The sequence below is a fragment of the Lepidochelys olivacea genome (genome assembly GCF_965140295.1).
Source record: "Lepidochelys olivacea isolate rLepOli2 genome assembly, chromosome: 13".
NCBI classification, from domain to species: Eukaryota; Metazoa; Chordata; order Testudines; family Cheloniidae; genus Lepidochelys; species Lepidochelys olivacea.
In genome coordinates, this window is record NC_140423.1 from 3,445,942 (window position 1) to 3,506,889 (window position 60,948).

General features: G+C 45.0%; 1 protein-coding gene across 1 annotated transcript; it reads left to right on the forward strand.

The window, feature by feature from the left end:
* Positions 1-16,865: 16,865 nt before the first annotated feature.
* RAD21L1 (RAD21 cohesin complex component like 1) lies at positions 16,866-50,671 on the forward strand (the record flags this gene model as incomplete). Its single annotated transcript, XM_084645391.1, has 12 exons — positions 16,866-17,009; positions 19,921-20,050; positions 22,970-23,069; positions 25,179-25,285; positions 26,283-26,468; positions 29,948-30,049; positions 30,878-30,991; positions 33,314-33,543; positions 36,421-36,523; positions 40,874-41,013; positions 42,755-42,832; positions 50,483-50,671. 12 exons carry the CDS (start codon positions 16,866-16,868, stop codon positions 50,669-50,671), a joined length of 1,623 nt encoding a protein of 540 aa, XP_084501517.1.
* Positions 50,672-60,948: the final 10,277 nt, after the last annotated feature.

Here is a 60,948-nt window from a genome sequence, read left to right on the forward strand (position 1 = left end):
CTTTTAGGGCTGAGCTGGTCACTGCCACCCAGAGATTCTCTCCATGAACTGAACCAAGAGTCTGAAACGCTCGCCATGGATCAGTGTTACTGCCACGTCAGTATTGGTGTCTTCAGCCTACCTGATCACGATGGTCCCGGCCAACAGGCCTCCTTCAGTGAACACCAGGGAATGTTTTCTACCCAAACGCCCCTTCCGGGAAACATCTCGACATGCACAATAAAAGACTGCCCCAGGCGTGCGTGTTTCATGAACCTTCCTTTTCACTTCCCAACACACTGCCCCTGGCTTGGGGCAAATCCTCATGAGAACTTCCAAATTCAAGGAAGCCTGTGAAGTGATTTGGTCTGGTACCTGAGGCCCAGATTCTGACATCCTTATTGCCATTCGGAATCACCGTACTCCCATTAGTCAACAGGACTCCTCATGGAATAAGGTTCCACTAAACCAGAGTTAAAGGTATGTCTACACAGGCTGGTGAGGGTGATCTCCGGGGTGGGTAGACAGACACACACTAGCTCTGTTTGAGCTATCATGCTAAAAATAGCAATGTGGCTGTGGCAACAGAGGCAGCTGCTTGGGCTATCCACGAATGTACCCAGGGGTCACACAAGCTTGTAGTCGGGCTGGCTAGCCCAAGCTGCTGCCCATGCCTCCATGGCTACACTGCTCTATTTAGCACACTAGCTCAAGCAGAGCTAGCCTGTATCTGTCCACCCGCACTGGGAAGCACCCTCTCAGCTGCTGTATGGACATAGCTAAGAGCACATCAGCTAGTGTGCTGGGATCTCTGCCTATGGTACTGACCAATACTGTCTCATTGTTTCCCTGCACTTTCCTGTTGGTCTGTATCCATCTGTTGTCTCTTATCTTATACTTAGATTGTGAGCTCCTGGGGCAGGGACCTTCTCTTTGCTCTGTGTCTGTACAGCACCTAGCGCAACTGGGTCCTGCTCCATGACGGGTCTCATAGGTGTCACACTAATGCAGATAATTAATAGTAGTATCAGAATCTGGCCCTTTGACATCTATGGATTAGTGCTTCCATGACAGCTATTATTTCTGTTATCGTGGTAGTTAGGGAAAGGAAGGCTCCCAGAGACTGAAAGGTGTGGCAGCATGATGCTACAATGGTTGTGATTTGTGCTTTTTATTCATGAAAATGTACCCACAGCTCAGAGAGGACACAGTCTTATTAATAGAAATAACTATCTGCTAAATCCGAATATGTGTGTGTGTCTGTGTGTGCAGGCGTATAATGTGTTTGCAGAAGAGCTTTCCAAGATACCTGCCTTCACTCCAGTATCTCCATAGCTGCGACTGGTGCTGGGAGTGCATCAGTAGGAGTTGGCATTTTACTGATCCTTGACAGCAAGGAGTTCCATCTGATATAGGAGGGGGACACAGGAAACGCAGATCCCAGCTGAATCCATGAGCAAGGCAGGAAATGTTCAAAGTTATTGCACCATACGTTCAATTAACTCATTTCTTTTAAGACTTAATCAGCACTATCCTTTTAAAAAAGAAAAGAACAGAATAGAACTTATTTAGAACTACTCTGGAAGTCTCTTGATTTCCCATGCACTCCTGTGCCCGCAGGAACTCTCCAGAGAGTGACTTCTGGTCTGATACATATATTCAGAGCTGAAGGCCCCAAAAGTCCATTAGGTCATTAGTCTGACCTCCTGTAGATCCCAGGCTATTAAATGTCATCCAGTTACCTCCATATTGAGACAGATAACATGTGTCTGGCAAAAGCATCTTCCAAAAAGGCCACCATGATTGGGTTTGTTTGTTTTTTCCCTATTGTATTCAAGGCACTTTAAGAATAATTTGTAGTGAGGCACCCTTCCCTGTGTGAGATGTGGTGATTGGGACACTTTGGGTGGTTTTCTTTAAAGGAGGGGATGAATTCTCCAGAGCCAACAAAGTCTGGTCAGGTGAAGTGAGCTTTGTTAAACAGGGTTAGCCTGTGCTACACAATGCCATCCACCTGGGGAATAGCCCAGTACCAGGAGAGTGCAATTGCAACCAGCCTTCTATTGCCAACAAGAGAAAGGAGGTAGAAGAGCCAGCTACTAAAGGAGGAGGCTGTAGAGATACCTGCAGTGACTGTGTTAATGGGGCTGTGTCCTGATAATGATAATAAAAAACATTCCACCCTGCTCCATTTTCTTCCTCTTTCTTTGGATTCTCTGTAACTGTCACGAGAGGTTCCCACTCACTTCAATGACACCTACTGCAGGGCAATCACTCAGGGCTAATGTGGGTATGATGAGCAGCTTATCCCTCTCCCAGTGAAACCCATGCGGAAGGAAGGACAAGTACCCATGCCGGGAATCAGTCATCCCCCATAAAGAAATGCAGCGTTTGATCTGCCACGCTGCAGGTGCTGTAAGGTAAGTACTTCACCTAGAGGGGGCCTAGCACCAGCACATATGCGAACCAGAAGGCAAAGGATCGATTTCTGACTCCAAAAGCTGCTCGGGGGATGGGCCAGAACCCACTAGATGTGCCAGGGATTTGCATGGGAAACATGTGAAAATGTAACCAATGATAATTGATGTCTAATTATCTTCCGCTAGCACCAGGCCACTGGGGAGATGGGGAAAGCAACAGGGTGAAGAACTGTCCCTGGCACGGAGAGGCAGCAGCAGCTGATGTGTCTGGCTGAAGCTTTGAAGCCCAGGAGGCTGTCCTCTGTGCTTGGCTTTAATGTAAAGGAAAGTAGGCATGACCAAGCTGTGAGAACTCTCTTTGCTTTCCTCTTTGTGCTGGAATATTTATCAATGGGGTTGACCAGCTACCCCTTGAAACCATTTGTGGGAGGCAGGGGGGGCCATGTGCCATTCTGCATATTATCAGCTCACACCTGGCCAGTTACACACACACAGCTGCATATATCACCACCACTGCAGTTCAGAAACGAAGGATTCTCCACATACAACAGAGGCGGGGGTCTAACTTTTGCTATCTGTGATTTCTAGTATGGCCAGAGGTTTTCTGAAATTCCATGCCATGACTTTTATTTATGATTTCCCGTAGCACCCGGCCCGATCCACTGCTCAGTGTTCCTGCCAGTTAGATGTTTGCTGATTGACACAGCACCTCTGAGTCTCCTCACCAAGCTATATTGAATTCCCTACATTAGTTCTTCCAGCCCATGTTTCCCTTCTACAAATTGTCTTCTGTTTCTTGGTACATTCTACAGGAGGTTCCCAGAAGTGCACTAGGTTCTCTTCTCACACTGGTGTAAAGTTGATGTAAATGAGAAAACCAGGCTCACTGGGTTTAAATCAGACCATTCGAAGTACTTGGGCTGAAAAGAAAAAGGAAAAAAACCCTATCTTTTGAAATGTTTGCAAGAAACTAAATTACATCATCAACATAAGAGAGACACGGTGGGCAAGGTAATATCTTTTATGGGACCAACTTCTGTTGGTGAGAGAGAAGCTTTTGAACTTACAGAGCTCTTCTTCAGGGCTGGGATAGTACTCAGAGAATCACAGCTAAATACAAGGTGGAACAGATAAGGGGTTAACATATGTTGCAAGAGACCATTCAAAGTGTTATAAATATATATATTTATATATTTTTAACACCATTATAAATGCTGAAGGCAAAGCAGGGTTTGGGGTCGAGGCTGACAGCTTGTGACCCCCCAGGTAATAACCTCACCCTGAGGGTCCCGACCCCCACGTTTGAGAACCCCTGCCTTAGAATATAGTAGCAGGAAGGAGTTAAAAATTACTCAGCATAAGAAATGAAAAACGGGGTGACTTTCAAAAGAGCCCCTAGTTTGCAGGGCTTTCTGCCCTCAGCCATGATCCCATCTCACTCATGTTCCTGCTTCTGCTGCCTTCTTGAATGAAGAAAGAGGAAAGGGAAGAAAGTTTCTTACTGGGCAAAGCCACAGTAATTCAGATGCACTTTGAGCTAGCACCCGTGCAAATGTTTTGGGTAATTTCATATATGCGGGGAGAATCACAGCAACAGAATTGCAGAAAAGCAGTGAGAACCTTCTTCCCTGCAGGAGTATGAACTGGAACGTACCATTGTGTTAATTCTCTAGAACATGCAAAACCAGCATGTGTGACTTGTCTGTCAGTCTCATGATGAGCTGCTTAGTGTCGTTCACTGAAGAAGTGTCTGTTAGTGCAGCTGTCAGATCACCAGATAGGGGCAGGGCCTCCTGGTGTCCAGGTCATGTAAGTTACTCTTTAAAATGTAATTTTGGAAATGTGATTGTAAAATGACACTGTGGGGTTCTATATTTAGTCTCATTTAAAATGCGCTTGGTTCACAAATCAAAGTAGTTTTTTCTCACTGCCACGGTTGCATATTAAGCCAGGGATGTGAAAATCCAGCTGTGTCCAGATTTCCGCCTCATAGTCTAAGAAGGCGCAACTGGAACGTAGCCGGCATTTCTGCTGAGAATAGAGGAGGCAGAATGGAACCCAGCTCACTCTTGCACATGTGCATAGCTAACCGGAGTAAATGAAGCAACTCAGATACTTCAGCTGATGCAGACTGCTAATGTAACCTACACACCTCCTGGGTGTGGTGTTCTGTCCCATCTAGTGGGCACCAAGACCACTTAGAGAGAGATTAATGAGTCTGCTCTACAACCTTAGCTAAGGGCCATGTGGCTTTTAGCTCACGTAGTAGAGGCTCATGCATTTAGCTCCAGAAGTCCCAGGTTGGATCCCGCCCACAGACAACCAGGGTCTGTTGGTGTTACACTAGGAACTCATGAAGCAGGTGCTCAAGGGCAGAGGGGCATTGCTGGCACATGATGGGATTTATTACATAGGTATCTCCCAGCAATGCCCCTCTGCCATGCACATTGGCCAAACCGGACAGTCTCTATGCAAAAGAATAAATGGACACAAATCTGACATCAGGAATTATAACTTTCAGGAACCAGTAGGAGAACACTTCAATCTTCCTGGACACTCAATAACAGACGTAAAAGTGTCAATTCTTCAACAAAAAAACTTCAAAACCAGACTGCAACGAGAATTTGCAGAACTAGAATTAATTTGTAAACTGGATACCATCAAATTAGGCCTGAATAAAGACTTGGGAGTGGATGGGTCACTACAAAAACTAATTTCCCCTGCTGATACTCACACCTTCTTGTCAACTGTTTGAAATGGGCCACCCAGAGGTGAAAGTAAGCCGGTACACCCTGGTACAGCTTACTGTACCAGGACCGGCTTTCCGAGAGGGCAATTTAAAGCCCTGGGGTAGCGGCGTTGGGGCTCTGGCGGGGATTTAAAGGGCCCCGGAGCTCCAGCCACCACTGCCCCCCCGGGGCCCTTTAAATCCCGGCCTGAGCCCTGCTGCTCGAGCCCCGGGGTAGCGGCGTTGGGGCTCTGGCAGGGATTTAAAGGGCCCCGGAGCTCCAGCCACCACTACCCTCCCGGGGCCCTTTAAATCCCCGCCTGAGCCCTGCTGCCCGAGCCCCGGGGTAGCGGCGTTGGGGCTCCGGAGGGGATTTAAAGGGGTGGGGCGGTAGTGGCGGCTGGAGCCCCAAGCCCTTTAAATCCCTGCCGGAGCCCTGCTGCCCAAGCCCTGGGGTAGGGGTGGGGGGGCTCTGGCAGGGATGTAAAGAGCCCTGGAGCTCCAGCCACCGCTACTGCCCCAGCCCTTTAAATCCCCGCCGGAGCCCTGCTGCCCAAGCCCTGGGGTAGCGCGGTGGGGCTCCAGTGGGCATTTAAAGGGCCGGGGTGGTAGCGGCGGCTGGAACCCCAGGGCCCTTTAAATCCCCGATGGAGCCCGGCCACCGCTACCCCAGGGCTCGGGCATCAGGGCTCAGGTGGGGATTTAAAGGGCTCGGGGCTCTGGCAGCTGCTACCACAGCAGAGTCCCAGCCCTTTAAAGCTCTGCCAGAGCCCAGAGCCCCAGGGTAGCGATGGCGACCGGGAGCCCCCAGGGCTCCTCAGTGATTTAAAGGGCCCGGGGCTCTGCTGCGGTAGCAGCCGCTGAAGCTCTGGGCCCTTTAAATCGCCCCCAAGCCTCAGGGCTCCCAGCCGCCTCTGCAGCTGGTAGCTCGGGGGTGATTTAAAGGGTCCCGGGCTCCCAGCCGCCACTACTGCAGCTAGAGCCGGGGCCCTTTAAATCAAGGTTTAAAGGGCCCGGGGATTTAAGGCCCTGCCTCTTCTGGTTGAGGCCACGCCCCTTGCTCAGGACTCCAGCATACTGGTAAATCCTCTAACTTACTTTCACCCCTGGGGCCACCTTGATTACACTGGCCTCATTAGCACTACAAAAGTGATTTCCTCCCCTTTTTGTCAACTGTTGAGACCAGCCCACTTCCACCTTAATTGAATTGGCTCGTTAGCACTGACCCCCCCACTTGGTAAGGCAACTCCCATCTTTTCATATGCTATGTATTTATACCTCCCTACTGTATTTTCCACTCCATGTATCCGATGAAGTGGGTTTTAGCCCACAAAAGCTTACGCTCAAATAAATTTGTTAGTCTCTAAGGTGTCATCAGGGCTCCTCATTGTTTTTTCTAGGTGTGATGGTGATGGGTGCTGTGTAATTAATAAACCATTACACCTATTTTTATTAACTGATGTGAGTTTATTGTGTCCTATGAATGTTAGCTTAGGCACTCAGACATCCCACTGAACAAAGCATGTAGCAGAGTAGAGAGTAGCTTGATCAGTACACATTTCAGACTGGTGAATATACTCCTTTGTCTCTTGCCATTAAAGTAAACTGGAGATTTGCCATTAATTTCAATAGGAGCAGGTAATGAAGGATTTTAAAGGGCAACCACTGTAAATTGGATTAGCCAATCTAGCGAACACATTTCTTCACTGATAGGCAAGGTGAATTTCAATAAAATTCAGTCCATTTTCCTAGAGGTGAAGGCTGCTTTTAGTTCATTTTGAACCAAGCCTAGGGCCATGGGTAAAAGCGGGTGTTTGTGTTAAATGTTGGTTTCAGGGTAACAGCCGTGTTAGTCTGTATTCGCAAAAAGAACAGGAGGACTTGTGGCACCTTAGAGACTCACCAATTTATTTGAGCATGAGCTTTCGTGAGCTACTCACTTCAGAGCTGTAGCTCAGGAAAGCTTATGCTCAAATAAATTGGTGAGTCTCTAAGGTGCCACAAGTCCTCCTGTTCTTTTTGTGTTAAATGTTGTCAGTGATGTACTCTGTTTGTTTTTCTTTTAAAGATAGTTTCAAAACCCAAGGCAGCCTAACCAAACATATTGCCACAAAAAAAAAACCAGTTTCCTAACGTCCTGTGGCTAAAGTTAAGCATGTGTGCCAGCGATTGCAGGATCGGGGCCTGAGCCCGCAAAAAGCTCTTGATAATAAATAGAATACGAATTAACAATAGCACTTTGCACTAATATCGCCCCTTTCCTCGGGATCTCAAAGTGCTTTACAAGGGAGGTTAGGTACTGGCTGATTGTAGGGCTGGGGAAGCGAAGGCAGGAAGAGAAGTGGCTTACTCGTGTTTACCCATCGAGCCAGGGGAGGTACGTTTGTCCATGTCTCCAGCTGCGTGTGGGTATTATACATATGGCATAACACACACACACACACACAGTTCCCGGTGTTTACAGTTTTTGGTTCTTTATTTTCCTGGCAGACTCAAATACACAGCAACAAAGGCCGCTGGGCACCTAAACAATAACGTGCCGTAAGGCTCACACCACCAACAAAGGGGTATTTCCCCACACCGGCAGCCCCTCTGCCCAGGGGGCACGCCCGCGCCCACTGGCTCTTGCAGCCTGGCTTCGGCGCGCGAGCCCCTTCGCCGCCGCCGCCGCCGCACGCGCCCACCCGGGGTCTTCGCAGCGGCCCCCCCCCTCCGCGCGCCACTGGCGGTTGGCTCCTCGCGCCACCGTTGCGCTTGCGCAGGGCGCGGGAGTCGGACCGGCGGCGGCGGTTGAGCTGAGGGGCGAAGTGCGGCTGCGGCCGAGCCGGAAGGGGCTCGACTGACTCGACCCCCCGGGTTCGGGTGGGGCGGCGGCCGCGGCCCTGAGTGTACGGTGTCCCCCGCAGGCCTCTGACTGCCCGAGCGCCCCCATGTGCTCCCCGTGCCCTCCCCGCACCCCCCTCACCCCACATCCCTCCACCCCCATGTACTCCCCGTGCCCTCCACCCCCACCCCCCTCACCCCTGCACCCCCCACACTCCCCGTGCCCTCTGCACCCCCACCCCCCTCACCCCTGCACCCCCACACTCCCCGTGCCCTCTGCACCCCCACCCCCCTCACCCCTGCACCCCCCACACTCCCCGTGCCCTCTGCACCCCCACCCCCCTCACCCCTGCACCCCCACACTCCCCGTGCCCTCTGCACCCCCACCCCCCTCACCCCTGCACCCCCACACTCCCCGTGCCCTCTGCACCCCCACCCCCCTCACCCCTGCACCCCCCACACTCCCCGTGCCCTCTGCACCCCCACCCCCCTCACCCCCCACACTCCCCGTGCCCTCTGCACCCCCCCTCACCCCTGCACCCCCCACACTCCCCGTGCCCTCTGCACCCCCAACCCCCTCACCCCTGCACCCCCCACACTCCCCGTGCCCTCTGCACCCCCACCCCCCTCACCCCTGCACCCCCCACACTCCCCGTGCCCTCTGCACCCCCACCCCCCTCACCCCCCACACTCCCCGTGCCCTCTGCACCCCCCCTCACCCCTGCACCCCCCACACTCCCCGTGCCCTCTGCACCCCCAACCCCCTCACCCCTGCACCCCCCACACTCCCCGTGCCCTCTGCACCCCCACCCCCCTCACCCCTGCACCCCCCACACTCCCTGTGCCCTCTGCACCCCCAACCCCCTCACCCCTGCACCCCCACACTCCCCGTGCCCTCTGCACCCCCACCCCCCTCACCCCTGCACCCCCCACACTCCCCGTGCCCTCTGCACCCCCACCCCCCTCACCCCCCACACTCCCCGTGCCCTCTGCACCCCCCCTCACCCCTGCACCCCCCACACTCCCCGTGCCCTCTGCACCCCCAACCCCCTCACCCCTGCACCCCCCACACTCCCCGTGCCCTCTGCACCCCCAACCTCCCTCACCCCTGCACCCCCACACTCCCCGTGCCCTCTGCACCCCCAACCCCCTCACCCCTGCACCTCCTACACTCCCCGTGCCCTCTGCACCCCCACCCCTGCACCCCCCACACTCCCCGTGCCCTCCCCGCACTCCCCGTGCCCTCCACCCCCATGTACTCCCCGTGCCCTCTGCACCCCCACCCCCCTCACCCCTGCACCCCCCACACTCCCCGTGCCCTCTGCACCCCCACCCCCCTCACCCCTGCACCCCCACACTCCCCGTGCCCTCTGCACCCCCACCCCCCTCACCCCTGCACCCCCCACACTCCCCGTGCCCTCTGCACCCCCACCCCCCTCACCCCCCACACTCCCCGTGCCCTCTGCACCCCCCCTCACCCCTGCACCCCCCACACTCCCCGTGCCCTCTGCACCCCCAACCCCCTCACCCCTGCACCCCCCACACTCCCCGTGCCCTCTGCACCCCCAACCTCCCTCACCCCTGCACCCCCACACTCCCCGTGCCCTCTGCACCCCCAACCCCCTCACCCCTGCACCTCCTACACTCCCCGTGCCCTCTGCACCCCCACCCCCTCACCCCTGCACCCCCCACACTCCCCGTGCCCTCCCCGCACTCCCCGTGCCCTCCACCCCCATGTACTCCCCGTGCCCTCTGCACCCCCACCCCCCTCACCCCTGCACCCCCCACACTCCCCGTGCCCTCTGCACCCCCACCCCCCTCACCCCTGCACCCCCACACTCCCCGTGCCCTTTGCACCCCCACCCCCCTCACCCCTGCACCCCCTCACACACTCCCCGTGCCCTCTGCACCCCCCTCACCCCACATCCCTCCACCCCCATGTACTCCCCGTGCCCTCCACCCCCACCCCCCTCACCCCTGCACCCCCCACACTCCCCGTGCCCTCCCCGCACTCCCCGTGCCCTCTGCACCCCCCTCACCCCACATCCCTCCACCCCCATGTACTCCCCGTGCCCTCCACCCCCACCCCCTCACCCCTGCACCCCCCACACTCCCCGTGCCCTCTGCACCCCCACCCCCCTCACCCCTGCACCCCCCACACTCCCCGTGCCCTTTGCACCCCCACCCCCCTCACCCCTGCACCCCCTCACACACTCCCCGTGCCTTCTGCACCCCCCTCACCCCACATCCCTCCACCCCCATGTACTCCCCATGCCCTCTGCACCCCCCACACTCCCCGTGCCCTCTGCACCCCCACCCCCCTCACCCCTGCACCCCCCACACTCCCTGTGCCCTCTGCACCCCCCTCACCCCACATCCCTCCACCCCCATGTACTCCCCTCACCCCTGCACCCCCCACACTCCCCTCACCCCTGCACCCCCCACACTCCCCGTGCCCTCTGCACCCCCACCCCCCTCACCCCTGCACCTCCTACACTCCCCGTGCCCTCTGCACCCCCACCCCCCTCACCCCTGCACCCCCCACACTCCCCGTGCCCTCCCCGCACTCCCCGTGCCCTCTGCACCCCCCTCACCCCACATCCCTCCACCCCCATGTACTCCCCGTGCCCTCTGCACCCCCACCCCCCTCACCCCTGCACCCCCACACTCCCCGTGCCCTCTGCACCCCCAACCCCCTCACCCCTGCACCCCCCACACTCCCCGTGCCCTCTGCACCCCCAACCCCCTCACCCCACATCCCTCCACCCCCATGTACTCCCCGTGCCCCCCACCCCCACACTCCCCGTGCCCTCTGCACCCCCCCTCACCCCTGCACCCCCCACACTCCCCGTGCCCTCTGCACCCCCCCTCACCCCTGCACCCCCCACACTCCCCGTGCCCTCTGCACCCCCCCTCACCCCTGCACCCCCCACACTCCCCGTGCCCTCTGCACCCCCAACCCCCTCACCCCACATCCCTCCACCCCCATGTACTCCCCGTGCCCTCTGCACCCCCCCTCACCCCTGCACCCCCCACACTCCCCGTGCCCTCTGCACCCCCCCTCACCCCTGCACCCCCCACACTCCCCGTGCCCTCTGCACCCCCCTCACCCCTGCACCCCCCACACTCCCCATGCCCTCTGCACCCCCAACCCCCTCACCCCACATCCCTCCACCCCCATGTACTCCCCGTGCCCTCTGCACCCCCACCCCCCTCACCCCTGCACCCCCCACACTCCCCGTGCCCTCTGCACCCCCCTCACCCCACATCCCTCCACCCCCATGTACTCCCCGTGCCCTGCACCCCCCACACTCCCCGTGCCCTCCCCGCACTCCCTGCACCCCCCACACTCCCCGTGCCCCCTGCACCCCCACCCCCCTCACCCCTGCACCCCCCGCACTCCCCGTGCCCTCACCCCACATCCCTCCACCCCCATGTACTCCCCGTGCCCTGCACCCCCCACACTCCCCGTGCCCTCTGCACCCCCACCCCCCTCACCCCTGCACCCCCCACACTCCCCGTGCCCTCTGCACCCCCAACCTCCCTCACCCCTGCACCCCCACACTCCCCGTGCCCTCTGCACCCCCACCCCCCTCACCCCTGCACCCCCCACACTCCCCGTGCCCTCCCCGCACTCCCCGTGCCCTCTGCACCCCCCTCACCCCACATCCCTCCACCCCCATGTACTCCCCGTGCCCTCCACCCCCACCCCCTCACCCCTGCACCCCCCACACTCCCCGTGCCCTCCCCGCACTCCCCGTGCCCTCCACCCCCATGTACTCCCCGTGCCCTCTGCACCCCCACCCCCCTCACCCCTGCACCCCCCACACTCCCCGTGCCCTCTGCACCCCCACCCCCCTCACCCCTGCACCCCCACACTCCCCGTGCCCTCTGCACCCCCCTCACCCCACATCCCTCCACCCCCATGTACTCCCCGTGCCCTCTGCACCCCCCACACTCCCCGTGCCCTCTGCACCCCCACCCCTCTCACCCCTGCACCCCCCACACTCCCCGTGCCCCCTGCACCCCCAACCCCCCTCACCCCTGCACCCCCACACTCCCCGTGCCCTCTGCACCCCCCTCACCCCACATCCCTCCACCCCCATGTACTCCCCGTGCCCTGCATCCCCCACCCCTGCACCCCCCACACTCCCCGTGCCCTCTGCACCCCCCTCACCCCACATCCCTCCACCCCCATGTACTCCCACCCATGCACCCTGCACCCCCACACACACTCCCTGTGCCCTCTGCACCCCCTTCACCCCCATCCCCCACCCTGCACCCCCCATGCTCCCTGTGCTCCCTGAACCCCCCTCACCCCTGCACCCCACATCCCCCACCCTGCAGCCCCCCCACACTCCCCGTGCCCTCTGCACCCCCCTCACCCCATGTACCCCTCACCCCACATCCCCCACTCTGCACCCCATGTACTCCCCGTGCCCTGCATCCCCCTCACCCCTGTACCCCCGTCTCCCACCCTGCACCCCCCTCACCCTTGCACCCCATATCCCCCACCCTGCAGCCCCACATTCCCCATGCCCTCTGCACCCCCTTACCCCAAGTACTCCTCACCCCACATCCCCCACCCTGCACCCCCATGTACTCCCCGTGCCTTCTGCACCCCCCTCTCCCCTGTACCCCTCACCCCACATCCCTCCATCCCCATGTACTCCCTGTGCCCTTCATCCCCCTCACCCCATGTACCCCACCTTGCACCCCCACACACTCCCCATGCCCTCTATCCTCTCACCCCATGTACCCCACCCTGCATCCCCGTATATACCCTGTGCCCTCCACCACCGTCCCCCTCACCCCATGTACCCACCCTGCACCTCCATCCCCCTCCATATTCACCCCATGTATCACACCCTGCACTCCCAGGACCTCCATCACCCTCACCCCTGCTCTGTACTCCACACCCCCTCACCTCACTATCCCCAACCTGCATCCTCATATACACCCCATGTCCTCCACCCCATCACCTCATATCCTATGTACCCCACCCTGACACACCTACCTTCCACCCCCATGTATACCCCATGCCCTACACCCCATACATCCCTGCGTACCCCCCCATCCAGCATCCCCTGCACCCCTATGCCACCCTCACTCCATATACCTGTACTCCCCACATTACTCCTGGGGGAATTCTGCACCACTGCATGTGCACAGAATTCATGTCCCCCACAGATTTCTTTGCTTCCCTGCAGAAAAATGACTTTCTGACAGGGAAGCAAAGGGAAGCTGCAAGAGCAGTCACGTACCACTCCCTAGCAGTGTGGGTACATCGTTTCAGGCAGCCGGCAGAGAGGTAAATCGCACCCCAGCCAATGGCTCATAACATGAAGCGGGATCAGCTGCTAGTCCCATCTGGGGTGGAGGCAGTAGAGGATGGGACTTCCTCTTCGCCTGCAAGGAGTTGCTGGGATTGTGTCAGAACCTCCCCCAGCTGCAGGAAGGTCAGCCGCCTCCCCTGCTTCCTGCCCACATCGCTCCTCAACTGGGGGAGGGTGGGGTTACTATACAGGGAGCTGCTCCCTCATCCACCCAACCGCCGTGCATCCGAACCTCCCATACCCAGACACCCCTGTGAAGCCTAACCCGGTACATCCAGAACCCCCACTAGCTTTCCATACTTGAACCCCATCCTATTCAACTGCAACCCCTGCATCTGGAGCCCCCCCTGCAGCTGGCCCCTTAGCTTCCGGACTCCAACCCCTGCACCCAGGCCATGCCCCAATGAGCTCACTGCACTCAAACCCCCACCCTGATGCACCTACACCACCCCCTGCACCACCCTGAGCCTCCACATCCAGACCCCCATGCCACTGACCCCCAAGTACCTGCACCCAGACCCCCCCCCCACCAAGCCCCACTCCCCCAGCACCCAGACCCCTCCCTCTGAGCACCTTCACCTGGAAGCCCCTGCAGTCCAATTGCCCCTGTTCCTGGAACTCCCCCCACCCCCACCATGAACCTCTGTGCATCCAGATCCCCCGACACCTAGGTCCCCCCACTGAGCTGCCTGCACCCATATTGTCCCACACAGAACCCTTTCACCCCACACCTGGATCCCCCCACACTATGCCCCTTCACACTTGGATCCTGCCTTGTTGAGCCTACCTGCCCTACACCTAGTGCACCTGGCTCAGAGGGTCAGGACCCCAGGGTGTTTCTGGGGCAGGCCCAGGCCTTGTGCTTTGTCAGGGTCTGGTGCAGCCTCACCGCTGAGGTCAGGGGTAGGGAGGCTGCAGAGTGATCTCCCACCTTCGTGCAGCCCATGGCCTGTGCTCCCCGCTGCCATGCTGGAGCCTCTACGTTTGTTTATTGACAAATGAAACTTGCAGAATTTTAAAATATTGTGCGCAGAATTTTTAAATTTTTGGCACAGAATGCCCTCAGGAGTACCACATACCCCCCTAACCTGCACTCCCCATGCCTTGTACCACCTTACCCCATACACCCACACATACCATCCCACCATGTACTCCAATGCCCTATATCATCCCTGCCCTCACCCCATACACCAACACACACAGTCTATGTCGTGTGTCCTATCATATCCCTACTCCATATACGTGCCCTCATGCCCTATATTGCCTCTACCTATCATACCATACACCCCTCCTCTTATATATGCCTTATCTTCCCCTTCACTCTGTACCCCCATGCCCTATCATACCCCTGCCCCTTCTGTCTTCTTCCCATGTACCCCTCTCATTCCCTCTACCACCCTCCTCTTGCACATAATCCATCATTCCCTGCCCCACATCTCTCCTGCACCTTCTCCCTGTGCCCCTCCCCACGTATTCCTGATTCCCCCTCATCCTATACCCCTTTCCCCTACATGCCATATAATACAGCTCTCATCCCCACATACCCCTTCTTTCACTTCATTCTCCACTGCATGTACCTGGCTTACAACCTGCTTTCTCCACATACCTCATTCATAGCTGCTCCCCTAGCCCTTGCCCCTACACATTTTCCCACTCTCCAACTTTATTTCCTCTCTCCAGCTACCCCCGCTTCTTTATCTCCCCAAACCCCCCTCACACTCATTCTCTATTCTGGCAAACTAAACAAAGCTTAGGTGGGCAGCCCATGTTTTGAAAACATTCTCTTCCCTGCACCAACAAATTTAGATCCTTCTGCAGTGGTTCCAGAACTTCCACATTGAGTTGTGTGTGTGCTAATGACATGGGTTTGCACCCTCTGGTGTGCACCAGTTGTTTTGCACACTCTGGTGTGCACAGTTTCATGGGTTGTGGCACACTCGGAGGAGGAGGGCAAGAGGCTGGACGGCTAGTTGGTGGTGATTGGAAAGAGGGGATGGAAGGCCAGAAACTTTCTGTTCCATTCCAGTCTGCTTTTGCAATATTCCACACCCTAGCTGGAATCTGCTTATCTTCCTATAAATTGAATCCCCATGGTAGTGAAACCTTCCCAACTTCCAACCTTATCCCCCACAAATGAAAACCCTTGCAGCCCTAAATTCTTCCTCTCATCCATTCTTTCATGAAAAGCTGCTTCTTAACTCGAAATTGTCCCATTAGCAAAGATAAAGCCTCCATCCAACTGTCATAACTATCCAGTGTACACACACACACTTGGCTCCCCTCATGAGCCTCCACCTGCTATGAAACAATACTTCAACAATTATCCATGGGGAGCGGAAAGGACTATGACACCTTAGCTGCTCTCTGTCATACCACATTACAAAGCCACTTTACAGAATGAATAATACTGACAAAGTTTTTCGATATGTGCAAAGTAAAAAAAAGGTAGATTGGGGTGAAAGAGAGGAACAATGGGTGGCTATTCACAAGAAGGAAGTAGAGGAAGGGTATTTGGAAGAGGATCTGAAAAGTAACTGCTTGTACTTTCTGTTTCAGCAGATCTATAGTATTCCCTTTACTCCTCCTCCTTTTTCTGAAGACCATGGCAACATTTTATTAAAATGCATTTTGGGAAGTCCATGCCCTAGAATGCCATCTACTGTGGCTCACTGGTACTTCAGAGGCAGTGGCTCCTTTCTTCAGCAGGGATTGTAATGAATATGGCAGCCTCTTTTTACCCTCTATGTGGTGGGAGACAGCCAATGGCTGCTTCTTGACTCTGTACGGGTAACGAGATAATAATACTTATATATTTTATAGCACGTTTTGTCTGTAGATCTCAAAGAAAAGTACAAAGAAAAGTAAGTAGCATTATTCCCGCCTCTACCCAGAAGCTAGAAACGGTCCTTTCTTGCCTTTATAAGCTAGTGCTACAAAAGAGAGTGTCTTCTGTAGTTGGGTGTACCTCATGCCCTTTTTTCTTTTCAATATCGATTTCCTTTTAATTCTCCTACTTTTTCTCCATTTCCCCTGCTTTTTTCCTATTCCCTTTTCTTCTCTACTATTGAGCCAAGTACTTTTTAAAATAAGCATTCCGCTCAAAAAACACCCGCTCTTTGATTTCTGACAACAGAAATGTTCAGCATGGCTTACATTTTGTCACTTTACTTTATACAGATTATCCGACATATGTCCCTATCAAAATAAGAGCTGTATGTGGCTGTAACCAGCAGATGGCTTCTAATAATTTACTGAAAGATCTAGATTTTTAGAGAGTCTAGGGGCCCAAAAATCATGTGTAATTGTGTAGTTACCACTATTATGCACAGAAACAGCTAATCAGACACATTTTCATGCGTAGTCATACAATTTCTACACACAATAGGATTAATTACACAAACATTTTGCAGACCTAAACTGCCTGAAAATCCAATCCGAAGTATTTTATCCCTTTATCTTATAATGAACATTAAAGTCAGTTTTCTTTAATCTCCATTAAAATTGTGCATTCCAGTTTTTAAGATTAATTCTTATGTTTTTCCCTAGTTCACGTGAATTCAGCTACCAAGTATAGGCAAAATGTTCTATATGCATTTGTTTATGAACAAGCGTGGGCCATTGGCCAAAATATGGCTCGCCGCTCACTGGGAGAAGAAGCTCACAAAAACTCACATATTTGAATGCAATTTGGAGACTACCATTGAAAAGATCATTTCACCAAAGGTATGTAACTGACTGAGATGTTTAAGACCAGTTGGAGAAAGGTAGATCCTTTTTTTTTTTTTTTTGAAAAAGAATACATCAACAAATAGTGTAAAGGTCCATATCTGAAGTCAGAGAGACAAGGTAGGTGAGGTAATATCTTTTATTGGACCAACTTCTGTTGGTGTGGGAGCCAAGCCCAGTTTACCCAGAGCTCTTCTTCAGGTGTGGGAAAGGTACTCCTTAGTGCCACAGCTAAATAAAATGTGGAACGGATTGTTTAGCATAAATACTTAACATATATCAAGGGACCTTGGAGATCTTGGAGTCATTGTGGATAGTTCTCTGAAGACGTCCACGCAGTGTGCAGCGGCAGTCAAAAAAGCAAACAGGATGTTAGGAATGATTAAAAAAGGGATAGAGAAGAAGACAGAGAATATCTTATTGCCCTTATATAAATCCATGGTACGCCCACAACTTGAATACTGCATACAGATGTGGTCCCCTCATCTCAAAAAAGATAAACTGGCATTAAAAAAGGTTCAGAAAAGGGCAACTAAAATGATTAGGGGTTTGGAACGGGTCCCATATGAGGAGAGATTAAAAAGGCTAGGACTTTTCAGCTTGGAAAAGAGGAGTCTAAGGGGGGGATATGATAGAGGTCTATAAAATCATGAGTGGTGTGGAGAAAGTGAATAAGGAAAATTTATTTACTTGTTTCCATAATATAAGAACTAGGGGCCACCAAATGAAATTAATGGGTAGCAGGTTTAAAACAAATAAAAGGAAGTTCTTCTTCACTCAGCGCACAGTCATCCTGTGGAACTCCTTGCCTGAGGAGGTTGTGAAGGTTAGGACTATAACAGGGTTTAAAAGAGAACTGGATAAATTCATAGAGGTTATGTCCATTAATGGCTATTAGCCAGGATGGTTACGGAATGGTGTCCCTAGCCTCTGTTTGTCAGAGGGTGGAGATGGATGACAAGAGAGAGATCACTTGATCATTACCTGTTAAGTTCACTGCCTCTGGGGTACCTGGCATTGGCCACTGTCGGTAGACAGGATACTGGGCTGGATGGACCTTTGGTCTGACCTAGTATGGTCATTCTTATGTTCTTATGACCCTTCGAGGTGAAGTGGGGCAACGGAAGAGGGGGAAGGCAGCTGGTGGGGGGGATGGTTAATAGCATAGATTATTGTAATAAGCAATAAATTCAGTCTCTCTGTTCCCATGATTTTTAGTGGCTATCAAAGTTATGCCTTTAATCTCCCAGGCTCATGTTTTGAAGGTGTTGTACAGGTTTCCTTTGAGGACAAGGACTGAGAGGTCAGATATGTAGTGATCACTTAGTGAAAAGTGTTTGCCCAGAGGTGATGTGGTGGTGTTGTCTTTTATCATTTTCCTGTGAGAGTTAATTTGAGAGCAGAGTGATTATCTCGTTTCACCCACATCGTTGTTATTTGGGCATTTAGTGCACTGGTGAGGTACATCATATTTTGTGATAGGTTTGTGTGGGATCCATGAATCTTGAAAGGTGAGTTGCAGGGGTGTTGATCATTGTAGCAGTGTAGATATGTCTGCAGGTTTTGCATCTGTTGCTCTGGCTGTGTCTGGTGCTGCATTGAGTTGCTGGGTCCTGATCTGTGTAGAGCTTGCTTTCTGATGATGAGCTTGGAGAGGTGGGGTGTTGTTTGAAGGTCAGAAGAAGGGGTTCAGGAAAGATTTCTTTCAGGGTGGGATCCCCATCAAGTATGAGTTGTAGTTGTTCGATGATATCCGATATGAGTTCCAGTGTGCGGAGGTAGGGGTGTGCGGTCGGAGAGGGCTTTATTTCTGTATTGAAGCAGGTATATTTGGGTGGCCCATTCCATGATGTGGTCTGCTTCTCTGGTGGAATGTCCTTCTTTGGTGAAGATGTTTTTCAGTGTGTTAAGGTGTATATCCTGGACTTTCTCCTTGGTGCATATTCTGTGGTATCTGAGTGCCTGGCTGTCGATAACGAATTTCTTGGTGTGTTTGGAATGCTTACTAGATCTATGAACGTAGGTATGGTGACCTGTACCTTTCTTGTATATAGTTGTCTATAGGGTTCCATTGTTGAAGCTGATCATGGTGTTGAGAAAGTTGATGCTAGTGTGGGAGTGTTCCAGAGAGAGTTTAATGGATACATGGTGGTTGTTGACGTTATGGTGGAAATCTATGTGGGAGTTTAAGTTGTCTTTCCAGAGGGTGAAAATATAATTGATGTATCTCAGGTATATCATTGGTTTCATGTATAGGTGCCAGAACTAGGGGTGCTGGGGGCACTACTGCACCCCCCAGCTTGAAGTGGTTTCCATTATATACAGGGTTTACAGTTCGGTTCAATGGCTCTCAGCACCTCCACTATAAAAATTGTTCCAGCAACCCTGGTTTCATGGTGCATTTGTTCAAAAATTCTTCCTAGAAACTCCAGCCAAGATTGTGGCCCCAGTTCAAGGCACTGTACAAATGCATAGTAAGGGCTAGTCCATGTCTTGAAAAGCTTGCAATCTAAATAGACAAGACAGATAAAGTGTGGGTGGGGGAGACAGAACACAGAGGTGAAGTGAGTTGCCTGAGGTCACATAGCAAGTGTGGCAGAGCCAGGAACAGAACCAAAGTCTTCTGAGTCCTAGTCCAGTACCCTATCCACCAGGAATTGTCTTCTTTTAAGTGACAATAGTTCTTGATCTCCAACTCTGTGTTAGCCTGAATATCTCAGAATGACACATACCATGTTGTTTTATTGTTTAATTGAGCTCTTTTTCTATACTTAGCTAGCACATAAAGAAACTGTTCAAAGACTTCACTAGTATACCTTTTGCTTTGTATAGTAACTATACTATCATTTTGTCTTAATGATTTTGCCACGAATATTAATACTTGAACCATTTAAAAAAATCATTAAAGGTTAACATTGCTCTGCGCACCTCAGGACACTTGCTTTTGGGAGTGGTGCGAATCTATCATAGGAAGGCAAAATACCTTTTGGCAGACTGCAGTGAAGCTTTAGTGAAAATGAAGATGGCCTTTCGTCCAGGTATGTACCGAATTCTGCATTTGTCTGTCCATGTCATTTACAGCAGTGGTTCTCAAAGCCAGTCTGCCGCTTGTTCAGGGAAAGCCCCTGGTGCACCAGACCGGTTTGTTTACCTGCCGCGTCAGCAGGTTCGGCCGATCGCGGCTCCCACTGGCCACGGTTCACCGCTCCAGGCCAATGGGGGCTGCGGGAAGCGGCGCAGGCCAAGGGACATGCTGCCGCCCTTCCTGCAGCGCCCATTGGCCTGGAGCGGCAAACCATGGCCAGTGGGAGCCACGATCGGCCGAACCTGCTGATGCGGCAGGTAAACAAACCGGTCCGGCCCGCCAGGAGCTTTCCCTAAACAAGCAGCAGACCGGCTTTGAGGACCACTGCTTTACAGCTTCTTATCTTTAAATTTCATTTGGGATATTCCAGTCAGATATACATTATTGATTTCAACACAAGTTGGACTTCCTGGTGCTTAACAAAAAGAATTAATGGTTATTTTGAATGTAATTTGATCTTTTTGGCTCCTTTGGGGAGGTAGTATTGTTTCATGCTTAGAGCAGAGGGCTATGAACAGAGGAACTTTGGCTCTATTCCCAAATGTACCATTAAGTAATTATATGACCTTTGTCAAGTCATTTAACCTTTTTATGGTCTAGGGCAGGTCTACACTTAAACTGTGACACTATATACCTAGCGGGAGTGCCCTGTAACCCACATATTCATCATTTATATATAACTGTGATATTTCACATAAAGCATGCCATGTGGTGTATCAAAGGAAAGGTTATGATATGCTGAAAGCCATTGTTCTATCTAAATACGTATATCATTAGTGCATATGAAGTAATGAGACTGTGTTTTATGGTTGTCACTAAAATATGCTGTGAGTTGGGGAATTGTCTAGGTATTAGATCCCCAGAGTCAAGGACAAGGTTGCTAACCAACGCCTGGGTGGGTATCAAACAACCAACAGCCATTGTCCAGCAAGGGAATTACAATTCAATTACTCGTTTGAACAAGGTCACACCAGGAGAATTGCTCAACCAGCCTTGCCTGGTGACTCAGCAATGACCGCCATACATGCCTGGACTTATGTTCTCCAAGCTCATGGACTAAGGAAGTGGTTTTCAACCTGTGGGTCATGACCCAGTATGGGATTGCGGAATGTAAGGGTCATGGCAGCTTTGGTGAGCACCGCTGACTGGGCCATTAAAAGTCTCGTTGGTGGTGCTGCCTGGCTAAGGCAGGCTAGTCCCTACCTGTTCTGACATCATGCTGCGCCCGGAAGCTGCCAGTAGCAGGTGAGGCTCCTAGGCAGGGGAGCCATGGGGCTCCGTGCACTGCCCCCACCCCAAGCATCAGCTCTGCACTCCCATTGGCCTGTTCCCAGCCATTGGCAGCTGGTGGGGCACTGCCTGCGGGTGAGAGCTGCACAGAGCCACTTGCTCACCTCTGCCTAGGAGCTGGACCTGCTGCTGGCTGCTGCCAGGGCGCAGCGTGGTCCACGGTGCCAGGACCATCAGGAAGCCTCCTGCCTTAGCACTCCTGATGTGCTGCTGACCGGGAGCCACCCGAGATAAGCCCGGGCCTCAACCCTGCGCCCCAATCACCTGCCTCAGCCCTGAGCCCCCCGAAGCCCAGAGCTCCTTCCTGCACCCCAAACCCCTCATCCCCGGCCCCACTCCAGAGCCTGCACCCCCAGACCAGAGCCCTGACCCCCTCCTGCATCCCAACCCCCTGACTCGGCAAGAGCCCCCTCCCACAAAGTGAATCCCTCATTCCCGGCCCAACCTTGCAGCCCTCACACTCGTACCCCAACCGAGTGCCCTAGCCCTGATCCCCTCCCACATCCCAAACCCCTCATCCCCAGCTCCGTTGGGTCGTGGGCATCAACAAATTTCTTCAACTGGGTCACCAGAAAAAAAGTTTGAAAACCACTGGACTAAGGGATGTGTATAAAACAGAACAGAGTGGCCCCATGGGTCTTGAGCAGTGCAAAATGGTATGGTCCTGAATTACAAGGCTGGGAGCTGGGGGGGATTTGGCTGGTGCTTTCTCTGTGTGATTCATGAGTGGCTCTGGGAGCATTCATGCACTCTAGCTGGGTATGGGGCTCCACATGCAGTTGTGTTGAGTTATAACAGCACCTGGAGGGGTTTGCTTCTTGTCACAAGCAAAGCATTGAGAGAGACAGCCCAGGCTGGAGAGTTAAGGGGACACAGCAGTCCCACAGTCCCAGGATATGCCCCAGGGATCCCGTCACATAAACCACTGCAGTGACATAGCTGCAGTGCTTCAGTGAAGACCTTACCTATGCCAATGGGAGACGCTTCTCCCATCGGTGTAGGTACTCCACCTCCCTGCGAGGTGATAGCTATGTCAACGGGAGAATTCTCCTGTTGACTTAGCGTTGTCTATGGAGGGAATTAGGTCAGTTTCACTGTGTAGCTTGGGGTGTGGATTTGTCACACCCCATAGCAGTGTAGTTATGTCAACCTAATTTCCTAGTGTATACCTTGCCTTAGTGGTTGTTAGTGACCAAAATTTTCCATGGTCTTTAAACAACTACTAGTTAGTAGTTCCAGCAGACTGACAGCATTTCAGAACCTCTAGCATTTTTCAATGGCACCATACATTTGTATGTATGCCAATAAATAGTATGCCTCTGAAATGTACATGAATTAAAGATTAAATTCCATTTTTGGGTCCTAGTAACAATGGTAAACTTAGTTTATGATGGCAACAGAACTCCTTGATAGATTAACAGTCTTATTGTAAAAACAACGAGGAGTCCTTGTGGCACCTTAGAGACTAATAAATTTATTTGGGCATAAGCTTTCGTGTTTGTAAACATAAGTTTTTGTAAATACTTGTGAGAACATGACTCCTTATCACTGCTTATTTTGTTATATTTTGCTTTTCTTTTAGGACTTGTTGATCTTCCAGAAGAGAGCTTTGAAGCTGCTTATAATTCCATTACATTGCCTGAAGAATTTCCTGATTTTGACACACAACTACCTGACTTGAAGTAAATGTTTCTCAGCTTTTTTTTATATTTTGTCTGGCCTCATTTTCTCAGAGGTAAAACTGTATGTTCTTGCTTATTATCTGACCCATACTCAGCATGCAGGTGGTACAGTTATTCCAGTTATTTGAATTTGATAACCTGATTCTTCCATATTCTAAGCCATAGAATTATGTATTGGTATAGTTCTTCCAATCCCATTTTATGAACACAGTCCTTTTCAATGAAGTAGTTGTTTCAATTTAGGCTTTAGAAGTTTTTCATTTAATTTATTTGAATGAATACTAGAGACAGAAAAGTTGAACTGCTATGCTCCAGAGGAGGCAGCCCAAGTAGCTTAAATTTCATTCTGTTGTAAGAACAGAGTAGCCTGGATCCATGGCATAGCAATCCTTCGCTGCTATGATCTAAAACTGAATTTAAAATTCTGGTCTTTTGCTCCCTGAGGTCTGGTAGGCAATGGGAGGCAGCATGTTGACACTTCAGAAGTTATTAAGATCTGGGAACTAAAACACTTGTTTCTGATGGACTTTAGTGGGGTCAAAGCCAAAGCATAGTGCACCTTCTCAGACATTTTCCCTTTACATCTCAATAAATGTAGTTATTTTGGATCTGAAAGTCTTTGCTATTTTTTGTTATAAATCTAATTTCAGAAAACCTGTAGCTTACAGATAATAATACATAATTGTTTTCAGTCGAATCAAGTAGTAAAATGTGCCACTGTGTGAGGAACAATGATGGAGCTCCCTTTTTCAAATTAATTAAAGAGTTTATAGGGTTTAATTTACAGATGATATGCTATATTGAGGAGTCCATTATGTGACATTGTATCTGGCAGAAAATGGGACTTGTATGTAATTGATAGAAGCTGAAGTTGGACAACATGAAGGTGTGGTTGGTAGGTAAAAATAAGTTTTTGTAGAACATGATAGGGATGATGTTTTCCCCTGTCAAGCAAGTTTGCAGTCATGGGGTATATCTTGATTACAAATTGCTCCTGGATTCGGAGGTAGTTTTAATAGCCAGGAGCTCCTCTGTCTAAGTGCATTAGGCTAAGGCCTTGTCTACACTGCCACTTTACAGCGCTGAAACTTTCTTGCACAGGGGGGTGGGAATAAAAGCAAGTTTCAGTGTTGTAAAGTGGCAGTATAGACAGTGCACCAGCGCTGGGAGCTACTCCCCTCGTGGGGGTGGGTTTTTTACAGCACTCCCAGTGTTGGTGCCATGACTACACAGCCACATTAAAGTTCTGCCGCGGCAGTGTTTTAACGTTGGTAGTGAAGATATACCCTAAATCAGTGGTTCTCAAAGCCAGTCTGCCGCTTGTTCAGGGAAAGCCCCTGCCGGGCCGGACTGGTTTGTTTACCTGCCGTGTCCGCAGGTGCGGCCGATAGTGGCTCCCACTGGCTGCAGTTCGCCGCTCCAGGCCAATGGGGGCTGTGGGAAGGGCGGCCAGCACATCCCTTGGCCCGCGCTGCTTTCTGCAGCCCCCATTGGCCTGCAGCGGTGAACCGCGGCCACTAGGAGCTGCGATCGGCCAAACCTGCTGATGCAGCAGGTAAACAAACCGGTCCGGCCCGGCAGGGGCTTTCCCTGAACAAGCAGTGGATTGGCTTTGAGAATCACTACCCTAAATGCTTTTCTCTCTAGTGTGGACCTTACCACAGTCCTTGTACCTCTGTGACTTCATGACTAGATTATTTAATGGGTTGTGCAAACTTCTTTGAAGATTACCTAGAAGCTTCAGCATGTACAGAAGGCAGCTGCCTGCTTGCTTCGAGGTATCAAATGCAGGGAATATATAGCATCTATTTTTCAGTAGCTATGCTGTCTTCCTTTTAGGTTCTAGATGCAATGAGAAGTGTCAGTTTTAATCAGTAAAGCCCTAAGTGGTTTGGGCTCTGGCTACCTGGGAGATTGCCTTTCTCCCTGAATAAGAGTTGACATCAGCTGGGGTGTTTTGGAGTCTTAAAAAGTAGTAATTTATTGCTTTTTGTCTTTAAATAAAAACATATGAGGCTTGAGGACCCTCTGGTTACAAGCTTTTTGCCATGCAGCAACATGGCCAATGTCAATTCATGTTGTTTTTTATATCTTTACATTTTTCATTAGTGCCATTGATGTTGCTGAACACTTTACTTTGAATCAGAGCAGACCTGAAGACATCACACTTCCAGAAGATTATAGAAGGACTATGCTTTCCAGTGATGGGAATTTTGGTGAGAACAGCTGATAAATTAGAATTTGAAAAATTTGTAAGAATTTTTACCGCCATTTTTTCTAATTTATTAGATTTGTACTTCATAAGCAAATGCATTTACATTGATAATGATTTATAAAATTACACTTTAAGATTTAATTACTGTATGCAAGCTCATAAAGCTTATTTTTACTCATATGAAGGATTTGTTTGCTTGTTGTAATTGCTGAGTCTACTTATTCTCTTTGGGCTTGATCCAAAGACCACTGAAGTCAATGAAAATGCACCTGTTGGTTAAAGTGGGCTTTGAAATGAGCAATAAGTGCCTTAAAACTTAATGGGCACAATTCTTGTTTACCTGTAGCTTACAGATAATAATACATAATTGTTTTCAGTCGAATCAAGTAATAAAATGTGCCGCCCCTTTAAGTGAGTGGAAACATAATATATGCAATTTAGGCTTGTGTTAACTGCAGAGTTAACTTGACTTCTTACCCAACCCCAACCCAAGTCCCGTCCACACACAAAAATCTCTCACTTGAGTTGGCTGGCCCATCAGAGAATACAGATTAAAGCCCGATCGCTGATCACACTTGAACAGCTAACACAACCACTCCTCTGCTAGAGGAATGTAAAGAGGCCTTAATGTAAAGGAAAATCAAGCCGAAGGCTAAGTCTACACTGCACTTTCGTTGGTAAAGTTGGTCAGGGGTGTGAAAAAAACACACACACATGACTTGTTGGGGATGGTTTTATTTTGTCCGCAGGAGAGCTCTCTCTTGCCGACAAAGGGCGGCGACACTGCGTACCTTACAGCGGCACAGCTGTGCCACTGTAAGGTGTGCAATGTAGATATAGCCTAATATATTTTGTGTTTTTACTGAACTAGCTTAAATTGTTTGTTCTATAATGCAACCTCATTTTGAGAATTTTCTAAAATTCTGAGGAAATTGACATATATGTATTTCAACTGTATTGACATAAGGAGTTATCAGTAATTATATATGTTTGTTCAGGTGAGGAGACCGAAATACTAAGAGGACATAGCTTCTTCAATGATGGCAAATTAATCAGTACTAATAGTCTCTTGCTTGATCAGAGCTCAGTGAGCCTCTCTGGAGACAAATCTATACTACGTGACGACACACATGGATTCAAACTCGATGGTTTTGGAGATGAAGATGTCCCGGGGGATATGATTGGTATGGTTTGTCATAGATGAACACTGTCCAATCAATTCTATCTAAAGTATTTTTACTGTAAAAACCCTACACAAAATGTAAATAAAAATAGAACTTGTATTTGAAAACATTTTTTCTGAAACTTACTGTGTGTTTCCTTTGCATTTTTAGTTTTTCACTACTTAATAATAAACTGAACTCATTTATATAATCCCAGACCAAAACTCCGTTAAAATGAAATTAAGGGTGAGAGTACATATCAGCAGTTTAGGGTAAAATATATTTTGGGAATGTGCAATTATCCCACAATCAGGCATTATAAAACCAGGAAATTGAGAGTTAAGGTTAAACTTAAAAGAAATTCAAACACGTTAAGGTATGGAAATGCACAGTTAGGACATTCAGACAGTCTTAACTTTGCCCTTTCGTGACACCAAGCAATAACCATTTGATTTTGATTAAGGCATTTTAGTGGTTTTGGTTCCAGATTCAATTAAAGTGATATTTTAAAACACATTAGGTTTTTTTCTTTATTTCACCTCATTGTGTCACCTGCTTGGCCCTCTCTCCTTCACCCCACATTTCCCAGCACATGCATATGTGTGCACACAAACCAGTTTTCCCCTTCCCCACTGATCCTCTCCTGCACTATACCCCTGGTTCCCCATTCTGTCGTCTCTGTTTAGTAGATGTGGTGCAACAGTTTGCTTTTGAAAACAAATGTTTAGCATTAATTGTCACTTTTTGTCATTTTTTTTTTACCAGTGAAAGTCTCTCCATCAGCACAAGCTTGTACATGAGAATCTTCTTCAGTGAAACTTACATAGAATTGCCCATTTTCAAAATGGTTTCAACGCAGGACTGAGGCCATGTCTTCCCTCAGTTAATGTACCCCATTTAAAAATGACCGCTACTTTCCACTGTTCCCAGGAAGAGTGAAGCCACCCATCTTTTTTGTTAAGAGCACTGTATGGTCACACTCCCACTGAGAACAATGGGAAATAGGTGACCTTCTCAAAATGATCACCTAACTGTGGACAAGTTATGTCTTAAGTTATGTCCAGAGTCTTCTTGAGAAAAATGGGATGGCAGCCATTATGAAAGAGGGCAGTTCTAGACAGAATTCATTGTAATGGAATGTTATTTGTTATCCCCTTGCTGAGGAGAAATGTTCAGCTATAAAGAATAAACAGGGAGAAATTACCATTAATCCTAAAAAATAAAGTCTTCAGATGTAGTCTATGGAGTGAGTTTTAACTGTAAATAAAGTCTGAATCATTTGTATTATTCTGTTATTAAGATCATTCAGGACAATTAAAGAGCCCTACATTCTATGCCATATTTTTAGAGGATCTCTTTTTAAATTAATTTTAACTTAATCTAATTAACAATTTACTTGTAAATTCTGAGAAAATTAATTATGTTCCCAAAGAGTAAGTACAGTAGTTTTGGGAAGGATATGCTGTATCTTCATACGTAACAAAGTACTTGAATCGCTGCTTTAAGTGCAAAACTCAGCTCTGGCTTTACTATATCACTGCAAAAAGAAAAGGAGGACTTGTAGCACCTTAGAGACTAACCAATTTATTTGAGCATGAGCTTTCGTGAGCTACAGCTCACTTCATCGGACGCATACCGTGGAAACTGCAGCAGACTTTATATACACACAGAGATCATAAAACAATACCTCCTCCCACCCCACTGTCCTGCTGGTAATAGCTTATCTAAAGTGATCATCAAGTTGGGCCATTTCCAGCACAAGTCCAGGTTTTCTCTCCAGGTTTTCTCACCCAGTGGAGGGTGAGAAAACCTGGACTTGTGCTGGAAATGGCCCAACTTGATGATCACTTTAGATAAGCTATTACCAGCAGGACAGTGGGGTGGGAGGAGGTATTGTTTTATGATCTCTGTGTGTATATAAAGTCTGCTGCAGTTTCCACGGTATGCGTCCGATGAAGTGAGCTGTAGCTCACGAAAGCTCATGCTCAAATAAATTGGTTAGTCTCTAAGGTGCCACAAGTCCTCCTTTTCTTTTTGTGAATACAGACTAACACGGCTGTTACTCTGAAATATATCACTGCAAGTGGTGCTTCCATAATAAAACATCACAAGTAAATCATCATTTGAAATTTATGCTTAAAACTGGTTTCAGTCCATTTTCCTCCACTTGTGTTTTTTGCATCTATATCCAAGCAAAAACATTTTAGAACTACAGCCTTTCCTGTTGTACTACAACAAAATACTTTTCTCAAAAGAAATATTTGGAAATTAATGGCAAGTCAAGTGTGTCATTATGCCTGCCGTTTTGAAGGACCAGCACTGTAAACAGCTATAATTAATGGTCTTAGAATTTACATACAAACCCCTTATTTTAAGGGTTAATAATGAAACTATAAAAAAAAACTTGGATAAAAGTTGGTATGTACATTTTTTTTAAACTGCTGGAAGAAGAAAAAAATGATTGTTTTTAACTTTCAGGGGAGAAACATAGATGCAGAAACATAGATGCCAACTTAAACCAAATATTTTTTTTTGACAAGAAGTAAAATATCATAAACTTTTTTTTAATTTCGTCCTCCTCATAATAGCAAGAGCAGCTAAGTACACTTTGTACGTGGTCTGTTAAATTTTCATTATGATTTTGCAAGACGTGTAAAAATATAAAATAATAGACATTTTACCAAAGTATGGTGGTGTTTTCTGCTTATTTATCTCAAAATAGTTTGTTTACAAACAGCTGTCTTGTAAGTGATTAAATTTGTAATATGAGTTAATCAATTTTGACATTTTCACATAGAATTTTACTAATTATAAAGCACTCTCTGTAAGCACTGGGGCCTCATTGGCAGGATGCTGCACACCTCTTCTTATTAGCCAAACACCCTCAGCTCCCATTGATTTCGCAAGAGATGCACACCATCTTGCAGGATTGAGCTCTATATAATTCCTTCTAAATAATTCATTATAATGGATTCTGCTGGCCTATTGCATAAATAATGCTATTTTAAAACATTTTTATATATGACTACCCTGTTGACTGACTTAATAGCTTTTTAAATTGAAATGTAAATTTACATTTGTATTAATGTAGTAGATATACCATAGGGTATTGTAAAATATGATAATGTGCAGATTAGTTTTAATTTTGAAATGTACTTATTTAGCTTTTGGTGATTCCTGCTGTGTATAAGCTAGAACACGTTTGGGGCTTTGTTTGTTTTTTAGAATAAGGAAGTTATATATAAAAAAAATTTTTAAACAACATTAAAGATCATACTTTCACAGGTGAAAGGCAGAAAATTCAAAATTAAGTCTAATTCTCTCCTTTATACACATTGTTTTGTATTAAGAAACCTTTAATTCTAAATCTTCAGACTTGTTTAAGTCGGTCTCTTGCTTTAAATGCAAGACTAATATTTAAATAGTAACATTTGGCCGGGTCATTTGTTTTATTACCACTAAAGCTTAGAATGATTAAAATTATGCATTTTATTTTCAAGAAAATCTGCTGAGGACTGAGCAAAATAGCCTAATTTATGACATTCTTGACATGGAGGAAGAAGTTCCTTTGTCACAGGAGCTTCCTGATGATAATGTAGTGGGTGAGTCTGTAGTGTTTCTGTTCCTTCTGATTACCTAAATCAGCACTTCACTTATTTGTTAATGTACAATACTAGTGTTATGCAGGCATTATGTGATCAGAATCATATCCTTTGCTTCGTTGCTGCCTTGGGTTCTGTTTTCCTTTTTTCTTATATACTTTGTTCCCCTTTCAGGTATAATTAATTCTTGGAATTCTGTGTCTGTAACTCGACATTGATAGAAACATGTTTTTACATTATACCTTTTTTCTCCCTCATAGGATGTTGTGAGGTTTAGTTTGATATCAGCTCCTTGGATGAGAGGGGATATGATTGCTCTTTATAAATACGTCAAGAGGGTAAACACAAGGAAAGAAGAAAAGCTATTTAAGCTTTTTAAAGGACAGTGTTGGCACAAGAGCAAATGGGCATAAGCTGGCTATGAATAAATTTAGGCAGAAAATCAGAAGCAGGTTTCTAACCATCAGATGAGTGAGGTTCTGAAACAGTCTTCCAGTAGGTGTACCAGGGGAAAAAAATATCGAGATTTAAGATGGAGCTTGATAAATTTATGTATGGGTTTACCTGATGGGGATACCTGTGATAGAAGGGGACTAGAATTGATGACCCAGGAGGTCTCTTCTAGTCCTATGTTCCTATGATGAAAGAAACTGCAGAGTGCAAAATATTTGTATTAAAGTATTGTTCTAGAAACTAGTTTCAGGGAGAAAAAAAATTCGGTTGTACCTTAAGACTTACCCTCATTTTTCTAACTCTAATATTTGTGTTTTGATACCAAATGAATTAATTAAATTATTTTTATTGGATTGTGGGATGTGTGTTTTACAGTGAATTCCAGCTATGTAGGTTCTATGCATCCAGAAGAAAACCACCAGATGAGTGAAACTACACTGTTGACAAATGAAAAAGAAGGATTTACACTTGACCCAGTTGATGCTACAGGTCAGAGTTCAATCAGTTTCCTGTTAGGTGCATGCAAAGATTACAATTCCTGCTGCATGGAAAACCCTGAAAAGCATTTTATATAAAATTATTCTAGTTATATGACTTGCTTTACTCTCCTCACTCATTATTACTAAGGATATTTGTGTCAGAGATTATTTTTATTTACGTACATTTCATCTGTTCCTGCTGTCAAAGTTCAGTTCTGTTCTGAAAAGTGACTATGGAAAAAGGGCATTTTCTTACTCAACTGATCCACTCCCAATGTGTATTCACAGTCTTCTCCACTTACTAAAATAAGTTTTATTACTTTTCACTCCTGTGAGCAATGCAAAACCAATACTGCTGTAGGAGAGTGAACTGTATTCAATTCTGGCTTATATACCATCAACAGAATTGTTAACTCAATTCCAGTTGCAGAATCTTTGTTTGTGAGTTGTGGCCAGAAAGAACCAACATTGACTTTCAGATTCCAGGATGAATTTTCAGGGTTTGCAGTCAGAAAAAAACATCTTTTTACTTATAAATTGATCTGATTTGTTTTGGAAGTCATGCTATTATTATGGTCACTTTTTAGGGTCAAGTCACACTTTAATTTCTCAGATGAATTGTTATCTCTGTGTTGCATGTTCATAAATATTCCTCAGAAACTAGGTCTGATTTAAAATTCAATTGAATGTGTGCTCCTAATTCCCTTGTGTGCTTTTGAAAATTCCACACTAAGGTTGGAAAACATTCTGTATAGAAATGAATTTTAACAGTTTTCTCTGGAACATCAACAATTCTTTATGCATAGAATGACAGTCTTATCTTCAGATTTCCAACCTTTTAATGCTTTTTTTCATGGTCTTAATTTTACTTAAACATAAAGATTTCCCTAAGATATTGAAAAAGGAAAAAAATTCCTCATTACTGTGATTAACAGGTGTTCAAAGTCAGTTCATTCAAGAAGATTAAAATTGGAAGTCTTGAAGAGATATCTTCAGTCCTTGGAGATACAAGAAATGAAAGTGTAATTTGTTTCATCCACTGGCCAACTCATGTGGTACATTTGTGGGTGTTATCAAATACATAAAATGATACAATGGAAAAGAATGTTATGAAATAAACACCCGCACCATTCATATTGAAACTAAACCTTAGAATGCTTACATTTTCCAATTTTCCTGCCAAATGACTATTGAGATGCATATATGTGTGTCTCCATGTGTTGGTGTTCTCCTCATTCAACCTCTTAAAGGGTTAAAACTGACAAAAACAGACATTAATTCTAAAATACTATTTTTTATGGATGTTAGTGATTCTTTGCCTTGCTATCTTCTCAGTAGAGTAAACTGCCTTTACAATACCTGAGAGAGAGGGGAGGTGAGATAATATTTTTATTGGACCAACTTCTGTTGGTGGAAGGTACAAGCTTTTGAGGTATATTGTCTGTCTCTCACACACTTAATCATATCCTCTTACTTAAATAAACCATTACTTTACAGCTTTTTCAGTACAATATTCATAAATCTTCCTGTACTTAGAGGTATTTGAACTTGAGAGTGTGCAGAATTCCCAAAAAAATGAAGAGGCTGTCTTTCTGAAAACTTTTGGTGAAATGGTCCCCTCATTGTCAATGTAATTCTCCAGTTCACTCTACTTTTTTCTAAACTATTTCCAGCCTGTCCTTTTTATTCCAACTATTATATTAATGCTTAAGTTTTAAAGCATCAGAACTTGTTCGTATATATTCATAATTCAACAAGAAATTAGAGGAAAATGTTCTAAACTGTAGTCAAAATGTCCTTATTGTTTGGCTGGTGGTTGCTGTATTGACACTGTTTTTTTTTAGCTTAAAGATTGACCTCAGGATGTGGGGGTGTGGGAGATGAAGGCAATACTTTTAGCTTCTCAAGGAGTGTTACCAGAACACATGCAATAAACAAAATGCCCTCTAAGTTGCTGCAAGAATGTTTTACGAAGAGAGTTGTGGACTGGAAGTAAAGTGGGGGAAATGGCCCACAAAGGGAAGGTCAGCAATGTCAGGGTGGCCTAATATCCAAATCTCTGCTTTAAGAAGATCACAAGCCAGCCCCTCCCCATTCCACACTCTTGGTACAGTATATGCTGTCATCAGAACTATGAGGAAGGGAGAGCTCCTGTTCAGATGTTGACACCAACATGCTGAACAATGAAAATATGGAAAAAAGAATTCAATTTGAATAGCATAGTTTACTTCAGCTGTGTCCTGTGATACCCAGCACCCTAGTATAGTAATAGATAAGCATCCATCAGAAAAGTAGATAAACGTCCATGTTTGTGAATGTTTCTTATGCTTAGTTGTCATAGGGAGAAGGAGCTTTAAAAGAAAGAGGAAGTTGCTTGTTGATGTAGTGAAGGAGCTCAGCAGCAGTACTATTTACAAACAGCTTAGCAACAGCATGGATACTCTCACTATGTTGGATCTTGCACCCCCCACAAGAAAGTTGATGATATGGAAGAAGTCAGGAGGAGTGGATAAACTTCTGTCCCGTACTACACAGCCTTTGATTAATGCTGAGCTACAAATGGTAAAGGTTTATGCCTTTGTATGCTATTACAACATTACCATATAAGTGATGGGATTGTTGCATATTTAGGACCTGATTATCAGAGATGGTCTCCAATTTTTCAGGTTTAATTTTGTGTGCCCAAGTAACTGTGTGTCCAATAAACTGCAGGTGAAAATATTAACAATTGAATTATCTAATTGTACAGAAATTCAGGTAATTGGACATCTGATGACTATATTTGTATCTACTGGTATTTGCTTCTACAGAAAAGTCTGCCATCTCTAGAATTCAGGCCCTTAATCTTCAAAATTCCAAGAACCAGTACAAGACGGCATAGAAATATGAGCGTATGTTTGTGATTTCACATATAGGCACTTCGTTGATTGCACACTGGTACATTATTATTTTTCTGATGTATTGCTCTGTAATTAGTACTAGACCATATTGACCTTCTGCAATGATTGTTTGTTATAATAGTAATAAAAATATTATATAGTGCTTTCCACCCGTAGTTTTCAAAGTGCTTTTTGTTTGTTTTTTGTTTAAGTGTTCTGAGGTCTTCAGGCTACCAAGTAAATACAAATGTATTATGATTATTGTTTTATTAATATAATATAATTGAGCAGGAATTATATTCTAGGATGTCCTAGTTTTGAACAATGAATTCCAAGAAAAAAAATTACTAACCTTTAAATTTGTAGAGCCAAATAAGATCAGCTTGAGGAAAAATGTGTGACTTGACCTGACACTGTACTGTTGTAGTAAGAGCCTTATGTTAGAAAGAACATTTTAACAGTCTTATAAGGCAAGAGGTCTTACAGAGAAATGGTGTTAAAATTGTTTTAAATATCTGTAGACATGTCCAGTTTTACTGAAATTGTCATTTCATTCATTTTAGTTACTGAAACATGTTTTCAGTTGCACCAAATGGAAATAGTGCCAGCTAATCAGATCACTGGTGGTGGCTACTTATTTATTGATTTAAAACAAAACTTCATCTGGTTACAAGTAGAACATGCTTTTAAAAAAACAAAACTGTACTTTAAGCTCTTATCTGAAGCACACAAGTCATTTCTCTAAGCCAATCAGAATTCAGCTATTCAATAATGGTACAGTGAACAGCTGTCACTATCTTGCTCCATCGACTGTTAGACAAAAGACTTCAGTCTTTCAGTATAATGGGAATAAAGTAATTGGAATAGAACATTATCACAAGAATACTTCTGTCAGATAAATGTTGAAGCAAAGCAGAAGGAAGAAGTATGTTGTGAATCCTGAACAACAGTGTGTATATTTAAACCAGAAGCCTGTGGTATACCTGTTTTTATACTTTTATTTGAAATGTTTTTAATTTTCCCTTTTATTAACTATTTTAGAGGAAGGCAATTGAAACCAATGAGACTATTTGCATGAAATATAATTATTAATATTTTCAAAGCAGTGCAGGGGATTTAGATACATGTCTTTGTGTAGCAAAATCCCCTGCACTGCTTTCAAAATCTTAACCTATGTTTTTAATTTTTAATTTTAAGTAAAAACCTTCATTTGTTAATTACAATAAGACACTGTACTACATCTTTTTTGATAATAACATACTTACTAGTGTGCCATTGACCTAAAACTTATCTCTGTATCCAGCTATGTCTACATCTCTTAGCACGTTGCAAGACAAGAATCTCTTGAACACTGTCTTCTTATTATTCTGAAGGATGTTGGCTGGAAAAATAGGTCAAATCATGCATGGAAGAACCTTCCAGGCATGGATCCTCACCTCTTTTCCACAGGAGGGAGGTATCAGTTGCTTTGTGGCACTGTTCCCTGCTCCCTCTCCCATGATTTCAGGGACTTTCCAGACAACTTTCTGTTGGTTCAGGGTCCATGATGGGGTGAAGACTGCTGGGAGAGCCCAACTTGGGTGGGAGTAATGCAAAAGGAAGCACATAGTGTCCCCCTACTGGCCCCACAGAGATTGTGTAGGCTGTATTACCTTTTATATGGGGCACCTCTTTAGTGGGTCACCCCTCCCTATAAGAGTGTTCCAGGGGAGCTTCTGGAAGAGGACACTGGAGTGCAAGAGCAGGTGTTTAGGCACAGGTGTCCATGCAGATGGCCCCAACCTCTTGTTAATCCTTTGGATCCATACAGATCCCTCAGATCTGCAAGGTTTAGGGACAGAGCCACACCCTGTTCCACATAGAGACAAATCATCCCCCCACAACTATATGAGAGAAACTCCCATGTGAATAACCTCACAGATTTTTCTTTCCCTTATCCCTCTCCAGTGGGTTTCATTATTGGCGTGGTGAGGGGGTTGGTAGGGAGAGATGAGCCAGCCCAGTGTTAGCTTTGCCACTTTCTCACTTAGAACAATTGCTCTTAAATGGTGGCTCGGGACCCTAAAGTGGGTCGTGATCCCGTTTTAATGGTGTTGCCAGGCTGGCTTAGACTTGCTGGGGCCAGGGGCTGAAGCCCAATCGCCACTGTCTGGGACCAAAGCCTGAAGGCTTCAGCCCTGGGCAGTTGGGCTCAGGTTACAGGCCTCATGCCTGGGGCTGAAACCCTCAGACTTTGGCTTTAGGCCTCACCCTACCCCCCTAATCAGAGGGGCAGGGCTCGGGCGGGCTCAGGCTTCGGTCCCCCTTCCTAGGGTCACGTAGCAATTCTTGTTGTCAGAAGGGGGTCATGGTGCAATGAAGTTTGGGAACCCCGATTTAGAGAATCTCTGCAAAATTGGTTAACAGGGTCTGAGTCAGTGTCTCTAAATTCGGAATTAAAGCCATTAATATACAGTAACTGTCCATCATTTCCTTGTATTTTCTGCTGTTTTGTTGCTAGTTATTAATCTGAAGTTACATTCTAGAAATATAAAAAAGAAACAAATCTTTGTTTTTACAGTTGTTTTCAAATTGCTTTAAGTATCATGGCTTTAAAACTGGAAGACAAGGTATACAGACAGAGTCTGAAACTGAAGAAACAAGACAAGAGAGAGAGACTACAGGTGAGATTTTTATAATTCTGCTTGTCTCAACTGATTTTATTATTTAACCACCAGCAAATATTTTGTTTTAAACTCACACATTTTATTTAGTGTTTCAGACACAAAACATTCAATGTGCATCACTGGACAAACCAGAAAGGCAAGAAAGTTTAAGAAAACTAGTTACTCACTTAACCATTTATCTTAGTTATAGGGCTGTCGATTAACTGCAGTTAACGCACGTGATTAACTCAAAAAATTTAAAAAAGTAATCACGATTAATCACACTGTTAAACAATAGAATACTAATTGAAATTTATTAAATATTCTTGGATGCTCTTCTACATTTTGAAACATTGATTTCAATTACAACACAGAATACAAAGTATACAGTACTCACTTTATATTAGTTTTTATTACAAATATTTGTATTGTAAAAATGATAAACAAAAGAAAGTATTTTTCAATTCACCTCATACAAGTACTGTAGAGCAATCTCTATTGTGAAAGTGTAATTTACAAATGTAGATTTTTTTTGGTTACATAACAGCACTGAAAAACAAAACAATGTAAAACTTTAGAGCCTACAAGTTTACTCAGTCCTACTTCTTGTTCAGCCAATCACTAAGACAAACTTTAAGTTTGTTTACATGAAACCCTTCTGCCTATCAGAGTTGGCAGCAACAAGGGCCGGGTTCAGTATCTAGGGGTTCCATTCCAACAACACAATGCAAAACCGGCTCCAGCCCTCACCCAGTGACCTGGGACAAATATATACCACCCTCGCTGGGCACCTCCAAGAGGCAATACTTCCCCTCTCGCAAGCACAGAGTCTGAGTGTAGCAAAAAGCTTTTTAATAACAGAGAGAAACAATGTGGCATTATGTTGGGGAAACACCACGAACAGGATTCATAACACAGCCCATGAGCAAAAACCCACCCCAAGCAAACTGGGGCATGTCCTTTCCCTTGGGTTCTTGAGTCCAGCAACCCGAAGTCACACAAAGTCCCAAAAGTCCAATGGCCCAAAAGTCTCTGTCTCTGGTCAGGGCAGCCCCAGAGTTCGAAAGTTTATCTGCAAAGTTTTACCTCCCAACCTGGGTGGAGAATGGTGGGGGGGAGAGGTAAGAGGCACCTTACATGATCTGAAGCTGACTGCCCCACAGCTCCATAGGGCTTCGCTCCGCTCCCCCAGCCAGTCCACAAACTGCTCCGCTCTGCTCTGCGTCCCACAAGCAGCCCCCACCGTCCCATGAACTGCTCCACCAGCTGGTCCACAAGCCACTCCAGCCATCCCGCAAACTGCTCCCCAATATATCTTCAGGTTACCCCACTACTTAACACAACACTCAGTGATGTCAGCTCTTAGTCAGTTTTTAGCTCTTTTGTGATTTCAGCTTGTAGTAGGGGAGCCTTAGCACTGGTGCACCATTAGCCCAAAGTGAATTCAGCTCAGCAGCCTGTAACTAGACTCCTAATGGAATCAACATTAGCTCTTGATATTCCACAGTGGAGAGAGGGAAAAGTGCAATTAGCATGTAAGGCCCTCACCAGGGGGCCCATGCCACCAAGTATAAATACCTGTCCCCAGCCTCTCTCAATTCACAGAGTTTTGGAACCCATGTCCCTTGCCTAGCGAGTGCTACTTAGTTGATGGCGAGTCCCTCCATCATAACAAAAGGCCCAGTACAGTTCCAAGCACAGTTCCCATAATCAGGGTAATAACAATTTAATCTTCCTACCCCAATAACAGAGACACTGGGGATCCCACAGCAGCCAAAGTGACCATTTGGGCAGCTATGGCCTCATTCTAGGTGGGGTGGGTGTGCCTATGCAAATGAGATCAGCCCCTGAAGTTCTTTTCCACAACTTGCCACACCTACCACCAGATGTCAGGGTGGAGCTCATTCTGACTCTGCTTACATCCATTTATGGGAGATACTGCTGCCTGCTTCTTATTTACAATGTCACCTGAAAGTAAGAGCAGGCATTCGCCTGGCACTTTTGTAGCCGACATTGCCAGGTATTTACGTGCCAGATATGCTAAAAATTCGTATGCCCCTTCAGGCTTCAGCCACCAATCTGGAGGACATTCTTCCATTGCTGATGATGTTCATTAAAAAAGCAGTGCTTAATTAAATTTATGACTGAACTCCTTGGGGGAGAATTGTATGTCTCCTGTTCTATTTTACCCTCATTCTGCCATATATTTCATGTTATAGCAGTCTCAGATGATGACCCAGCACATGTTGTTTGATTTATGAACTCTGTTACTGCAGATTTGACAAAACGCAAAGAAGGTACCAATGTGAGATTTCTAAAAATAGTTACAGCACTCAACCCAGGGTTCAAGACTCTGAAGCGCCTTCCAAAATCTGAGAGGGACAGGGTGTGGCATATGCTTTCAGAAGTCTTAAAAGAGCAACATTTCAATGTGGAAACTACAGAACCCAAATCATCAAAAAGGAAAATCAGCCTTCTACAGGTGGCATCTGACTCAGATGATGAAAATGAACATGCATTGGTCCACTCTCCTTTGGATTGTTATTGAGCAGAACCCGTCATCAGCATGGATGCATGTCCTCTGGAATGGTGGTGGAAGCACGAAAGGACATATGAATCTTTAGCACATCTGGCACGTAAATATCTTGCAATGCCGGTTACAACAGTGCCATGCAAACGCCTGTTCTCACTTTCAGGTGACGTTGTAAACAAGCGGGCAGCATTATCTCCTGCAAATGTAAACAAACTTGTCTGAGCGATTGGTTGAAGTAGGACCGAGTGGACTTGTAGACGCTAAAGTTTTACATTGTTTTATTTTTGAATGCAGTTTTTTTGTACATAATTCTACATTTGTAAGTTCAACTTTCATGATAAAGAGATTGCACTACCGTACTTATATTAGGTGAACAGAAATATACTATTTCTTTTGCTTTTTACAATGCAGATATTTGTAATAAAAAAAATATAAAGTGAGCACTGTACACTTTATATTCTGTGTTGTAATTGAAATCAGTATGTTTGAAAATCTAGAAAACATCCAAAAAATTTAAATAAATGGTAGTCTATTATTGTTTAACAGTGTGATTAATTGCAATTAATTTTTAATCGCTTGACAACCCTAATTAATTATAAAGAAGAAATACATATTTTGCTTTTATAAATACTTCAATGCCCTGTTTAAAAAATGCTTAAGAATAAGAGGCATAGTACATTTGTTAGCAGACTTGTTTTTCTCCTGGTGGTGTGTTAGGTTTGTGAGGGTCTCTTTATCTGGGAGACCACTGAAACAAAAAAAGGCTTTCATTTTATTCTGAGATTGATCAATAATAGCCCACTGTCCCAAAACAGATATTTAGGTCTATTCTATTCTGGATGACTGAGACTTTGTGGAACATCCAGAAGGAGACACGTTTCTTCTGGAAACTCTTTATTACAGGTGTTCCACCCAATTTTGGTTTTCAATTCATCTAGAGAAAACAATCTGTAATGTTGTCAAAAAGTTAGTTAGAGGAATAGATTAGGATACCCCTATATCCACAATTATTCTTCCTCAGTACTTAGCAATGTACTCTGTCTCTTTTTAAAAAGATTTTCAGACCCAGATTCACCCAGTTCATTTTGAGCAGCCTCATGGCATAATTATAAAAATTTATAGGCATACTTTAATGTTTGCCCAATGGTAGTGAATAAACAGCACGTCATACCCAGCCTGTATCACATACACATTAATCCACCTCTGTATGATGGCTGCTTGCTAAGTATGCTTACCCATAATAACCAAACAAGCAAAAGGAAGCGTGGACAGAAGTGTTACAGACCATAGACTAGCTCTCTCAGCACATACAGCCATCCCGCCTCTTTTTGGCACTAGTATACCTTAGATCAATTTCAGTCCTGGCATAAATGAGTGCAGAGAAAACAACAGAAATTGCACCTTTTATTCCAATGCTGGGATTGGTCCCTTTTCTTATTTATTCCTCCTCCTTTATTAATTTGAGAATGTGACAACCAGCATTATACTTTACATTGAGTAGAATGCGATATTGTCACTTGCCGAATTTCACTGTAGGATGTGTTGAGAGAACTATACTTGCAGTGGAAAACAGTGTTTATTCCATGGTAAAAAAGTCTGCTTCTTAACCAGTCATTTATTTTGTAAAATTTTCCTGCAAGTGAAAGGTCGGTCTTTAAATGTTTCCAAGAAAACTCTTCCACTAGCTTTTTGTCCCAAAGTACCCTTGGGTACGTAGCTCCTCTGCTCAGCACTCATTTCGATTCTTATCCTCCATGATCGTTAGGTGTCAATGGTGGTTGATTTTTGAGATTCAATGTAATTTCATTTTAAACTTTGTTTTCTTGTTAATATAGAGATGTTGATAATAGAAGAGTCAAGTTACCTGCAAGAGTCAGCTCATACAGAAACTGAGAGAACTATTACTGATGATTCATTTGTGTTGGCATTACAGAATGGCAGAAATGAGGATGCTAATAAAATTGATGAGGCTATAGTAAGCACCTTCAATAAATGTAAAAGAACCAATGCAAGTATTTATTAGCCATGCTTTATATTAAGTTTCCATTTACAGAGAGCTGGTAAATAATTAATAGATGTTATAAGTATGTTACAGACATGAGTAGCTTGTGTTATAGATGTTTTTAAATACATTAGTAAAATGTCTTATAGATGGTTATAAACCATGTTTATAAGCAAACTTGTTGGATGCTATACCAATTTATAAACCATTTATTAAAGTATCTTTTCACTTATTAATTCTTTATAAACTACTTATAAATTGAACCTAATTATTATTTATGTGTGCTGGAAAAGATACATGGTATGTCCATTTTTATCAAGGTTAGAATTTCAGATCTCCCTCATATTTAGTAACATCAGCCTGGACATTATAAAGTCCTTTACTGTCCTAAGCAAAACTAGAAAATGTCTTTGTTTTGTTTGTTTTAATCTGAGGTTTTTACTGTAATGTAGAGTTTATATTTTTACAGCAATATGGTGGGTCCTACAATACATTCTGCTCTTTTTTTAAGCAATTGCTGTAGTGCACTGTAGAAGGGTGTGGTGTTGCTGTCACATAGAGGGACCTCTATATCCTTTGTGCACCACAGAGGGAGACTCTGAACAGTTTGGTGCAGGTGAAGGTTGGGAACAAGCTGGGGCGGAGTCTGTGCATACACACTGAATATGAATCTGGTAGTTGCAACTCTCCATTGGAGATTGTGGAGGCATTGCAATCACTCTTGCAGAACACAAGTCTGTGCCTTGCCCATGGGGTGGGAAAATTAGTTACTGTAAAAATACTGAGATATTAAAGACTGGTAGTACATACTCCTTTCTGTATGGAGAGGATGAAGCCAGTAAAAACAATATCCTTCCACAATTTCAAATAAAAATTAACACATAAGTTATTTATTTTAAAAATGTAGAATTCATGTTTGTCAGGTTTTTCCTGTGGGTGTCAAAATTTGCACAAATATGAAACCCTGGTTTGGTAATCAAGGCCCCGTGTATTCCACCATTTAAGCATTGTAGAATTTGCCTTAAATCAACTCCTTGCTGCAAAATGTAAGCTTTCATTTAAAAAAATGTTTCTGACCTTAATGGTTGTGAAGAAAATCTTAAAAACTTGCACCAAGTTTAAACTTGAATCTGCAGGCAGCCTGAAACAGTAGCTATGAGTGGTGTGAAGTACCCCATTCATCTTAATAGGGCATTAACTCCAAAATACAAAGATAACATTTTAAATGCCAGATTGGCCCATGAATAGTAGCAAAATATTTAAAAGGTTCTGATACTCTTATTCACACTGATAAGCACCTTACTTTGCAAGTAACCCCACTGAAGACAGTGTGGCAGCTCGCATAGTAAGTAAAATGCTGTTAAACAAGATTTGAGCCCATCTGAGTAGCAATATCTAGCTAATGTTTTTACAATTCCTCACAGCCTAGTACTCCACAGGTGCCAAAAGCCCCAACTGTCTCCTACACAACTACCAAAATACCCAGCTTCACACTTAATTACATCTCTGATGTGGTTAGGCATTGTCAAAATAGATAATACACGGGTCACATAAAAAAAAATTGCAGCCTTAAAAAGTGAAGTTTACCCCAGGTAGGGATGTAAATAAGTGTTGAAATTTAAATGAGTGAGCTAAAATACTTGTCCCATTTTTAACATTTTGGCATGTGATTTTTATAAGTTACATCTAATGCTTGTATTAATCTCCTATACAGGATATGGTGAGGAATGATCAAGACAGTGAAGAAAGAAGGTGGAGCAAAAGAACTCTTCCAATATTGAACACTTTACGGGTATGATGTTGGATTTAGCCATTAGATGCTTTTTAAATCAGTTATTGACTTGGATTGAACCATAAAATATAATGACAGGTTTCAGAGTGTACAACCACTTTCTATTTGTTGATACATTACATGTGCTACTGGTCTCCGAAAGAGTTTCATGTGTGATACAACCATGTTTTATTGTGTGTTGACATGGATACTCTCAGGCTTCAGAATGCTTTGTATAGTGGCAAATCCTGCCCAATTTTTGGAATTTTTCAAATTTCCTAACTTTGGAGTATTTGATTTCTCACTCTGAAGTTTGCTTTAACACTGGACCATGATCTTATTATTGGTGGGTCTGGTAGCACTGCCTATTATTAAGGTTGCCTGACACTTCCCATTGTAAGACCTCTATTTTCAGTTGCTCATAACTTTGCCAAATTTTGCCAAACTGTTCAAGCTAAAGTTTTACATGCTGGGTGTCTGCATCAGGCTAAATTTTGTGGAAAATTTCAGCCCAAATGATTCAGACATTTCTCAGAATGATGTTAGGGAAATGTACATTGTTTTGCCCATATTAAAAAAATTCTGATGACCTTTACTTTAAGAAGCTCTTGTGTCCATATATTTTGCAGCAGGATCTTGAAATTTGGCAGAGGATTTTGCCTTTATGTCAGGGATGTGCTGTTTACCTTCCCTGTGAAAATCTGCCCAAATTCGGCCAAATTGTAAGTCTTTGAACAATTGCAACAACTGCTTAGTAGAGCTTCACAGCTAAAAACTCAGAAGGTTCATACAGAATCTGGCATTCTCCAGCCCAGGACTAAGCAGGACTTCCCTAAAACTACAGGTCTAGACTGCTGTGGGCTAGGCATCAGAAGTAAGAGCAGGGAGACTGCCTCTCCTGTGCTCTTGATGCCCTCCTTCTCTCCCCCACCCCCATGCTGGCACCCAGGCACCACTGAGGAGGCAGCTGTCTGATTTGAATGTACAGGGGACATAAGCCAGATCTGGTAGTGGGGGCAGATGACTGGGTCAGGCAGTTGGTGGGGGAGCCTGGGAGGAATGGGAAACAGAGGGATGGGACCAAGCCTGGGAGATGGCTGTGGGGAGACTGGATGTGAGAGATTGGGGTAAAGAATTAATAGTTCTTCAAATGGCCCTGCATATTCCCACTTATGAGTATTGTGGCACCTAACAGTAGAATCTTCTCCAAGCACTGCCTATTAGAGCGCATGTTCTCACACCCTCACCCCACCCTTCCCCTCAATGCTTTTGAATGTTCTGAGGGCAAGACTATATAAGGGGGCACTGAGGGGCCACCACCTCAGTTCCTTCCAATTGCTGCAGCAGACAGAAGTGAACCATTCCAGGCCATTCAGATCCAGGGGTTTTCCTCCTTTGATAGTGCCTTTGATAGTTTTAGTTGTTGTTGTTCTTAGTGTGCAGTGTAGTTAAGTAATAAGTGTAGATAGTTAAGGAGAGTTGGTAGGTTTGGTTTCATTATATTGTGGAACAGTAGAAGAAGAAGAAGAATCTGGGATTTAAGAGATGTGCTTTGTGCTCAGCTGTCTTCCTGGCATTGGATGACCACATTAGATGTCTGAAGTGCTGGGTTGAAGGTAATTCTCCTTCTGGGTGTTCCATTTGCTGGGCTTTCATGCTCAGAGCATGCAAAGACAGGTAGAATAGACTGCAGGTGCTTCTGCTTATGGAGGCTTTAGCTGCTAAATCCTCTGGTTCCAGATGGTCATCGGATCTGAAGCCTAAGAGATCAGTTTCAGCTCCTGAGGCTTCCTCCAGCAAGACTAAGCTGCCTGAAGGTTCCCTGGACATTGGGATCTTCAATAGTTCGGTCTCCGGATCCTTCTGTTAAAGCTGTCAAGGCTTCGAAAGCACCACTCGTGTTAAAAGGCCATCTTCCTGCTGAAGATCCTGGAGCCACATGATCGGCTCCAGCCTTACCTGTTCTGAGGAAGAAGATGAGGGAGAAGACAGCCAGTGTTAACAATGCCAGATTCTGTACGTCAGTTTTATCGGCTCCATACAACTCTGACATGGCATTTGTGGTTCTGACTCTGAAACCCTGGTTGATTCTGGATTCAACTTCAAGCTTGGATCTGGTACTTAAATTAGTGAGACAGGCTCCATCCTCTGCTTCTGTTCAGAGACTGTCCTCAGACCTGAAGAGGACTTTTACAGTGCTGTCTGATGTGCACCTTCTTGCTTCTCATCACTTCTCAGAACCAAATGAGAGTCAGAGGACGATGAAGAAGAAACGGGTGTCGTCCATTCCATGGTCGATGTCTTCTTCACCTGGAAAGAGAAGAGCAGAGGAGATCGTCTTTCTCCATATCCATCAGTGCATCCTCTTCCTAAGACTCCTGCAAGATCCTCTGGCAGATCTTTCCCACCTTTTATTTCTCTTTGCCTTCTGGTTCCCTTGTTGTCTCTGGTATGATCCAAAGTGGTTCTGAGGTAGTGTCCTCATTCAGAGGAGTAAAGAAAGCATTAAGACACCTGATTCATCCCAGTTCATGCCTCCTCAGCCTGGATTCCCTCACTCCTTTGCTTCTCCTCCTATGGTGTGTTTCCAGATCCCAGATGTTGGAGAGACTGGCAGTCCTAGTCTCCATGTTGCATTGCACTGCAGGAATTTCTGAATCATCTCCTTATGGATGGAGAGGTGATGTTTCATCTGATAAGGATCCAGTGTCTCAACAATCATTGGATCTGGTTGCACCAGATCCATTGCAGCTCAGGCAATGGTGCCCGATACACTATCTGAAAAGAAAGATGAAGAGATAGCTCCTCTTTTTGAACAAGAACAAATGGACACTGACTTCAGTGTCACCTGATGAGCTCATGTCAGCTGATGAGCATGTGAGTGTGCTTTCTGCTTCTTCCTCTTCTGAGGATACTTTTCAGTTCTACGACCTGGTGGACTGCATGGCATTCATATTGAACCTTCATACGGTGGCCTTGGGAGAAGAGGCGGAGTGGGAGGCGGGGTCATGGTTCGGGTGCTGGTGCCCGCTTCCCCTCCCCCTACCTCCACCCCCCGTTTGAGAGAGCTTCCGCCACTCCTGGAGTCAGTGCTTCAGTCATTATTTAATTAGGACTCTGTTCCAACCTCCTGAGTTTTCAGCACTACACATAATTGGGAATATGCAGAACCACTCGAAGAAGAAATGAAGGTTACTTCCTTGTAACAAGAGTTCTGTGAGATAACTGCATATTCACAGTTCCCACCCACCATCCCCTCTTTCTCAGAGTCTTATTATGGTTTCTCTGGGTTAACAGTGGAAGGGACTGAAGCGGTACAGAGGGCAAGACCCCATTATAAAGCCTCACTCTCAGAATGTTCAAAAACACTGGGGGCGGGGGAATGATAGGGGAGTGCACGTGTTCTGGGCACTGCTTAGAGAAGGTCTACCTTTAGGCACCACCAGGCAATGCAATACCATAGAATCATAGAATATCAGGGTTGGAAGGGACCCCAGAAGGTCATCTAGTTCAACCCCCTGCTCGAAGCAGGACCAATTCCCAGTTAAATCATCCCAGCCAGGGCTTTGTCAAGCCTGACCTTAAAAACCTCTAAGGAAGGAGATTCTACCACCTCCCTAGGTAACGCATTCCAGTGTTTCACCACCCTCTTAGTGAAAAAGTTTTTCCTAATATCCAATCTAAACCTCCCCCACTGCAGCTTGAGACCATTACTCCTCGTTCTGTCATCTGCTACCATTGAGAACAGTCTAGAGCCATCCTCTTTGGAACCCCCTTTCAGATAGTTGAAAGCAGCTATCAAATCCCCCCTCATTCTTCTCTTCTGCAGGCTAAACAATCCCAGCTCCCTCAGCCTCTCCTCATAAGTCATGTGTTCCAGACCCCTAATCATTTTTGTTGCCCTTCACTGGACTCTCTCCAATTTATCCACATCCTTCTTGTAGTGTGGGGCCCAAAACTGGACACAGTACTCCAGATGAGGCCTCACCAATGTCGAATAGAGGGGGACGATCACGTCCCTCGATCTGCTCGCTATGCCCCTACTTATACATCCCAAAATGCCATTGGCCTTCTTGGCAACAAGGGCACACTGCTGACTCATATCCAGCTTCTCGTCCACTGTCACCCCTAGGTCCTTTTCCGCAGAACTGCTGCCTAGCCATTCGGTCCCTAGTCTGTAGCTGTGCATTGGGTTCTTCCGTCCTAAGTGCAGGACCCTGCACTTATCCTTATTGAACCTCATCAGATTTCTTTTGGCCCAATCCTCCAATTTGTCTAGGTCCTTCTGTATCCTATCCCTCCCCTCCAGCGTATCTACCACTCCTCCCAGTTTAGTATCATCCGCAAATTTGCTGAGAGTGCAATCCACACCATCCTCCAGATCATTTATGAAGATATTGAACAAAACCGGCCCCAGGACCGACCCTTGGGGCACTCCACTTGATACCGGCTGCCAACTAGACATGGAGCCATTGATCACTACCCCTTGAGCCCGACAATCTAGCCAGCTTTCTACCCACCTTGTAGTGCATTCATCCAGCCCATACTTCCTTAACTTGCTGACAAGAATACTGTGGGAGACCGTGTCAAAAGCTTTGCTGAAGTCAAGAAACAATACATCCACTGCTTTCCCTTCATCCACAGAACCAGTAATCTCATCATAAAAGGCAATTAGATTAGTCAGGCATGACCTTCCCTTGGTGAATCCATGCTGGCTGTTCCTGATCACTTTCCTCTCATGCAAGTGCTTCAGGATTGATTCTTTGAGGACCTTCTCCATGATTTTTCCGGGGACTGAGGTGAGGCTGACTGGCCTGTAGTTCCCAGGATCCTCCTTCTTCCCTTTTTTAAAGATTGGCACTACATTAGCCTTTTTCCAGTCATCCGGGACTTCCCCGGTTCGCCACGAGTTTTCAAAGATAATGGCCAATGGCTCTGCAATCACAGCCGCCAATTCCTTCAGCACTCTCGGATGCAACTCGTCCCATGCATGTGAATTTGCAAAGTAATTTGGAAGAACTCCGGTTACATGTAAGTAACCTTCATATTTTAATCCCAGAAGGGACCATTAGATCTTGTAGTCTGACTTTAGAGGAGACTGGGACTGGCTGGGAAAAGAGACTGGGACTATGAGCCAGGGGAAAGAGATTGTATATGGAGCCCGGGGCAGGAGATTAGCATTTAGACCCATCAGGGCCAGGGAATGTGGACTGGGGGCAGTCAATAGGAGGCCAGAGGAGAAAGGGGGCTAGTTCAGATGAGGAGTTGGAATTTGGGTGGGTCATGGACAAGGAGCCAGGCAGTGTGGGGAGGTCTGACAGTAGCTGGCCAAGGGTAGTGGGACTGGCGGGGGAGGTGGGGAATGGGAGGGGAGGGGACAGGAGAGAAGGGGTCAAACTTTTGGGGAATGGGCAAAAAAGTGTGCCCACTAGGACACACTCCCTTCCAGGGCCTGTAATGGGACCCAGGATTTCTGAGTCTCACCATTTAAATCGCTGTTTTGAGTATCTGTGAAACCTACTGGCAAAGTGTCTTAACCTGTGCTAGCGCTGATCCGCCTAGAGGACGACATCCTGCTATTCCTATCAATGGCTCCCTTAGCTCATGCGGTAGGGGTTGATGCAGTGGCACTGAAGATTCCAACCCTGCTGATGACCCATATGGGTGTCAATATGATGCCGCATGATGGAATTTCTTGTTTTTAAGTTTGCTTTTTTTTTTAAACCTGGGCAAGTGCACACAGAGAAAACGACTTGAAGAGAACATTATTAACCTGCAAAGTCAAAAGCTAGGAAATGCCAGAATTAAAACTGCCTGTGCAACTTTGATTCGGCCTGCTTGCATGCATGCGTTATGATACAGTCTGCCACTGCATAGTCACATACAGGTTTTTCCACAAGACCTCTATCTTGTTCAGTGCACAGGATGGATCTGCTATGGTGGTTAATCAGGATTTTGTAATAAAGGAGACTGCTGTCTGCAGGATCCTTGCTTCATTTGTTGCAGAAGTTGGAAAGTGTGCAATGAATGAGGCAGGAAGATTATGGCAGGAAGAGAAGGATGGTCTTGTAATTAGGACAGTTGAATGTTGTCCTGGAGAATTGGATTCTGTCCCTACCTCTGCCACAGAGTTCCTGTGTGATGCTAGATAAGTCACTTAAACCACATATTTCATAAGTGGTCATTCCTTGGGTGTTCCTCACCTTCTGGGTGCTTAGCTTGAGACTCTGGGGTCTCACGGCTGCAAATGAGGTCAATAGGAGTTCTGCTTTGAACAGTGCTATATAATACTAAATACTCTGAAAAATCTGAGGTCCTTAGTGTCTCAAAAATGGGCACCCACGGTTAGTGGATACTTTTTATCTTAATCTCTCTGCGTCAGTTCCCAATCTGTAAAATGAGGATAGTAATAACTCCATCTCACAGAGGTGTTGCGAAATTTAATTATCTAATGTCTGTGAAGCATTCAGATGCTATAGTGATGAGTACTATAGAAAAACCCATAAGAAAATTAATAATTCTTCAGAACAAGGTTTGAATAATGTGTGGTAAATAAGGCATGGGCCACACATTGAACAATTAGGAGAAAACAAAATATTGAATAGGTGTGCATTAATTGAGCATAGACTATTCTGTGCACTGAATGAGGCAGGGATTCTGTGGAAAAAAATAGTAATAGTGATCATACAATTAAAGAATGTATCAAAATGCAAACATACAAGGGGGGTATAAGCAAACTTAATTCGAGCATTTCCTAACTTTGGAGTGCTTGATTTTGCAACCTTACTAATCTTCTTTTAACATAGTTTGTGTGTGTGTGTACACACACACACACACACACACACACATCCGGTGTGATACTTGTGTGTATATTTACATAGTCATACACATAGCCATTTACAAAAATCACACAATTGTTTACCAAGTTGTGATAGACTTTACTGTATTTTTAATGGTATTTGCTGTACTTAGAAGGGAAGATAGCAAAAGCCACAGTAAATTATAACATAAGGACCGGCAGTTCTGCAAAGCCTTACACATGTGATTGTTTTTATGGATCTGAGTAGTCCCATTGAATTAAATGGAATGAATAACTTATACTGTAAATATACATGTAACGTTTTGCAGGATCAAGGCCTAAGTAGATTTTTATGGGATACATTTCATCTTGTATCATCAACAGTATTGCCAACTCCAACAGTCCAAAAACCATGACTCAGACCCCACAAAATGATGAGATTTTTAAATAAATGTTAGGTTCATTTTGTTTGCCTTTTGCTTTTTAGCCCTGTTAGGATGCACTTGCTTTATCTTTTCAAGCTTTTCTGCATAACCACAAAGGGTAGAATTTTTTTTTTAAATGAAAGTTTAGATTCCCGTGCAATCTCTTGATTCCAGAAGTGGAGGGGTTAAGAGAACACAAACTGTTGTGAGATTTGTGATAAAATTGCAAGAGTTGGCAACATTGTAAAATTTGTGAAGAACTTTAGGAAAATTACATACATTAAAATATACAGATAAGAAACCATCTTAAGGCCTCGGTCCTGTAAATATTTACTCCTGTGCAAAAATGTTTGTAAAATCAGTACCTTGGCTCCAACACCATGGGATCTAGTTTTATGAGCAGTTAAACTGACCTAACTATATTTTTCAATTTCTTTTTCTATACAGAACATCAACAAATCAGGAGTTAGTTCTGTCAGTTTTCTGAAGTTCTGTAAGAACGATGACCGGAAACAAGTTTCAGCCAAGTTTTACAGCTTCCTTGTTCTAAAGAAACAGCTGGCTATTGAGCTTACTCAGTGTGCTCCTTATGCTGATATTATAGCAACTGTGGGTCCAAAGTTCCATACTATCTGAGAGCTAGCATTATCTATACATATGATTCAGAGACTGGTTAAAAATTGTGCTCTGAATTTTTCAAAAATTCTTTTTTCCAGAGGAGGGAGTTGGTCTCATCAAACCATGAGGAATTGACAAATAGTTCCCCCTTTTTCATCCTTGCACCTCCTCTCTGGATTATGTAATAGCTAACCTTGCGTAGATGTCATATATATTTCGTGGTTATTTATGAAGAAGATGTTTATTTAGGTTTTTAAAAAATATTTTGTTTAATATTATCAATAGTTCAATATTTTGTTAATGGAGAAAAGCTAAAAATAAGCATTCAATTCAAGCTAATTTTGTATTGAATATTAATTTTTTTAAAAAAATCTCTGTGAAAGTTCTATAAAACCTGTCTAGAGTTACGACAAACACTGTTTTTAAAAATTGTTAAGCCAATTTCTTTTGCACTAGGTTATTTTTCAAAAAAGACCTATTAAATATTCAGTCCAGATGTCACAGGGTCCATGAATAGATTTGACTATTTCCTATGGCATTCTAAGGTTATATAAGTCACATACAAATGTCCATATATAATGGTCCCTGAAATCCTACTAACTAATGCAAATATTCAACTTGTGTACATCTCTGAAAACTGATATAGAACTCACAAACCATGGTACTGTCTGTTTATTTCATAACTGAAAGTCATGTGTATTTATTTTTAACTTTATTTGTATTGGATAACAGCAATAAACAATATTTTGCTACTTTGTGATAACAGTGATCCTTTAAGTGGTCTTTATCAGAAACATTAGAATCCATTTTAAAATTATAACTTTCTTACAGGGAGAGTTTAAACTTTATTTTTTAAGTTCTCGCAATAGATTTTCAAACAGTGCTGACCATGTCTCTTACTCTAGAAAACTAATAGTTCCATTTTCTGTTACTCTGCTGGTTCTTTGGGGCTTTGTAGAGAAGTTACTCCAGACCCAAAATATTCATATAACATCAGGAAGACATGTTAAACTATGAAATACTGCTCAGTATTTTTCTTAAAGATTACTTCTTTTTAAATTATTTGTTGATGTTTAAAATTCTTTGTTAAATTTATATGTAACTAACTCAGTGCATTATTATATCATTTCCTTCCTTTTCTCCTAGGATGTTCTATCACTTTTATTTCAATGTTGTAAATTGGTGTTTTCTGCATTGAGAAATTAGTTATCTTAAATATACTGAAATGTGAGATGGTAATGTACACTAAATTTTTTTAACAAAATGTTAATGTATTTTGTGTGCAAACCATTGAGATTAAATCAGTAAAAAGCAAAAGCAGACATCTTCTTATCTTGTTGGTATCAGCTGTAAAGTGTCAAAACCAACAGAGACATCCTGGAGCCAGGATTTGCTTCCTTGATTTAGCATCTCCCTGGCTGCCTGGAAAATTATACAGTTAAAAAAATAGCGTTTACACTTGATTTGTAGGGCAGCCCTAACAGTGATCCATTTTTGGGAAATATCCTGGAGAAAATGTCTCTTTTTAACTGTCAGCAGTTTAAATGTAAGACAGAATGCTAAAGGTTCCTATTCTCCCCATAATTATCTGATTTTTGTATAGCTTTAATGAAAAAGTGAGCTTATTACCACTGTTATTGAAAGTGCTGATATGCTTGCTCCTAGGATTTGGTGTGCAACTCAGAAAAATTGTAAGTTACGGATGTCCAGAATGACTGGAAGACGCTGAAAACAGGGAATAGCAGAGCTGGTTTGACACTTATCTAGCAGATCGCACTGTATGTATTTTATATTTGTACAGGCACCTTGAACTTCAGACAAGGGCCTTTGAGAAATTAAAATAAGTACTGTAAACTCAAGTGTACATCCCAAGGACTCCAGTTCTGCTCCTTCCTTCTCCCAGTTGGGCTTCTGCCTCCTGGATAGAATTCTGGGGATCCCTGTTTGATTCACCACATATTAAGCTGTGTTTCAAGTTGAGGAAGACTTATTCTTTGTTTAACAATAAGGACATGCCTGACACTGTACCAGACATAAAGATAGACCTGGTCCCAGTGGGCTTACAAGCTAAAAGATAGACATAGAGGAGACAGGCTACAGTGGAAAATTCAGAGGAGGGGCTAGCTCCTAGATTTGTTTGTTTTTTTAAATTTTTTATGGGGCATTGCAAAAGAATGGAGTTTTAGAGCTTGATCCAAAGGGGATTTGGATCAGCTCCTTAGCTCCATTGCACATGTAAAGTGAGGCATAATTTAAAGGCATGTGGGCTGCAGAGATGTTACCAAAGTTATGATTTTTGCAAGATCTTTCATTACTGAGAATGATGTGTAAGAAGGAAAGAAGCCAGAGCCCAGATGAAGTTTACAGGGCTAGCATTTAAAAAAAATATTTTTTAAAGTGAGCACATTTGGTTATAGAGTCTTTGAGACACAATAAACATGGAATCTCACAATTCCAATTCTAATATATATTTTCCTTTTTACCATTGCTTTTCAAAGCAGGACTGTACTTTAATGCTGTATTTCAATTCAAGAATTGCTTTCTTAGTTTTTGATGTATAAATATAGGCCTTAGTCCTGCAACTGCAGGTGCTCCTTTGTGCCCACATAGAGTCCTGTTGATTTAAATGGGGCACAGCAGTACATCCATGGACTGTCAACTGCAGGATCAGAGCCATAGATAGATTTCCACCTGACAGAATCTCTCAGTTCTTCTTTGAGTGATTGGCCACCTGTATTCCACTTCTGGTGTGCATGCGCCTGAGACCATAATCTTTTTGAATAGCAATGTATGTTGGGGCTGTGCCTGCACACTGCACGCCCTCCGGTGCCCCATAGCCAAAGGTATAAAGGGAAGAGTAGCCACAACTGCCCTTCAGTTTCTTCTTACTGCCCAGAACAGCAAGCTGCAGTGTCCCATTCCTGGTGCAGTGCTTTCCCTACTTAGTTGTAACTGGTGTTATAGTTAGACTAATTATATTCCCCTCCATGTACGCTTACCCACCCATTCAACTAATACCATAAGGTCCTGATGTAGCTCAGACAGGATGCAGCCTTAATCATAATGATAGCCCCAATATGGCCCAAACAGTTTTGGTAGGCTCATCAAGTCCATCAATACAGGCTCTGATCACACTTCCAGCTCAACATGATATAATAATGGAAACAGAGGGCCATATTCTAGACCCAGACCCACATCAGTGTATCTCACAGTCTGGATGCTGGCTGGCTAACAACCACAGACAGATCCTCTTCCAAGAACATCCAGGATATTCTGGCTTGTAGTAGAAAGGACCCCACTAAAGCAACTTATGGGGAAAAATTGAAGCAATTCTCTGTCTGGGCAATGCAGATGCCCATACCTCCATTAGAGACTGCAGTAGCCACTATTCTAGTTTACTTGCTAGCCCTAAAGTGTTCAGGACTCTCCGTCAGCTCCATAAGAGTCTTTTGGCAGCTATTTCTGCTTATCATCCTCTCATACACGGTCACTCGATCTTCTCACACCCAGCAGTTGTTAGGTTTCACCAATTGTCGAGGTTCAGCCTTTCTGGAACCTCATAATTATATTATTGGGGTTAATGAGTCCTCCCTTTGAACCCCTGGCATGCTGTTCATTATACCACCTGTCTATGAAGATCACCTTCCTAGTGGCTGTAACCTCATCCAGAAGAATAGGACAGATCCAAGTCTGTATGGCAGGAACCCCGTCTAGAGTGTTCTGTAAGGACAATGTGACACTAAATCCCCCACCCAAAATTCTTGCTTAAGGTTGTCTCTTAATTTCATTTGAATCTAGTAATCCACTTGCCAGTTTTCTTTCCCACACTTTATACCACTCAAGGTGAAGCAAAACTCCACACCTTGGATGCAGTCAGGACTATCTTTTACCTTTTGGACAGACTGAGACCATTCAGAAATTCTCCTGGACTATTTCTGGCCATTGCCAACAAAATGAAAAGTCAGTTTGTATCCACACAAAAGTTTTCTAAATGGGCTTTGGTCTGCATTACAACTTTCTCTGCAATAGCTCACTTGGACCCCCCTACGGAGATCAAGGTTTGTTCCGCCAGAGCTCAAGCAGCCTCGACAGCTTTGCAAAGGGGCAGTCCAGTCTCAGAGACTTACAGATCAGCTCCCTGGAGTTCAGTGCTCACCTTCACCCAGCACTGTCCCTTAGCTGAGGACTCCAGATCCAATGCCTGCTTTGGCAAAGCTGTTTTACAGTCATTGTTTCAACAGAGTCCGAGCACCCACATCCAGGCCTTCAGCTCGCTGCTTGTGTGTCACCAGAAGTGGAATATGTGTTCACAATCACTCTGAAGAAGAATGAATGGTTGGCTACTCTACCTGTAGTTTTCCTAGATCTGTTGTCCACAATATATTCCACAACTCTCTTTCCTTCCCCCACTACTACAGAGTCCTGTATCAACTGAGTTCTGTTTTAATGAAGGCGCTACACCACAGTTGAGACGGCTCCACAGGGCGCTGGAGGGCATGCAGAGTGCAGGTGCAGCCCCAGTGGACACTGCTGTTCAAAAAGATTCTGATCTTGCGCACATGAGACACGTGCATGCCAGGAGTGGAATATATGTGAGCAACATATATCAAAGATCCACAGCTACAATAGAGTAAATGACCATTTTTTTTCACTTATAAATGATCTGGAAAAAGGGGTAAACGGTGAGGTAGTAAAATTTGCAGGTGATACAAAATTGCTCAAGGTATTTAAGTCCAAAGCTGACTGAAAAGAGTTACAAAGGGATCTCACAAAATCGGGTGACTGGGCAACAACATGGCAGATGAAATTCATTGTTGATAAATGCTAAGTAATGCACACTGGAAAACATAATCTCAACTACATATACAAAATGATGGGATCCAAATTAGCTTTTGCCACTCAAGAAAGAGATCTTGGAGTCATTGTGGATAGTTCTCTAAAAACATTCACTCAATGTACAGTGGCAGTCAAAAAGCTATCAGAATGTTAGGAACCATTAGGACAGAAAATATCATAATTCCACTGTATAAATCCAGGGTACTCCCACACCTTGAATGCTGCATGCAGTTCTGGTTACCCCATCTCAAAAAATATATATTAGAATTGGAAATGGTACAGAGAAGGTCAACAAAAATTAATAAGGGTATGGAACAGCTTCCATGTGAGGAGAAATTAAAAAGATTGGGACTTTTTAGCTTGGAAAAGAGATGACTAAAGGGGGAATATGATAGAGGGCTATAAATCATGAATGGAGTGGAGAAAGTGAATAAGGAAGTGTTATTTACTCCTTCACATAAGAATCAGGATCACCCCATGAAATTAATAGGCAGCAGGTTTAAAACAAACAAACTGGAGCATTTCTTCACACAAGCCACAATCAACCTGTGGAACTCATTGCCAGGGGATCTAGTGAAGGCCAAAAATATAATGGGGTTCAAAAAAGAATTAGATATGTTCATGGAGGATAGATCCATTAATTATTATAGGTCCAAGATGGTCAGGGATGCAACCGCATGTTCTGGGTGTCCCTAAGCCTCTGACTGCCAGAAGCTGGGAGTGCACAATAGGGGATAGATCACTTGATGATTCACTGTTCTCTTCATTCCCTCTGAAATACCTGTCATTGGTCACTGTCAGAAGACAGGTTACTGGGCTAGATAGACCATTGATCTGACCGAGTACGGCCGTTCTTATAAGGAATAATTTGACTTCAATCGAAGGCTTCGTTGCTGTCTTCAAAGCAAAATGAACCTCTGCCTGGTAAGTCAAGGATCATACAGTAGTTAGTAATGCTTCACTGTGTACCATATACTATCCATACAGAAAAATGCATGCAGTGTGATTAAAAAAAATATTAATTCAATTAATGGATTGAGTACAAACTTGGGCTCATAACGAGCAAGAAGACTCCTGAGCATGTGTGAATATAGTTTCAGGACTGGGTCCTTAATACTCCATTGGAAACATTGCTGGTTATAGGAAACATTGCTATTTATATGCAGGGCAATGGGTGGATCCAGTATTTTGGAAAGGATCACTGAAGACAGACAGGTTGTTTATCTGGATGCTAGCATTAAGGGTATGTCCACAATTCTGGTTAGAAAAAATGGAGGGGATTTTAATATATCAGCCACGATTTTTTTCTACTGTCTAAAAGATGGGAGCAAATACTATTTACGGAAACTGGAAAAAAGATTGGTTTGCCATTGGTTTAAGTCCTAGGACTGCCCCTTCCCCAAAAACGTTAAATAAGTGGTGTTAATTTTCATTTTGAATTTCTGAATTTCCACACATTTGTCAGTTTGGATACTTCCTCAGGGCCCAAACAAATGTTGCTCACCATTGACGTGTAAAAAGTTACTTGTTTGTGGAATCGGGGCCCAATCCTGCATAAGAGGAGCCCTTCCCATTGATTCAGTTAGACTACTCACATGAGTAAGAGTTAGTAGAATTAACCATTAATTATTACTTAAATGCTGTTTGCTTGCTTGTTGTTGCCCAGTTTGAGATAACCTATTAAGGTACAAATTAAACAAGGAGTCCTTGCAGTTTTTCCAGGGCTATCAATTTGATAGGTTGCCTTCTGTGAAGAAAGAGACCCTACCAGGCAGAACTAAAAGACCTAAGTCTTTCTCTATAGAAGCAGAACATTTTCCACTCATGACATGTGCAGGAGAAATCTCATCCAAATTTAGACTGGCCTGGGACTGTAATTATAAATGGCTTATATTTTTCTTTTCTTTGAGGGCTGGCCAGACACTTTTATTTAGGAGTCTGAGTACCAATTTGTGGAGAAAAAGGGAGTTTGTTTTTCAAAATCTAGCAACTGTTACCTTGGGAGCAGGCCTATGACCAAGACAGCAATAAAAAAGTGTCTCTGACTTCCAGCCCCAGGCCTTATCCATCAGAGCTTGCTGTCTCCCCATTGAGTCATTAAGAGCTATCTTGTATATGAATCAGGAAGGCTCAAATGAGGGGCATTCTAGGAAATGTAGTTGTAAACCAAAAGTGAAAACTTGTGAGAAATAGGCTCGAAGATGTTATGAAAGGAATTTTTTGGAAATGGCTTCCTTGTCAGAAAGGTAGTTTTCAAGGACTTCCTGAGACTACGTCTGACTATTTAAGGGAGTAGTTACTGACTCTATCATTTGTCACTCCTCGAGTAAACTTTTATGCTTTAACTTTTATGCTAGCTGACTGCCAGAAGCTGGGAGTGGATGTCAGTGGATGGATTATTCAATGATTGCCTGTTCTGTTCATTCCCTCTGAAACACCTGGCTTTGGCCACTGTTGGAAGACAGGATACTGGGCTAGATGGACCATTGGTCTGACCCCGTGTGGCTGTTCTTATGTTATATTCTTCTGTACTGGGGGGGGGGGGAATTAACTGCATATTTTACATCTGCAACTGCCTTGTGTGCCTTCATAAATCCCTGCTACCCTGTTTAATAGCTGTTTTTCAAGTGCAGAGTAGAGGAAGTGACATGTTAGGGTATGATACAAGGAAGGCAACAGGAAAGACCTGCAGTGTATGGTGCAGCCAGAGGAAAATTGTTGCATGAGAGACTCAGGTGGAGAAAAATGAATGCCAGTGATGCAGGAGATGGAGAGCAGGGGGGAGAAGGGTCTGAACATGAAAATAACTGCAGTACCTGAGTGCATGAGAAGACACGACTGCAGATCCTAGGTGCTACAATAATACAAATACAGAAGGACACAACAGTGAATAGGAAGATGAAACAGCAAAAATACAGTCTACAGTACTGGTTGGTACATTGTAATGGTGACCCAGATGCTGCTCTCTTGCAGGGATGACTATCCCTGCCTCTTCCTTAGCTAGAGAGAGTTCTGCTGCGCTCTAGTCATTTGTGGATGGAAGATATGGACATTCTCACCTTCCCTAGCTCTCTTTTTGCACTCTAGGGATACAATTGTTGGAGCAGATTATTTGTTCTGCTTTCACGGTTCTGGCTTCTGCTGTGGACTGCACAAACTCCTTTGAGCTCCCATTCAGTACGGAACAGTTCAGTTGTCCAGAAAAACTGGCACTCCCAACTTTCAATGTGTTGCAGGTATTTTCCACTGCATGCATCTGTTGAAGTGAGCTGTAGCTCAGGAAAGCTCATGCTCAAATAAATTTGTTAGTCTCTAAGGTGCCACAAGTACTCCTTTTCTTTTTTAGGTATTTTTAAGTCACCAGACTCTGTAGTGTCTGTAGGAAGCATACTGCTGTCCCCTCAAGTCTTTCATGGGAGAAAAGGTCATCTCTCCCTTGTGGAAATCTTCAATAGGACCCAGATTTCAATGCTGGAGATTTTGACTCCTCCACTTAAAGATCAAGATCTGTAGCTGGTTTAGGAACCTTGCAAAGGTCACTGTTTGAAAGACTTCCACAGAATGAGGTGTGTTTTGAAGAGGGATTTGAAGGAGGAAAGGGGTTATTTAGTTTGCATGTGTCCAAGGGTATGTCTACACTATGAAATTAGGTAAATTTTATAGAAGTCGATTTTTAGAAGTCGATTTTATACAGTCGATTGTGTATGTCCCCACTAAGCGCATTAAGTCGGCAGAGTGTGTCCTCAATACCATGGCTAGCATCGACTTACAGAGCAGTGCACTGTGGGTAGCTATCCCACAGTTCCTGCAGTCTCCGCTGCCCATTGGAATTCTGGGTTAAGCTCCCAATGCCTGATGGGGCAAAAACATTGTTGAGGGTGGTTTTGGGTACATGTCATCAGTCACCCCTCCCTCCCTCTGTGAAAGCAACGGCAGACAATCATTTCATGCCTTTTTTCCTGGGTTACCTGTGCAGATGCCATACTGCGGCAAGCATGGAGCCCACTCAGCTCACCGCTGCTGTTGTGAGCATTGTAAACACCTCATGCATTATCCTGGAGTATGTGCAGAACCAGGCTAAGGGACGCCAGCACGAGGGCAATTGTGATGAGGACATGGACACAGTCATTCCTGAAAGCATGGGCTGTGGCAATTGGGACATCATGGCGGCAGTGGAGCTGGTTGATACAGTGGAACGCCGATTCTGGGCCTGGCAAACAAGCACAGACTGGTGGGACCGCATAGTGTTGCAGGTATGGGATGATTCACAGTGGCTGCAAAACTTTTTCGCATGAGTAAGGCCACTTTCCTGGAACTTCGCGAGTTGCTTTCCCCCCTCCCTGAAGCTCAGGAATACCAAGAGATGAGAGCTCCCCTGACAGTTGAGAAGTGAGTGGCGATAGCCCTGTGGAAGCTTGCAATGCCTGACTGCTACCAGTCAGTTGGGAATCAATTTGGAGTGGGCAAGTCTACTGTGGGGACTGCTGTGATCCAAGTAATCAATGCAATCACTGATGTTCTGCTATCAAGGATAGTGACTCTGGGAAATGTGCAGGTCATCCTGGATGGCTTTGCTGCAGTGGGGTTCCCTAACTGTGGTGCGGTGGTAGACAGAACACATATCCCTATCTTGGGACTGGACCACCTTGTCAACCAGTACGTAAACCGCAAGGGATACTTCTCAATGGTGCTGCAAGCACTGGTGGATCACAAGGGACATTTCACCGACATGAACGTGGGATGGCCGGGAAAGGTGCATGACGCTTGCATCTTTAGGAACTCTGGGCTGTTTGAGCAGTAGCAAGAAGGGACTTACTTCCCAGACCAGAAAATTACTGTTGGGGATGTTGAAATGCCAATAGTTATGCTTGGGGACCCAGCCTACCTCTTGCTCCCATGGCTCATGAAGCTGTACACAGGCAGCTTGGACAGTAGTAAGGAGCAGTTCAGCTATAGGCTGAGCAAGTGCAGAATGGTGGTAGAATTTGCCTTTGGATGTTTAAAAGCTTGCTGGTGCTGTTTACTGACTAGGCTAGACCTCAGCGCAACTAACATTCCCATTGTTATTGCTGCTTGCTCCATAATATCTGTGAGAGTGAGCAGGAGATGTTTATGGTAGGGTGGGAGGTTGAGGCAAATCACCTGGCAGCCAATTTTGAGCAGCTAGACACCAGGATATTAGAAGAGCACAGCTAGGTGTGCTGCGCATCAGAGAGGCTTTGAAAACCAGTTTCATGACTGGCCAGGCTACGGTGTGACAGTTGTATGTGTTTCTCCTTGCTGCAAACCCACCCCCTTTGTTGATTTTAATTCTCTGTAAGCCAACCACCCTCCCGCCCTCAATCACAGATGGCAAAGGAAATAAAGTGTTGTTTTGAAACCATACATTCTTTCTTTATTAATTAAAAAAAAAGTGAGATAACTGATAAGGTATCCTGGGTGGGTTGGGGTGAGGGAGG